The sequence below is a fragment of the Myotis yumanensis genome, unplaced genomic scaffold (assembly GCF_028538775.1).
Source record: "Myotis yumanensis isolate MYYU_CA2020_CCGP unplaced genomic scaffold, mMyoYum1.0.hap1 SCAF_23, whole genome shotgun sequence".
NCBI lineage: Eukaryota > Metazoa > Chordata > Mammalia > Chiroptera > Vespertilionidae > Myotis > Myotis yumanensis.
In genome coordinates, this window is record NW_027223774.1 from 7,499,640 (window position 1) to 7,570,074 (window position 70,435).

The 70,435-nt window shown below is 52.7% G+C and overlaps 2 protein-coding genes across 2 annotated transcripts; one reads left to right on the forward strand and one right to left on the reverse strand.

The window, feature by feature from the left end:
- Positions 1–23,755: 23,755 nt before the first annotated feature.
- Positions 23,756–34,708, forward strand: HAS1 (hyaluronan synthase 1). Its single transcript, XM_070401978.1, has 5 exons — positions 23,756–23,834; positions 28,023–28,736; positions 30,414–30,639; positions 31,233–31,365; positions 33,944–34,708. Exons 1-5 carry the CDS (start codon positions 23,826–23,828, stop codon positions 34,617–34,619), a joined length of 1,758 nt encoding a protein of 585 aa, XP_070258079.1. The 5' UTR covers positions 23,756–23,825; the 3' UTR covers positions 34,620–34,708.
- Positions 34,709–41,420: 6,712 nt separating this feature from the next.
- On the reverse strand, positions 41,421–51,572 carry SPACA6 (sperm acrosome associated 6). Its single transcript, XM_070401819.1, has 9 exons — positions 51,174–51,572; positions 50,303–50,380; positions 44,626–44,694; positions 44,002–44,025; positions 43,548–43,625; positions 43,319–43,428; positions 42,798–42,954; positions 42,398–42,608; positions 41,421–41,518 (listed from the first exon to the last, which is right to left on the reverse strand). The coding sequence occupies exons 1-9, from the start codon at positions 51,385–51,387 to the stop codon at positions 41,485–41,487; spliced, it is 975 nt and encodes a 324-aa protein (XP_070257920.1). The 5' UTR covers positions 51,388–51,572; the 3' UTR covers positions 41,421–41,484.
- Positions 51,573–70,435: the final 18,863 nt, after the last annotated feature.

Here is a 70,435-nt window from a genome sequence, read left to right on the forward strand (position 1 = left end):
TGGGGGGAGGGGGCCGGGGAGAGACACAGTTCATCCCAAAATACAGACTTATAGGAGAAGGTAATGAGATCAAATTCTAGAGATGGGCCTGAAGGGACAGAGGAACCCATGATGTCTGGAATGTAAGAGCAGAGTCTGAGCTGGAGACAAGTATTTGGAGACTATTAACTGAGGTGTGGTTGAAGCCTTCAGTGTGAATAGTTTCACCCAGAGAGACTGTAAAGCAAGATTAAGAATTTTTTTCTAGTGTATAGGTAATCTTTATTGCACAAGAATTCATGCTAAGTGCTTTGCATGAAATAGGTTCTTTGTTTTGCTCAAAAAGTCCTCTGTAGGTATTATTCTGAATTCATCGATGAGGTGATTGAGGTTCAGGGAAGTTAAATCAGGGTCACATCCGCCTGTTTTTATACGACCCGAGAGGCAGAAATGGGTTTTACATTTTTTAATGGCTGAAGAAAACCAAAAGAAGAATATTCAGTTGTTGGAGTGTCGTCCCATGCACCAGGAGGGTCGCCGGTTCAATTCCTGTTTTTTTAAAAAAACATATTTAAAAATAATATTCTATGAGGTTATATAAAATCCACACTTCAGTGTCCTTAAATAAAGTTTTATTGGCGCACAGCCATGCTCATCATTTACATATTGCCTATGGCTGTATTCATGCTATAAAGGTAGAGCTGAGGAGTTGTAATGGAGACCCTAGGGCAGCGGTTCTCAACCTGTGGGTCGCGACCCTTTTGGGGGTCAAACGACCCTTTCACAGGGGTCGCCTAAGACCATTGGAAAACACATATTGTTTTTGTGATTAATCACTATGCTTTAATTATGTTCAATTTGTAACAATGAAAATATATCCTGCATATTAGATATTTACATTACGATTCATAACAGTAGCAAAATTACAGTTATGAAGTAGCAACGAAACTAATTTTATGGTTGGGGGTCACCACAACATGAGAAACTGTATTAAAGGGTCGCAGCATTAGGAAGGTTGAGAACCACTGCTCTAGGGCCTGTAAAATGTAAAATATTTACTATCTGGCTTTTTACAGAGAACATTTTGCTGACCTCTGGGTCGCATGACTCTACCAGTTGCAGAACTATGCAAAGGCAGATCTGGGTGTCCAGCCCGGACAATCTGGCTTCCCATCTCAGGCACCCTCATTTACTGAGGCAGAGGCCATTTCAGACATCAGCTACCAGAGTAGCGAGGGATTTCTGCAGCACAGGCAAGAATGGGAGTCCATTTGAAACATTTCTTCTTTTTTTTTTTACCCTAGTCATGTTGCCTTTGTCCATTTTATCAAATTCTGGTTAATCAGGAGCCACTTGGTAGCAAGGAACAAAACAGAACCTTCTTATGTTTCAGTAAAAGGGCTTATGAGAAACATGCAGTTCCAGGAAGAACAGCCCGACTTTTGTTTCATTTTATTTTTTTATTTTTCAATTACATTTGACATTCAATATTATAGTACTTTCAGATGGATAGCCCAGTGGTTAGACACGTATATAACTTACGAAGTGATCCCCCTGATAAGTCTAATACCTGGCACCATCCATAGTTATTACAATATTATTAACTGTCTTCTCCATGCTGTACTTTACACTCCCATGACTATGTCATAATTGCCAATTTGTACTTCTTTTTTTTTTTTTTAATATATTTTGTTGATTTTTTACAGAGAGGAAGGGAGAGAGATAGAGAGTTAGAAACATCAATGAGAGAGAAACATCGATCAGCCGCCTCCTGCACATCTCCTACTGGGGATATGCCCGCAACCCAGGTACATGCCCTTGACCGGAATCGAACCTGGGACCTTTCAGTCTGCAGGCTGACGCTCTATCCACTGAGCCAAACCGGTCTCGGCCAATTTGTACTTCTTACTCCCTTTACCTTTTTTACCCATACACCCAAACCACCTCCCCTCACCCCGCCCCTCTGAAGACCATCTGTTTGTTCTGTGTATCTGTGAGTCTGTTTCTGTTTTGTTTGTTTACTTTGATTTTTTTAGATCCCACATATTAGTGAAATCATATGGTATTTGTCTTTGACTTACTTCACTTAGCATAATACCCTCTAGGTCAGTGATGGCGAACCTTTTGAGCTCAGCGTGTCAGCATTTTGAAAAATCCTAACTTAACTCTGGTGCCGTGTCACATATAGAAATTTTTTGATATTTGCAACCATAGTAAAACAAAGATTTATATTTTTGATATTTATTTTATACTAGAGGCCCGGTGCACAAAAATTTGTGCACTCGGGGGGCCGGGGGAGGGAGGTCCCCCAGCCCGGCCTGTGCCCTCTCACAGTCTGGGAACCCTCGGGAGATAACGACCTGCTGGCTTAGGCCTGCTCCCGGGTGGCAGAGGGCAGGCCCAATCCCTAAGTGCAGCCCCTGGTCAGGCTCAGAGCAGGGCCGATTGGGGAGTTGGGGCGCCACCCCCGTCGTGCACAGAACAGGGCGGATCAGGAGGTTGCGATGCCATCCTCACTCACGCTCAGAGTAGGGCCGATCAGGGGGTTGGGGCGCTGCCCCCTGTCACACACACAGCAGGGTCAATCAGGGTTGGGGAGCTCCCCCCTGTCATGCACAGAGCAGGGCCGATCAGGGGATTGAGGAGCTCCCCCCGTCACAGAGTAGGGCCGATAGGGGAGTTGGGGCACCGCTCCCTGTCACACACAGAGCAGGGCGGATCAGGGGGTTGGGGCACTGCACCCTGTCACACTCAGGGCAGGGCCAACAGGGAGGTTATGGCTCTACCCTGTCACACACAGAGCAAGGCCCGTGGAGGGGGGTTGGGGTGCCACCCTCTATCACCCACAGAGCAGGGCGGATCAGCGGGTTGGGGCGCCACCACTGTCACACTCGGGGCAGGGCCGATGGAGAGGTTATGGCTCTACCCTGTCACACACAGAGCAGGGTCCATGCGGGAGGGGAGGGGGTTTGGGGCGCCGCACCCTGTCACACACAGAGCAGGGCTGATCAGGGGGTTGGTGTGCTGCACCCTGTCAAACACAGAGCCACAGGGCAACCAGGGGATTGGGGAGCTCCCCCCTATCAGGCACAGAGCAGGGCCTGTGGGGAAGGGGGGTTGGGGAGCTCCCTCCTATCAGGCACAGAGCAGGGCTGATCAGGGGGTTGGGGCGCCTTCCCCTGTCAAACACAGAGCCGCAGGGCAATCACGGGGTTTGGGCGCTGCTCCCTGTCACGCTGATCCTGGTGCCGTGAGGCATATTACCCTTTTACTATATAGAATAGAGTCCTGGTGCACGGTAGGGGCTGGCTGGTTTTGCCCTGAAGGGTGTCCTGGATCAGGGTGGGGGTCCCCATTGGGGTGCCTGGCCAGTCTGGGTGAGGGGCTGAGGGCTGTTTTCCGGCTGGCGAGTGACTGAAGCTTCCAACCGCTCCTTGTTTTCTTTTCTTTTTTTTTTTTTTATTCTGGGCCAGCTTTAGCTCTGAGGCCTTGCTGCTGAAAACATGGATACAATGTTTCGGTCCACCTGGCTTTCAGTCCGGCTGGTTTCTGGAGTTTTGTTTAGCTTCTTATTTGCAACATAGTATATAGTTGCTTAGAGTTGCAGCTGAGAGGCCGGAAAGTGAGGCGGGGAAGGTTGGAGTCCGCAGCAAGCAAGCCTCATGCTTGCTTCAGTGCCTGGCTGTCTGCCGCCATCTTGGCTGACAGTTAATTTGCATATACTCACTGATTAGCCAATGAAAAGGGTAGCGGTCGTACGCTAATTACCATGTTTCTCTTTTATTAGTGTAGATATTTAAATGCCATTTAACAAAGAAAAATCAACCAAAAAAATGAGTTCGCGTGTCACCTCTGACACGCGTGTCATAGGTTCACCATCACTGCTCTAGGTCAAGCATGTCAAACTTGCCACAACAAATACTTATTAACGATGATTCATTTATTTTAGCCCTTTGTATTCAGCATGTCTCAATTGAAATAAACCTACGTTTCTATGAAAATTGAAGCTTTTGTTTTTTTGCGGTCCACATAAACTTAAACTTTGTTTATTTGGCCTGTGTTAGCCTTTGAGTTTGACATGCTTGCTCTAGGTCCATTCATATTGTCACAAATGGTAAGACTTTATTTTATTTTATTTAAAAAAATATATTTTATTGATTTTTTTTTATAGAGAGGAAGGGAGAGGGATAGAGAGTTAGAAACATCGATGAGAGAGAAACATCAATCAGCTGCCTCCTGCACACTCCCTACTGGGGATGTGCCCGCAACCAAGGTACATGCCCTTGACCGGAATCGAACCTGGGACCCTTGAGTCCGCAGACTGACACTGTATCCACTGAGCCAAACCAGTTAGGGCAGATTTTATTTTTTTATGGCCAAGTAATATTCCATTGAACATATTTATCACATCTTCTTTATCCAATCATCTATTGATGGGCACTTAGGTTGCTTTCATATCTTGGCTATTGTAAATAACAATGCAGTGAACATGGGGATGCATACATATTTTCGAATTAGTGTTTTGGATTTCTTAGGTAAATACCCAGAAGTGCAATAGCTGGGTCACAGGTACTTTTATTTTTCCAATTTTGAGGAACCTCCATACTGTTTTTCATAGTGGTTGCACTAATTTGCATAGCCACTAACAGTGCATGAGGGTTCCCTTTTTTCCACATCCTCACCAATATTGTTGTTTGTTGATTTATTGATGGTGGTCATTCTGATAGGTGTGAGATGGAATCTCATTGTGGTTTTTATTGGCATTTCTCGGATGACCGGTGAAATTGAGCATCTTTTTATATGTCTGTTCAGCCAGACTTATATAGATCCCTGGGAATCTGTCCGTCACTCTCTGTGGAGTCCCATGCCTCTTGTTTTTTTTCTCACTATCTAGTGCCCTCTGCCATACTGTTCATTTTCATTTGGCTTCCTTTTGACTCTTGATCACATCCACATTTTTTATCCTTCCTTCCTTGGCCACCTTCTAAAATTTATCTTTTATGTATGACCCCAAAGAAATTTGTGTAAAATGCAAATCTGAACATATCTCACTTCTGATTAAAAATCTTCAGGATTCCCCATTTCATCTGCATATCTATGGCTGGGGATACCGTTGTGTGAAGTTAGGAGTTATGGCTGCTATCTTGCTGCCATGAGGTAGCAATCTCCAGGAAGAAATCCCCCACATTGGGGTTGATTAAAATAAACATGGTTCTTGATGATATTACTCAGACAGAACCTAACCTAGCACTACCCAGCTCCAAAATTCTTGTAAACTATGACTGTAGTCTTGGTTTAAGCCATTATTAGGTACTAGAGGCCCGATGCACGAAATCCGTGCAAGAGTAGGCCTTCCTTCCCTTGGCTGCTGGCACCAGCTTCCCTCTGGCACCTGGGACCTGGGCTTGCTTCCCTCCGGCCCGGCTTCATCCGGAATGATGTCCAGAAGGACATCTGGTCTAATTAGCATATTACCCTTTTATTATTATTGATAATTGTAAATTATAAATTAATTATAATCGAAAGCATTCTAATTGATACAAAGCCTTGGGAATAATATTTTTAGGATGACTGCCCTTACCTCTGTCTCTGTCTTCCTACAATTCCTTATATCATTCCTGATACCCTTGGATAATACTTACAATTTTGGGATAACCTTCCATCTCTTTGGGCTAGAAGTCTTCCAAGTGAATTTCACAGGAACAGAGGATTATGGGACCAATTTTGGTCTGGTGGGTGGGCGGGGAGTGCTCTGTCTTGTCCAACTGTCTCAGCTTCTCTGCCTTTCGCCGGGAGCTGTCTCTGTTTCCGGTTCCTGTCTCTCTCGTTGTCATCTCTGCCTTTCATTGATTAGCTCTGATTCTTCTCACCTTAGTATTTGCTCCTTTATTTACCCTGATCCATTGAGAGAGAAAGTTCCTGGACGCCCAGATCTTGCTGTTGAGAGGGTTGAACTTCTGCATCCCACAGAGGATTGAGGTTGAGGAAAACAGGTACTTGAGTTTCTGAAAGGGCCTGGTCTATGCCCTAAATGCTGTTAAAACCAGTGCCATATTCAGTAACCTTCTCTTTATTCTTGGTGTCCTGGGCCACTGAGAAGTGCAAGGAGCCCTGGTTTCCCCTTGCCCCTCCCGGGTCCCTCTTGTGTATCTTCTGCTGATAGAGCCAGAGCCATTCTCCTCAGGAGACCAGAACTTACAACTGTCCAGATCAAGGACCACAGTTTGAGGAGGGGCTGGGGAGCTCAACAAGCGCACCCTCAGCAGAATAGCGGGGACACGGGACTCTTTGGAGGGAGTTCTAGAGAAATACAAGGTGAAGAAATGAATGCAACAAGCACACACAACTCTTTCAGGATGTGAGAGAGCCAAGGAATTGATTAGAAACGATGGAAGAATGTGGAGTTGAAGGATAAATTTTTTTAAAGATAAGAGGTCATATTGGGCTGCTGATGGGAAAGAGAGTAGAACAAAAATTTTTTTAAAATATATATTTTATTGATTTTTTACAGAGAGGAAGGGAAAGGGATAGAGAGTTAGAAATATTGATGAGAGAGAAACATCGATCAGCTGCCTCCTGCACACCTCCTCCTGGGGATATGCCCACAACTAAGGTACATGCCCTTGACCGGAATTGAACCTGGGACCCTTCAGTATGCAGGCTGATGCTCTATCCACTGACCCAAACCGGCTAGGGCTAGAAAGAAAATTTTGATGCTGCAGGAGAGAGGGGATAAGTGAAGGAGGGAGGTTCTTGAGAAAATGAGGGAGTGGGATTCAGAGAACAAGCAGAGCATGGGCCTTGGGTCGGGATACTGGCTTTCTGGCCATGGCGGTGGAAGCAGAGAACAGGGGCGCAGGAGCAGACAGCGGCGTGGATTTGGTGGGGTATGAGGTAAGTACATCAGCTCTGAGCGGGATGACAGAGGAGGTTCAGAGCTTGAAGAAGAAAGCAGAAGGGCCAGAATAATCATTATTATGGGTCCTGGGGAGTGAATATAATAGGGAAGAGGTGGCCTCCCAGGGCAGTGCTGTGTCTGCGCATGGAGAGACTGGCCCTGGGTGTTGTGTGGGGCCCATCATCAGGACCCAGCTCTGCTGTCAGAATTGCACCCTTAAACCGTAGGCCAGTCACTTCCGCTCTCAAAGCCCATGTTTCTTCTTCTGTCATTCACTGCTGGTGGTGTTTAGCCAATTCCCAGCTTGTTGAGCTCGGAGGCAAGGAAGGTGAGGATTCCATATAGTGAGTGCGCCCCCCCCCCCCCCCCCCCCCGCCCCATAAAAGGAACTCAGCAACGGGCAACCAGCGTGACTTGGTTGGAGATCAGAGGTTTTCTCCCTCACCCGCCAGCGTTGGTGGAGTCCCAGTTGCACAGCTTTCCCTTTCCGGTGTGTCCCCTCCTACCATTGCAGAATCTTTCTTATTCATTGCATCAACTGTTTCAAATGATTGCCTTAGAGATTTCTTGGTTTTTTTTTTTTGGGGGGGTTTTTTTTAAAATATATTTTATTGATTTTTTACAGAGAGGAAGGGAGAGAGATAGAGAGTTAGAAACATCGATGAGAGAGACATCGATCAGCTGCCTCCTGCACATCCCCCACTGGGGATGTGCCCGCAACCCAGGTACATGCCCCTGACCGGAATCGAACCCGGGACCTTTCAGTCCGCAGGCCGACGCTCTATCCACTGAGCCAAACCGGTTTCGGCGATTTCTTGGTTTTTAGTTGAAAAAATCCTCACCCAAGGAAATGTGTGTTTTTTGTTTGTTTGTTTATATTTTTATTGATTTCAGAGAGGAAAGCGGGGGAGAGAGAGAGAAAAAAACATCAGTGATGAGAGAGAATCATTGATTGGCCTCCTCCTGCATGCTCCACACTGGGGATCAAGCACACAACCTGGGCATGTGTCCTGACCGGGATAGATCTGTGACCTCCTAGTTCACAGGTCAACACTCAACCACCGAGCCACGCCAGCTGGGAAAATGTGTGTGTGTTTTTAATTGATTTGAGAGAGAGCGAGAAAGAGAGAGAGAGAGAGAGATCAGTTGCATCCTGTAAGCACTCTGACTTGGAATCGAACCCGAAACCTAGGTAGGTACCCTGACCAGGAATCGAACCTGCACCTTTTTAGTATACAGGATGATGCTCCATCCAACCGAGCCACCAGCCAAGGCACCTTAGAGATTCTTGAGGACAGACCGTCCTCAGAGTTATCTCTGTGGTTGGATGGGGGTGGCAAAACATCTACAAATTATTTGCCAGGCTGTAGAGCATCAAAGTTCAAAAGAAATGTGAGCCACGTGTGTAACTTTTAAAAAGGCACTTTGTAAACGTAAGAAGAAACAGATGAAGTTAATTAAAAAAAAATTTATTGATCTCAGAGAGGAAGGGAGAGGGAAAGAGAGCGATAGAAACATCAAGGTGGCTCCCTCCTGCACGCCCCCCTACTGGGGATCGAGCCCGCAACCCAGGCATGTGCCCTGGACCGAAATCGACCCTGGGACCTTTCAGTCTGCAGGCCAATGCTCTATCCACTGACCCAAACCTGCTAAGGCCAGGTGAAGTTGATTTTTATAAAATATTTGACTTCACCGTATGTTGCCAGATTTTCATCATTTCAACATGTGGTCACGATAAAAATTATTAACAAGATACTTCCCATTATTTTTTTCATTCAAGTCTTTGAAGTCTGATGTTTTGTTCTTACAGCCCATCTCTCATAGGTCTGCCATAGTTCAAGGGCTCACAATACGCAGTGTGAGTGCCTATTATGTTAGCTCTACTTGCAGAGGCGGCAGGGCAGGGCAGGGCAGGGCAGGACGAGACCTTTGCTGGTATCCAACAGTCTGAGCTTTTGGGTGACTTTAAGCAATTAACTGAAGTGCTGTAAGTCTCAGTTGCCTCACCTGCAGAATAATTACAAAAACCTGACATGATTTCGTCCCTACTGTGTGTTAATCACCAGCCCATGATTTACAGTATCAGCCTATTTCATCCTCACAACAAACATTTGAGGAAGTTGAGGCAAGGTTTGGAAGAGAAAATGAGCTCTTTTTAAAATCTGTTTTTACTGATATTAGAGAGAGAGGAAGGGAGAGAGAGAGAGAAACATGTATGTGAAAGAGAAACATCGATTGGTTGCCTCTCGGGGCCCGAACCCACAACCTGGGCTTGTGCCCTGACCGGAAATCAAACCAGTAGCCTTTCAGTGCACAGGATGCTCAACCAACTGAGCCACACCGGCCAGGCCAGGGAGATGAGCTGTTGGCAGGAGCCTGGCAAGTATTGTGAGTACGCAGTGTAACTGGATCTTACACCCCTATTGGACTGTTGATGACTATGATGCTCTTCTTTGACCCCAATCGTCCTGAGCCCCCCCAGTGGATGGACAAGTGCTTCCCATCTGTCTGCTGAAGATAACCAGAGACAAGAGGGGAAGGGGCCTCCTGCTCTCACTTCCGCTGGCACAGGAATCCACAAGACATAATAATACCCGGTTCCGCACGCCTGTTAGCACTCACTGATCCATTTTGCCCATCTTCGAAAACAAACCAAGTACGAAGCCTGACCTCTCACTATGGCGGAGGAAAAGGGGTTTGCATGCCCCCGAGGAGAGAAGGGGGCAGAATCTGGGATGGAGAAGTTGCATATCTTGTAGCCTTCAGGCAATGTTCTGATATCCATTCTCCTCCTCCCCCTCCTCCTCCTCTTCCTCCTCCCCCTCCTCCTTCTCCTCCCCCTCCTCCTTCTCCTCCTCCTTCCCCTCCTCCTTCTTCTCCTCCTCCTCCTCCTCCTCCTCCTCCTCCCCCTCCTCCCCCTCCTTCTCATCCTCCTTCCCATCCTCCTTCTCCTCCTCCTCCTCCTCCTTCTCCTCCTCCTCCTCCTTCTCCTCCTCCTCCTCCCCCTCCTCTCCCTCCTTCTCCTCCTCCTCCTCCTCCTTCTCCTCCTCCTCCTCCTCCTTCTCCTCCTCCTCCTTCTCCTCCTCCTCCTCCTCCTCCTCCTTCTCCTCCTCCTCCTCCTTCTCCTCCTCCTCCTCCTTCTCCTCCTCCTCCTCCTTCTCCTCCTCCTCCTCCTCCTTCTCCTCCTCCTTCTCCTCCTCCTCCTCCTTCTCCTCCTCCTCCTCCCCCTCCTCTCCCTCCTTCTCCTCCTCCTCCTCCTCCTTCTCCTCCTCCTCCTTCTCCTCCTCCTCCTCCCCCTCCTCTCCCTCCTTCTCCTCCTCCTCCTCCTCCTTCTCCTCCTCCTCCTCCTTCTCCTCCTCCTCCTCCTCCTCCTCCTTCTCCTCCTCCTCCTCCTTCTCCTCCTTCTCCTCCTCCTCCTCCTTCTCCTCCTCCTCCTCCTCCTCCTCCTCCTCCTCCTCCTTTGCTGGATAAAAAGTGTGGTAAAATACACCGCCTAGAAATTAGCATTTTAACCATAGTAAGTATATCACCCACGGCACTGAGTGCATTGAGGTTGCCGTGCAGTCCTGACCACCTCCTCCAGAACTCTTTCATCACCCCAGACAGAGACCCCACCCATCACACAGTAACTTCCCAGGCCCCAGCCCCGGCAGCCACCCATCTTGCTTTCTGTCTGTGAATTTGCCTATGCCGGATATTTCCTCTAAATGGAATCTACAGAGTGTGACCTTTTGTGTCTGGCTCCTTCCCCTTCGCAGGGTTCATCCGCATAGTACCAGGTACCGGTACTTCATTCCTTTTCAAGGCTAAAGAGCATTGCGTTGTACGGATAGACCGAATTTTGGCTTCTCATTCACCCACTGGCGGGTATTGTAGTTGTGCTCGCTTCCAGGCTGTTGTGGAGAACGCTGTTACGAACATCTCTGTGTGTCAGTTTTTGCTGGAGCGCCTGTTTGTTACACACCCTTTGCCCAGTATTTTCTCCTAGAGGGCAGGAACCTTCTCTTCTTTAGCTAAGTATTGTGCCTGGCATGTGGCTTCCATGTTAGCCATTGTGGGGGCACCTGTGACAGTGTGATTTTTAAAGCTCTACCACTGAGCCGCACCAGCCGGGTTGATAGTGTGATTTCTAGTAAGGAATACATATTTGATCTTTATCCAGCTTCCTGGCACAGAGCTCCTCAGTCCCTTGGAGCTGCCTATAATGAGAGCAATAAAGGTGTCTTTTGTTATATCAATTAGGTGACTTCCCCCCCCCCTTTTATTTATTTATGTATTTATTTTTAACTGAATTTGTTGGAGTGATATTGGTTAATAAAATCATATAGGTTTCAGCTATACAATTTTACAGTACGTCATCTGTATATTGTGCTGTGTGTTCACCACTCCGAGTTGAGTCTCCTAATGAGGTGACTTTTGGGAAGCACCTAAGGGTGGGGACTGGTCACCAGAGGAGCCAACCCTGTGATTAGAGGGTTGGGACCTTCAGCCCCGCGCCTGGATCTCCAGGGAGCAGTGAGGGGCTGGAGATTGAGTTCAGTCACCAATGATTTAAGCTCTGTAATGACGCCTCCGTGAAAAATAAATAAATAATAAATAAATAACCAGATGAGGTTCAGAGAGCTTCCAGGCTGGGGAACCAGAACGCTTCCCTGTGCCACTATGTCAGGCCCCCAAATCCATGGGGACAGACGCTCCTGTGTTTGAGGCCTCGCCCTAGGTATCTCTTCATCTGGCTGGTGGTTTGTACCCTTTCATATATCCTTTGTAATAAATGGCGATCTAGTAATTAAAGGGCTTTCCTGAGTTTTGTGAGCCTCTCTAGCAAGTGAATGGACCCCAAGGAGGGAGCGCTGGGAACCTGCGACCTCTAGCTGGTGGTCAGAGGCACAGGTGACAGCCTGGCTTGTAGGACTGAGCCCTCCTACAAGGCTCTGATGCTATCGCTGGGTAGTCTGTGTCGGAATTGAGTTCAGTGGTGGCACACCCGGCTGGTACCGAGGAATCGCTTGGTGTGAGGGAAAAACCCAGACACTGACATCGGGGTCACAGTTGGACCATGGCACCTCCCAACAGCCCCCCTCATTCACTGCTCCCTTTATCATGGCAGCCATGTATCCCGCCCAGAGTCCAAATCCCCTGTGGAGGAACTAGGTTATACATTTCCTTTCACTTGAACCCATTTAGATGTAAATAGCTGCATGAGGCTAGTGGCCAGGGGCTTGGCCAGGGTGGCTCTCATGTGACGGAGGGCCTCCTCTCTCCTCCCCCCACTCCCTCCACCACGCCGGGCTGATGAAGGCTGTTCTATATATATATATATATATATATATATATATATATATATATATATATATATATTTGATTTTTCACAGAGAGGAAAGGAGAGGGATAGAGAGTTAGAAACATTGATGAGAGAGAAACATCGATCAGCTGCCTCCTGCACATCTCCTACGGGGGATGTGCCCGCAACCGAGGTACATGCCCTTGGCTGGAATCGAACCCGGGATCTTTCAGTCCGCAGGCCGACGCTCTATCCACTGAGCCAAACCGGTCAGGGCAAGGCTGTTCTTTATCCAGTTTGCTTCCGAGTTCTGGCCACAGAGCCTGGCGCAGGCCCCAGGACATACGAAGAACGGAGAAGCCTCACGCTCTCGCATTTGTTTTTGTCCCCGGGTTCGCTCTGCTTTTGACCCGTGTGTTTGTGAGGTAACCAGTGGCGTTTTCTGAAAACCTTTAAAACCTCAGAGAGACTTTTATGTCCTCTGCCCAGAAGCTCACAAATCAACTCCAGCATGGATGGTAGGAGCAAGGCAGTAAGAATCAGGGACCCCAGGTCTACAGTCCCCCCCCGCCCTTATTAGCAGGGGATACCTTCCAAGACCCCCAATGGGTGCCTGAAACTGTGGATAGTCCTGAACCCCATATGCACTATGGTTTTTCCTGTGTATACATGCGTAGGATACAGGATAATTTATAAATTAGGCACAGGGAGAGGTTAGCAAACTAATAACAAAGTGTAATTAAGTAAATAATTATAAATAATAATAATTAAGTAAAATAAGGGTTACCACCAAACCCTTCGGCTGTGCGTGTAGTGACTGCGAGGGCTCTGAAGCGACTAGCGGGCAGGCGATGTGAACCGCAAGGGGTGCTGGCAAAGGGATGGCTCACGTGCCTGGTGGGACGGTGTGGGATGGCGTGAGATGTCATCAGGCTACTCAGGGCTGCGTGGAGTTAAGAACTTACCGCTTGTTCATTTCTAGAATGTTCCATTTCTGCTGCTTGCGAAACCACTGACGCCTGAGAAGTGTTGCCTGAGAAGTGTTGCTTGGTCAGGACTCTGAGGACATGACCCACGAGGGGGAGAGCCGGGCCCGCAGCCCTGAGCTGACTGAGCGTGGGACCCAGGCTCCTGGCACCGGGGCTTCCTCCCTTGAGCCTCTGTCTTCTCACTTGTAAACGAGACTATGAACGCTCCCTCCTGTGGAGGAATTGTCTGCTCAGTGACGAGACAGCGTAATAACCACACAGCGACATGCTTCTCTACAGGGAGGGCGCTGGGCCAATGATCAGAACCTGCTCGAATCTCATAGGCCCGATGTCCTGAGAAAGAACCCGGGCACAATAGGGATGTTCAGTGCCATTCGTCTCCATGAGGGTGCAAACGGGTAACCTGTGCCGGAGGAGTTAGAGCAGTGCCCATCGTGTGTGCATGTGTGTGTGTGTGTGTGTGTGTGCGAGCGTGTGCATGTGTGTGCGTGCGTGCATGTGTGTGCGTGTGGGGGGGTGTAGGTGGCTGGAAGGAGGCAGCTGGGGATGCCTGCTTTTTTTTGTAAATTAATTTTAAAGATATTTGTATTGATTTCAGAGAGGGAGGGAGAGGGACAGAGAGATAGAAACATCAATGATGAGAATCATTGATCAGCTGCCTCCTGCACGCCCCACACTAGGGATGGAGCCTGCAACCCGGGCATGTGGCCTTGACCGGAATCGAACCCGGGATCCTTCAGTCTGCAGACCGTCGCTCTATCCACTGAGCCAAACCAGCCAGGGCCCTGCTTCTTGATCTGGGTGCTGGTTACACAGGCGTGTTAACCTGGTGAACATTAGCCAATGGGACATTTATATGAGCAGTGTTCTGTGTGTACAGTATATCAGGCTTCAGTCAACATTTTTTTAACATTTTGTATGCACAGCTAATACTTTACTAGGTGTGAATTTCAAGCTCTAAAATTATTAAAAACAAATACTATCATCCAATAAAGTTAAATGGATTATAATACCGATTCCATTTTTAGACTTATTCTGTCCTGGTTTCTTCTTTGAGGCAGCTGCTTGGGGGTGGGGGAGCGGTTAGTAACTGGGACAGGGTCTACTTTTTGGCTTGGAATCTTTATTTTTAAAAATATATATTTTGCCGAATCCGGTTTGGCTCAGTGGATAGAGCGTCGGCCTGCGGACTGAAGGGTCCCAGGTTCGATTCCGGTCAGGGGCATGTACCTGGGTTGCGGGCACATCCCCAGTGGGAGATGTGCAGGAGGCAGCTGATCTATGTTTCTCTCTCATAGATGTTTCTAGCTCTCTATCTCTCTCCCTTCCTCTCTGTAAAAAATCAATAAAATATATTTTTTAAAAAATAAAAATAAAAATATATTTTATTGAGCCCTAACTGGTTTGGCTCAGTGGATAGAGCGTCGGCCTGCAGACTGAGGGGTCCCAGGTTTGATTCCGGTCAAGGGCATGTACCTTGGTTTCGGGCACATCCCCATTGGGGGGTGTGCGGGAGGCAGCTGATTAATGTTTCTCTCTCATCTATGTTTCTGACTCTCTATTCCTCTCCCTTCCTCTCTGTAAAAAATCAATAAAATATATTTAAAAATAAATAAATAAAATATATTTTACTGATTTTTTACAGAGAGGAAGAGAGAGGGATAGAGAGTTAGAAACACCAATCAGCTGCCTCCTGCACACTCCCCACCGGGTATGTGCCCGCAACCAAGGTACTTGCCCTTGACCGGAATCTAACCTGGGACCCTTGAGACCACAGGCCGACGCTCTATCCGCTGAGCCAAACCGGTCAGGGCGGCTTGGAATCTTTGATGCATCGCTTTCTTTGGGGACCTGCTCTTCTGGAACAGGCTCGTGTTTCTCTTCCTTCCTTTTTCTTTCTCTAACATCACGAGAGGTTTCGCGCACATTCAGCGGAACAGGTACAAGGCGCTCAGCTTCTGCAGCCAAGGCATCAGATAGTGTAAAGCCCCGGGGTACACTCTCAGCATCGGACTCATGAAGGCTCCCATTCTGGATTTCTTTCTTTTCATTCTTTCCTTTTTCTGCCTTCTTTGTATCTGTTTTGGTAGGAGTAAGCTTTTGTTCTCTCTTCTGTTTTGCAAGAACTTCATCATATAATGTTTCTTTCATGAAGAGCCAGAAGGAGAGGAAAATTACTGTAATAACTACGGGAGGAATAAGAACAATAAAATCTGTTGGCTCATGACACCCCCATCATGCAGTGATTCTCAACCTTGGCTGCACATGTGACCCGATGAAGCCCTGCGCCGCGGGGGAAGGAGACAGGGAAGACGCAGCGGCGCCCGCAGGACAGCCTGGACCGCCAGCTCCAAGGTCTCGGTAAACATTTTACCCGGAGAGAAAAAGGAGGGAGAGGGGGGAGAGGTATTTGCTTGACACGTGGCCTGAATCTCTCTTTTTATGTGTTCCATTTAAGTCGAACCAAATGAAATCACAGGTATTTGGCCCCTCATGACCTGAGAAAATGGCAATTTCATACGGTTCAAACTCTGGGGCCTTCGTGTAAGTCACTTCCGGGGCGCTGAGCTCACTGAGTCGGGATGTGGGAGTGGGGCTCGGTGATCTGCACTTTTAGCCAGTGCACCCGGGGCGGAGGAGCTGGGGAGGGGGGGAGGAGCTGGGGGGGCGGGGGGGCCGGGATGCTTCTGTGCTCGCAGACCCATTTGCAGGACTCCGGGATGATGCCTGGAGCAGAGGGTGTGCTCCGGGGCCCCCTCTTCCCCTCCCTGAGCCCCAGTTTCCGCGTTTGGGAAATGGGTGTCGTCCCAGGGCTCAGGGAGCTCGGCCAGGATGGGGTCTGGGCTGAACCCCACAGCCTGGTGCCGGCAGCAGACACAGGCGGACAGCGCACGACGTTCATTCCTCTTCTCTCCTCCCCCTGGCGGGACCCGGGACTGCGCGCCAGCCGCCGGACCACAGGCGGGGCCTCCCCTTCTGCTCCTCTGGCCTCCTGTATGTGGAGGCGCCCCCTGATGGCACCCCTCTGTGCTGCGCTGTCTGTCCGCCCCCCAAACTTCTGAGCTTCCTGCTGTGCCAAGCTCTGAAATGGCCTGGGGTGGGAGGGTTTTCATGACACGAGGAAGCTGGGGCCCGGGGACCCTGTGACTGGCCAGCACCGTCTCAGCTACGCACACCCATGGGCTCCGCTGCCTGCAGGTGGAGGGGGAAGCTACCCCGGCCAGGAGGTTTCTGGCCCGAAGGCACCAGCCCTGGAAGCCAGGAGGGTGACTCCAGAGCTCTGGCTCCTCCCAGCCCCAACCAGGCCGACTCCCCAGACCAAAGCCGGGGCAGCCAGGGTCCCCCTCTTGCAGCCCGAGTCCGTCCCGGGGACCCTGAATTGCTGCTGGTTGAGGAACAGCTAACGCTCACAAAATATCCCAGTGTGAGGGACCATTTGATAGTCCCATTTCACAGATGAGACGAGAGAGGCTCGGGGAATAAAACGGTGGTGAGCGCACGATGCAGCATGCAGGTGATGTAGAGTTCTACGCTTGACACCTGGGTGGTTTTATTAGCCGGGGTCACCTCAGTAAATTCAGAGGAAAACAAGAAAACCCGCCGCTTGCCAAGATGACACAAGTAACCGGCTCCTCCCCATCCCTCGGCACCCCGTTCTCGCATCCGTCTTCTGACTCAGGCTGCTGTGTGCCTCCTAGGAAGGCTCTTCGGGCCGGTCTGTGGTGAAGGCCGACCCAGAACCCAAGGTGGATCACGGTCCTTCGGCAAGGGAGTCGGGGAGGCACCGAGCAAAGCATGTGAGCAACCGAACCTGGGTCTGTGAGGTTGTCAGAGCTGAGGGATGGACTCCAGAGGCCAGGCCAGGCCCCCTCTGCGCACCAGGAGTGCAGATCCCGGCCCCTCCTCCCTCAGACCCAGGGGTCCAGGTCCCCAGCCCCTCCTCCCTCAGACCCAGGGGTCCAGGCCCCCGGCCCCTCCTCCCTCAGACCCAGGGGTCCAGGCCCCCAGCCCCTCCTCCCTCAGACCCAGGGGTCCAGGCCCCCAGCCCCTCCTCCCTCAGACCCAGGAGTCCAGGCCCCCGGCCCCTTCTCCCTCAGACCCAGGAGTCCAGGCCCCCGGCCCCTCCTCCCTCAGACCCAGGAGTCCAGGCCCCCGGCCCCTCCTCCCTCAGACCCAGGGGCCCAGGCCCCCAGCCCCTCCTCCCTCAGACCCAGGGGCCCAGGCCCCCAGCCCCTCCTCCCTCAGACCCAGGAGTCCAGGCCCCCGGCCCCTCTTCCCTCAGACCCCGGTTCGGTTGCACACATGCTTTGCTCGGTGCCTCCCTGACTCCCTTGCCGAAGGCCCGTGGTCCACCTTGAGTCCTGGGTCGGCCTTCACCACAGACCGGGCCCTGAAGAGGCTCCCTGGGAGACACACAGAGAGGACAGAGCTGCGGACAAGGAAGTCTTTCCCTCCTGAAAAGAGTAGGAGCAATGGAGAAGCCGGTTTGAGATCTTCACTTGGAGGGACAGCGTTATGGGCAATCAGGGCCCCCTCCTCCTGGCCCAGAGGTGCCACAGCTCTCTCCAGAGGCAGAAGGTGGATGTGCTATCATCGCCGCCGCCGTCCCTCCCCGCATTTCGCTGGAATCGTGGAGGCCTAGGTGTTTTCCAGAGCGTGGGTGTGAGGGGGGGTGTAACTCCAGCCGGGCCAGAGCGCCACCGAGATCCAAGCCCTTGAGTTCTGGGAACTCCAGGGCGGTCGGCTTCCAGGTTTGGGATCTTTGCTGATCTGGATGCCTGGCCCAGGGTCCCACCTCCCCGGCAGCTCCTCCCACCGCCGCTCTCAGGACTGGCCACTCTGAGGGGTGGACACTCAGATGCTGGGGGGGGGGGGCTCCCCGCTGCTGGGCTCTCTCCCTCCCACCCCTCTGCCTTCCTCCCCGTCCCTCCGCCCTCTCCCCCATCCTCCCCTCTCTATCTTTCCTCCCTCCTTTCTCTCCTCTCCTTTCCCTCCTCTTTCTCTTCCCACGCTCCGCCTACCATTCTGACCGTCCTGACCTCACGCATTCATTCGACACGTACGCATTGAGCACCTACTATGTACCGGGCCCCGAGGAAACAGAGTCATGAGCAAAACAAGTGGAGAAGGCTGCCTGGGTAGGACTAACCAGGGAGACGCCTGTTATGCAAAAAAGATGATAAATGGGCAAATTATGCTAGTGCTTTATGTGGGATAAATGCCCAGGAAAAGAGAGAAAGTGGAGGAAGGTAGAGGGGGTCAGGGGTGGGGCAGGCTTCATGTTAAACAGGGGGATCAGGTGAGCCTCCCCCGTCCCTTTCTCTCTCCTCTGTTGCTCAGTATCTACCTGTCCCAAAGCACCCCCCCCCCCATCCCACTCCCTAAGGACGCCTTGCAGAGAAATCATTTGCCTGCACTCAAGTATTTAACAGAACACAGACATCCTCAGGTTACTTCCCTGGGCCCCTGATCTCTCTCGTAATAAAATATTAAGGCAATAGAATAGGTCCCTGAAATGGTGCAGCTGTAATCAGAACAGCTCCAGTGAACGGGGAGCCCGCCCGTCACGCCTGCTGTCTGTCTCCCGTCTCCTTGCTCCTCAGGGTCAGCCAGGCTCTGCGCATCCCAGCCCGAGTCTCCTCCGGCCCACGCCTTCCAGGCTTAGGCTCAGGCTCAGAGCTCGCTCTAGCCCGGGAGCACCCAGGTGTGACCTGCTGCCGTAGGCCAGTTCCAGCAAAATTGTCATAATTTCCAGAGTTTCATCAATGCCGAAACCGGTTTGGCTCAGTGGATAGAGCGTCGGCCTGCGGACTGAAAGGTCCCGGGTTCGATTCTGGTCAAGGGCATGTACCTGGGTTGTGGGCACAGCTGATCGATGTTTCTCTCTCATCGATGTTTCTAACTCTCTGTCCCTCTCCCTTCCTCTCTGTGAAAAATCAATAAAATATATTAAAAAAAAAAAAGTTTCATCAAAAGGTTGATGAGACTTGGGGACTCCACAGGGTTGAGTCACACATGGAGTCACCTGTTGGGAATGGCTGAAGGCATTCCCCCAAACCTGAATAGGAAACTGATTGTGGCCGCCAGACAGTTAAAGGGCATCTTAATCTACCTGTTATTGCCTCCTACTGGCCAAACACCTGTACAGCTAATTCCCCCAAACTGACAATGCCTCTGTGCCCTTTGAAACCTTACCCTTTGAAGTGTATTGTCTCCACCTTGCCTTAGGACAAATTGTGTTAATAAAAGCCAGGGTCCTAGACAAGGAGGGAGTCTTCAGTTCCTTTAGCTGAAGGTCCTCTGACCCCCAATGCCTTTCAAAATTATATCTGTTCTCCGGACTCTTTATTAGTCTCTGGATTCCTATGTCATCTGCGCACAGCACCTTTTCCAGATTCCTGAACCCTTCTTTTTTAAAAAATATATTTTATTGATTTTTTACAGAGAGGAAGGGAGAGGGATAGTTAGAAACATCGATGAGAGGGAAACATTGATCAGCTGCCTCCTGCACACCCCCTACTGGGGATGTGCCCGCAACCAAGGTGCATGCCTTTGGCCAGAATTGAACCTGGGACCCTTGAGTCCGCAGGCCGAGGCTCTATCCACTGAGCCAAACCGGTTAGGGCCCTGAACCCTTCTTGATGCTGGGACGTGAACCCCGGCAACCTGCCACCCAGACACCAGACACTGTGGCCAGAAGTCCCCAGTCTGTGCGTTCAGTGTGTCCCTCACAAGTGCCAGAGCTGCCCCTGCCCTGCCCGGGCCCTGCTCACAGCCCTCCCCTGGCTCCCCAGAGCCCCCAGGACAGAGTCCTAGCCTCTGAGTCTGGCATTCAAAACCCTGCCGGGTGGACCTTGCTATGCACCCCACCCCCACACACCCCTGTGTCTCACCATTTATGCTTCCACCTGTGCTTTCCTGACTGGCCAGGACATGCCTTGATTGGATGCCCTCTCTGCACCCCTGCCCTTACTCTGGCTAACTCTCCCGGCGCATCACCTCCTCCAGGAAGCCCTCCCTGACTCCCCAGCTGGGTTGGTGCATCCTCGAACTGGTCTGTGGCCCTCTGTTTACACAGCTGTCTCCTCCACCAGACTGGCATCCCCTCAAGGGCTGGGTCCCGGTCTGAGTCATCTCCATGCCTGGCATCGCCCAACTGGGGGCTTGGCCCTCCAGCAGTGCCAGAGATATCCCTACAGTGAACAAATGTGCTTCCCTCTGCCTGCCCCCGCTCTGCTGTCCTGTGTCCTGGTCTGGAACCGCGCTCTGAGGTTCTCTGAGCACAATGGAACTCTTGGGAGGGCCATGGTGGACCCAGGACAGGGACGGGGGATCAGCCCCATTGGAGTGTGGGTTTCTGGGAGAAATGGCTGTTAGTGAGGGGAGCGGGAGGTAGTCCCACCTCTACCAGTTCCTGCCTGCTGTGGGAGGGCCCCACTTCCTCTGTCCTTGGCTTTCAGCTCCGTCTTCTCTTCCAGCCTTGGTCATCTCCCTGCAAGGAATTCTGGGAGCCTGGGCTCCTGGGTCTGAGGCAGGAGGGGTTGGGGGTCTGGGAGGAGGGACTGGGGACCTGGACTCCTGGGTCTGAGGGAGGAGGGGCTGGAGGCCTGGACTCCTGGGTCTGAGGGAGAAGGGGCTGGGGGCCTGAACTCCTGGGTCTGAGGGAGGAGGGGCTGGGGGCCTGGACTCCTGGGTCTGAGGGAGGAGGGGCTGGGGGCCTGGACTCCTGGGTCTGAGGGAGGAGGAGCTGGGGGCCTGGACTCCTGGGTCTGAGGGAGGAGGGGCTGGGGGCCTGGACTCCTGGGTCTGAGGGAGGAGGGGCTGAGGGCCTGGACTCCTGGGTCTGAGGGAGGAGGGCTGGGGGTCTGGACTCCTGGGTCTGAGGGAGGAGGGCTGGGGGTCTGGACTCCTGGGTCTGAGGGAGGAGGGGGCTGGGGGCCTGGACTCCTGGGTCTGAGGGCGGAGGGCTGGGGGCCTGGACTCCTGGACCCTACAGGAGGAAACCATTGGAGTTAAAGCCATGGTCCCTCCTCCCGTATCCACACTCTGGTTTTAGAAGCATCTGGTTTTATACAGCGGCTCCACCCTGGCGGCGGGGGCGCGGGGGGGGGGGGGGGGGGGGGTGATGCGGGAGGAGCGTAGAGTAGTCAAATACCCAGCTTCTGAGTGGAGCCGGGACTGCCCCGAGCCCCACCCTGGGGTAGAGGAATCACCCTCCCCTCCTGCCCTGGCTCAGCTCCCACCGGGGACCCATCATCCTGACACAGGCAGACACCAGGCAGTGGCCGGCTCCTGGCAACCGCGTCAGCACAGGCCCGCTGTGCTCTGGGGGGAGGGCGGGGTTCCCCTTGCTGGGGCCCAGAACTGGCCTTCTTCCCCCAACGGTCAGGCGCAGGCAAAGGCCCAACCTGGAGCTGGCCCTGCACAGCCTGCCTCTCCCGGGAACCCGGGGAGTGAGGGCTTGGCACTTGCAGGGGAGAGCTCCCGGACAGGGGGGACGAGATCCAGGGGCAGGGAGAAGGGGGGGACTTAGAGACAGGAAAACACAGAGAAACAGTGAATGAGAAGGAGAGAGAGAGAGAGAGAGAGAGAGAGAGAGAGAGAGAGAGAGAGTGGAGTCTCAGAAAGAGACAGATGCAGAGGGACCGAGAGAGGATGGAGACCCAGATAGATAGGCTGATGGATAGGTAGGTAGAGGCGGGAAAGGAGAAATGGGCAGCCACTAAGAGGAACAGAAAGAAACAAAAGCTGGGAGACAGAAAAAGAAAAAAGAAAAGAGGTAGGAATACAGTCATTCAGAGAGAAGGAAATAGAAATATATACAGAGAGACAAAGGAGAGAAACTCAAGGGTAGAGAGAGCTAGAGAGAGAGAGAGAGAATGGATGAGAAAGTCAGAGAGGCATTCAAAAAGAGAGAGAGGCACAGAATAAACAGAGTAAGAACATCAGGGAGACAGAGCCAGAAATTTAGAAACACACACAAACCCAGAGTAAGCAGGGAGAGAGAGAGGGAGATATGGAGAAAAACAGACAGGAACGCACAGAGAAAGCGAACCAGACAGACAGATGGACAGAGAAACAGAGCCAGGAAGACAGAGGCAAAATGATCATTTCAGAGAAAGTCAGCGACAAAGCGAGAGAGAAAGATGTGGAGGCACGGGGATAAAGAATCAGGGTCACAGCCCTGGCCCGTGTGGCTCGGTTGGTTGGAGCAGGAAGGTTGGAGGTTCGATTCCCTGTCAGGGCACATACCCAGGTTGCGGGTTCGACCCCTGGTGAGGGTCCGTGCTGGAGGCAACCCATCCCTGTTTCTCTCTCCCCACCTCTCCCTTTCTCTTTCTAAAGCCAATAAAAAATAATAAAATAAAGTTATATTTAAAAAAGAATCAGAGTCACAGACACAGGAAGACAGCTATGGAAGGAGAGAAACATCAGTTTATAAGAGAAGACAGAAAGGATTAGATGCAGGGCCCTGATCGGTTTAGCTCAGTGGATAGGGCCGCCGGCCAGCCTGCGGACTCAAGGGTCCCAGGTTCGATTCTGGTCAAAGGCATGTACTTTGGTTGCGGGCACATCCCCAGTAGGGAGTGTGCAGGAGGCAGCTGATCATCGATATTTCTAGCTCTCTATCCCTCTCCCTTCCTCTCTGTAAAAAAATCAATAAAATACATTTTAAAAAAAAGAATTAGGTGCAGGCTTGTTTTTTGTTGTTTCTAATCCTGGAAAGAAGGGCATGGAAGCAATGACGTTTATCCTCTGGTCCTGAGGGGCTGGGGCTCAGATACCCCCGGGCCCCCCCACTCGCACCTTTAGACTGACTCAGTTTCCCAGGCAGCTCTTTGGGGCAGCTGGTCAACAACTGAGATGACCCCCAATCCCCTGGGAGACAGACCCCAGTGCCCCAGCCTCTTCCTCAGCCCCCTGCACACGCACACACGCACATGCACACACGTGGGCCTGTCCATTGGGGGCTGAAGGGACAGACATGCACTCACAGCTCCCCTTCCAGACAGCATGCCTCACAGGCCGGCGCACACACAGTCACACCCACAATCACGCACGTGTGTCCTTTCATTCCTCCTGCCAGTTCCCCAGACAAGTCCCTGGGGGACCCAACCCAGGACGGAGTCTGGGGCTAGAAAGGGAGGGGCGGTGTGCAGGGGGGAGGAATGTCTGGGTGAGAAGGGGGAGGGGAGGGGAGCTGGGGATGTGGGGAGGAGAGAGAAATGGGGGATGAGGAAATGGGGGGAGAGGGATGAAGAGAAATACAGAAAGGAGGGGGAAGAGAGAGAGAGAAATGGAGACTGGGAGAGAGAGATGGGGGAGAACTACAGGGATGGAGAGAAACCCGGGGACTGGAGAGGAGAGAGACGAGAAAAACCGGGAGGGGAAGGGGCGTGATGGGGGAGACCCAGGAGGGGCGGGGAGGGCGGTGGTGATGGGGGACCTGGAGGGCAGGCCCGTCTGGGCGCAGGGGGTGGGGGTAGTGGCGGGAAGCGGGTGGAGCTGCCCGGCGGCGGCCGTGACCTCAGAGCCCCTGGACCAGCTCAGCTCTGACGTCAGCCCCTCCTCCCGCCCCCGCCGCCGCTGGTCTACAAAGGACCCCCCAGCCCTCGGGCCGCAGAGAAACGCTGAGAGCAGCCGGAGAGGAGAGAGCCCAGCCGGACCCGCATCAATGAGACAGGTGTGTGTGTGTGTGGGGGGGGTTACGGGTGGGGGCACTGCCAGGCTTGTGACCACGTGTGTGCGGGGGAACCGCGTGTGCGGAGATTTCAGGTGTGAGCTCAGGTGTGTGACAGCGACCACGTGAGGCTGAGTGTGCGGGTCCAGGCTATGCGGGTGGCCGTCCCACCTGTATGTAGGGTGCGGCATGTCCGTGTGGCTGTAAGTCCGTGCATGTCTGTGTGCTGGACGGGGGTGGGGGGGGGGAGGGGGGGTGTTTGCTTCACAGGTGGATGTGAATTTCCCTTTTGATGTGTTCAGTTTAAGTTGAACCAGATGAAATCGCTGATATGTGGCCTCTCTTGACCTGTAAAAATGGCAATTTCATATGGTTCAAAACCCCACTGTGACTATTGCTGTTTTGTTGGCCAGACCCTGGGGGGCAGGGGGGCCGCCTGGGTCTGTTGTGGGGTGAGCATCTCCTCCCGGTGTTGCTCATTTTTGCCAAAAGGCTGATGTCCCAGTTCACCTGCGGCTGTCAGTGGGGTCTCAGGGTCACCAAGTTCTGCCTTAGAACACGCGTCTGGTCATCTTCTAGACCAGCGGTGCTCAACCTGTGGGTCGCGACCCCTTTGGCGGTCGAACGACCCTTTCACAGCGGTCGCCTAAGACCATCCTGCATATCAGATATTTACATGACGATTCATCACAGTAGCAACATTACGGTTATGAAGTAGCAACGGAAATAATGTTATGGTTGGGTCACCACATGAGGAACTGTATTTAAAGGGACAGAAGGTTGAGAACCACTGTTCTAGGACATGAGTGTCTGTGTGTCACTCGTCATGTGTGAGTGTACGCGTGGGTGGGTGTCCACGGCCGATACATGCGTGTTCATGCCTGTGGTCGGGATTGAAACCCACCCAAATGGGTTATTCCCAGCGGGAAGTAGGCCACCCGCCCCCCCCCCCCCCCCCCAGAAACCCAGACAGGGCTCCGCCTGGGGGAGAGGGACAGAGCAGTAGGATTGCAGGAGAAATAACAATAATTGTCAGTGTGGAGCGATGACTTGCGCCAGGCTGAGCGCTCCACCTGAGCCCTGTCCTATAGGAACAGAAAGTGAGCTACGGCCCTAACCAGATTGGCTCAGTGGATAGAGCGTCAGCCTGCGGACTCAAGGGTCCCAGGTTCGATTCCGGTCAAGGGCATGTACCTTGGTTGTGGGCACATCCCCAGTGGGGAGTGTGCAGGAGGCAGGTGAGTCAATGTTTCTAAGTCTCTATCCCTCTCCCTTCCTCTTTGTAAAAAAAATCAATAAAATATATTATTAAAAAAAAAGAAAGTGAGCTACGTACGTGGTTTAAAATGTCCTTGTAGCTACACTAAAACCACGTAAAACGAAACAGGTGAAATTGATGTTAGTAATATATTTTATTTAGCCCCATTGTACCGGGGGTTGGCGAGCTGCCTGTACAAGGCCAGGTAGTCAATAATGGAGGCTTTGCCGGCCATACGGTCTCCTTTGCAGCCAAACTTTGGCCTGGTGCGAACTCAGCCAGACACCATATGTGACGATGGGCGTGCTTGTGTGCCGACAAAACTTGACATGTGAACATCATGTAATTTTCATGTGCCACAAAATGTGGTTCCTCTTTTGACTTTGTCCAGCCACTTAAAAACGTGAACACCCATGTCAGCCTGTGGGCCGTAGTGAAACAGGCAGCGGGCACTGGGCCACAGATATACAGTTGCTTTCTATCAAAATATTCTCATTTTAGTAGGTCATCCATACAAAAATATGAATGAGGCATGTTACTTCCTGTCTTGCACACTCAGGCTTCAAAATCCAGATGGGTAGCCCATCTGATACAGATGCTACATTTTCCATGGAAATACTTGGATTTTGTAAGGTTTACAGTTGAAAAAGACCCTACTTGTTCCAACCTCCTCCCCCTTAGCACTTTTCAATAACTGAACCAAGAATCACTGTTTATATTTAAATTAGTTTAAATTAAATGAAAAATTCAGCTCCTCAGGCATCCTGGCTGCATGTCAAGGGCTCAGTAGCCACATGTGCTCGGTGACTCCTGTATTGTATCCTTTAACAAAAATTTTTATTGATTGATTTTTAGAGAGAGAGGGAGAGAAAGACACACACAGAGACATTGACTTGTGGTTCCACTTATTTTTAAAAAAATATATTTTATTGATTTTTTACAGAGAGGAAGGGAGAGGGAGAGAGAGTTAGAAACATCGATCAGCTGCCTCCTGCACACCCCCCACTGGGGATGTGTCCGTAACCAAGGCACATGCCCTTGACCTGAATCGAACCTGGGACTCCTCAGTCCACAGGCTGATGCTCTATCCACCGCACGGAGCCAAACCGGTCAGGGCAATGTGGTCCCACTTATTTACGCATCCATTGGTTGATTCTTGTATGTGCCCTGACCTGGGATCGAACCCACAACCTTGGCGGATCAGGATGTCGCCCCTAACCAACTGACCTACCTGGCCAGGGCACAGCTCTCTATCTTAATGACTAACTCAATTCATAATAAACCCCAAGGTGGGGACTGGTGCCACAGGAGGCAGTTTAGCAGAAAGGAGGACAGAGAGCCAGGCTGCTGAGGGGCCTTGGGCAAGAGAAGACACCTGTGTGCCTCAGTTTCTTTATCTGTAACGGGAGAGAGTAACAGTACCTACCTCACTAGAGCAGTGCTTAGCACGTGCCACAGGCTAAATCCCCATTTTTCAGCCCATAAAACGGGAGGCACCCCTCCCCTCTGATTCTGGACTCTTACAGCCCCACAGACTGGCACCCGGTCCTGGCTGGGAGAGAGGAGAGAAGGTGAACCATGCCATGTCTGGGGGAATCGGAGAAACCTACTCCACCTGTGGGCTTCCTGGCCTTGGGCAACGCACGCCTGGCTCATCGGGCCTCGGTTTTGCCATCTCTATGGTGGAAGTAAACATTACCCTGTCCCACGGGGCTTGCCAGAGGCAGAAACCCAGTGTATAAGGTTGTGGTTTAGTGATTGGATCCTTAGGGTTCCAATCCTGGCTCCTCGGCTTTCCAGGTGTGAGCGTGGGCAGGCGGCTGCACCTGTGAACTCATCTGTAAAACGAGGATGCTAATAAGTGTACCTGTTGTGAAATTTAAACTAAGTTCTTAAAAAAAAGGCTTAGAGCAGCCCCTGGTACATACCATATTATATTGTCTTTTATTTAATATATATATATATATATTTATTGATTTCAGAGAGGAAGGGAGAAAGAGAGCTAGAAACATCAATGCCACCCAGGCATGTGCCCTTGGCTGGAGTCAAACCTGGGACCCTTCAGCCCAAAGGCTAATGCTCTATCCACTGAGCCAAGCCGGTTAGGGCTGTATTGTTCTTTTAGATGTAAAGTATATTATTATACCTATCGTCTCAACACTAAGGAACTTTTGATTTTGAGATGAATCATTATTTTTAAAATATATTTTTATTGATTTCAGAGAAGAAGGGAGAGGGAGAGAAAGACAGAAACATCAATTATCATTGATCAGCTGCCTCCTGCACGCCCCCTACTGGGGATGGAGCATGCAACCCAGGCACAATGCGTCCTTGACCAGAATAGAACCAGGGACCCTTCGGTCCACAGGCCCACACTCTATCCACTGAGCTAAACCGGCTAGGGCCGAATCATTATTTTATGTGCCATCAAGAAAGGGGAGGACTCCTGTTAATTAAATGTGACAATTCACTGAATGTAACCCTCATGGATTTAAAAGTTGTTAAAAATGTGGATAAATTCATTTGAATCAATGCAACCGGGAATGCCACAATTATTATTATTTTTTAAAATATATTTTATTGATTTTTTACAGAGAGGAAGGGAGAGGGATAGAGAGTTAGAAACACCGATCAGCTGCCTCCTGCACACCTCCCACTGGGGATGTGCCCGCAACCAAGGGTACATGCCCCTGACCGGAATCAAACCTGGGACCCTTGAGTCCGCAGGCCGACGCTCTATCCACTGAGCCAAACCGGTTTCGGCATGCCACAATTATTTTAACTAATGACAATAACACTGGATACTCAGGGTTTTTTATTTTTATTTTTACTTTTTTACAAGAAAGAGGATGCTATCCTTGGCTTGGGAAAACCCCAGGCGTCTCCCTTCCAGAAACCACCCATTCACCTTGCCATCCCCTCTCTGTCTCCAGCAGGACGTGCCCAAACCCAGCCGGGCAGCCCGCCAGTGCTCCGGCCCGGCCCGGCGGGTGCTGACCCTCGCCTTCGCGCTGCTCATCCTGGTCCTCATCACCTGGGCCTACGCGGCCGGCGTGCCGCTCGCCTCCGATCGCCACGGCCTCCTCGCCTTCGGCCTCTACGGCGCCTTCCTCTCGGCGCACCTGGTGGCGCAGAGCCTGTTCGCGTACCTGGAGCACCGGCGGGTGGCGGCGGCGGCGCGGCGGGCGGCGGCGCGGGGGCCCCCGGACGCGGCCCGGGCGCGCAGCGTGGCGCTCACCATCTCCGCGTACCAGGAGGACCCCGCGTACCTGCGCCAGTGCCTGGCGTCCGCCCGCGCCCTGGTGTACCCGCGCGCGCGGCTGCGCGTGCTCATGGTGGTGGACGGCAACCGCGCCGAGGACCTCTACATGGTCGACATGTTCCGCGAGGTCTTCGCCGACGAGGACCCCGCCACCTACGTGTGGGACGGCAACTACCACCAGCCCTGGGAACCCGCGGCGGCGGGCGCGGCGGGGGCGGGCGCGGGCGCCTACCGCGAGGTGGAGTCCGAGGACCCGGGGCGGCTGGCGGTGGAGGCGCTGGTGAGGACGCGCCGGTGCGTGTGCATAGCGCAGCGCTGGGGCGGCAAGCGCGAGGTCATGTACACCGCCTTCAAGGCGCTGGGCGACTCCGTGGACTACGTGCAGGTGAGTGGGAGGCGCCCCCACACCCCCCGTGGCCCTAACACCCGAATCCCACTTCCCCGAGGCCTTCGTTCAGGGCCGATTGCAATGAATCTCTTCCTTCCTTTTCTTTATTCATTCATCCATTCGGTATGGAAATTCTTTCTTTGACTTATTCATCCATCCGTCCATCCATCCATCCATCCATCCCATGAGAGATTACACATTCCTTTATTTATTCATCCATCCAATGTAGAGATTCATTCCTTTCTTCATCCAATGTAGAACTTATTTTCTTCACGCATTCACATTCAAGCATCCATCTCTCCAACTAATTATTCAGTAAATTTATTTATTTGTTTGTTTCATTTTGTTTTTATTGATTTTAGAGAGAAAGGAAGGGAGAGGGATAGAGAGAAACATGGGTGAGAGAGAGAGAGAGAGAGACATCTGATTGGCTGACTCCTGCACGCCCCCTACTGGGGATCGACCTGAAACCAGGGTATGTGCCATGACCGGAAATTTGGTTCCATGGGTCCACACTCAACCACTGAGCCACACCGGCTGGAGGATTATTTATTACATTTATTATTTATTTATTTATTTTTAAAATATATTTTATTGATTTTTTATAGAGAGGAAGGGAGATAAGATAGATAGAGAGTTAGAAACATTGGTTAGTTGCCTCCTGCACAACCCCCACTGGGGATGTGCCCACAAACAAGGTACATGCCCTTGACCGGAATTGAATCTGGGACCTTTCAGTCCACAGGCTGACGCTCTATCCACTGAGCCAAACTGGCTAGGGCTATTTATTAAATTTAGAGATCCCTCCATTCTCTTCCTTCAGTGTTGAGATTCTCTTGTTCATTTTTTCCATCCATTTACCATTTGCCTCAGGAGTCTGGGCAAAGCTCAGCTGGGTCCTCTGTTCAGGGTACCATCAGGCTGCAAGTGTGGGTCTTATCTGAGGTTCAGCGGCCTCTTCCAACCTCACGTATTTGTTGGCAGATTTATTTTTTCACCGTCATAAAACTCATGGTAGCCTGCCTCTCCCAGATTAGCAACAGAAAGTCTCAGACTGCTCGCCCCTCTTGTATGGGGCTCACCTGACTAGGTCAGGCCCACCCTGGATAATTTACCTTTGATTAATTCACAGTTAAGAGATTAGGAACCTTAATTACATTGCAAAACCCCTTCAGCGTTTCCATAAAAGGTTATATAATCACGGGAGTTACATCCCATCACGTTTGCCATAGTCTGTTAGAAGAAAGTTTTACAGGTCCAGCCCAAACACCAGAGAGGGTATTTATTATACAACAGCATGGGTCTTGGGAGGGTCCTGATAATCTTAAAATGTGATTAGACATTGAAAATTACTAAGAATTCAAGGTTATGTTCAAACTAGAGGCCTGGGGCACGAATTCATGCACGGGTGGGGTCCACTGGCCTGTCCCAATGGAGGCCCATTGGCCCGGGCCAGCCAGGGGGAGGGGCTATGGGTGGTTGGCCCACTGGCCCTGCCCCCTGGTCGAACGCCCGGTCGAACTCCTGGTCGAGGGGACAATTTGCATATTAGCCTTTTATTATATAGGATTGGCTGCAGAGTGTCCCAGCTGCTCCCCACCCCTGGGTGCCCTCCCCTCAAGCACCAGCTCCATTCAGGGATCTAGCCTGATCTTGGCCCCTTCTACCCCACAGGTCTGCGACTCAGACACGAGGCTGGACCCGATGGCCCTGCTGGAGTTGGTGCGGGTGCTGGACGATGACCCCCGGGTGGGGGCTGTTGGGGGGGACGTGCGGATCCTCAACCCTCTGGACTCCTGGGTCAGCTTCTTAAGCAGCCTGCGGTATTGGGTGGCCTTCAACGTGGAGCGGGCCTGTCAGAGCTACTTCCACTGTGTGTCCTGCATCAGTGGTCCCCTAGGTGAGCAGGGGCCGGGCTTGGGAGGGCTCTGGATGGGGGTGAGAGGGAGAAGGGGTGCCAGGAAGGGTTGAGGGTGTAATTAAGATTGTGGTCAAAGATGGGGCTTGGACAGGAATTGGGGAGAGGGATAAGATAGGGCGTTGGAGGTGGGGATGGTGTTTGGTGTTGGGAATGGGTTGAAGAAAGGGTGTGGATGAGCACTGGGCTGGGGGAGGGTTTTGGGGAAGGGGGACTAAATGGGTTTGGAGTCAAGGTCAGGGTTGGGCCAGGTGGGGGTTGGAGATGGGTTGGATGAGGATGAGTAGGGGAGGGGTGGAGAATAGATTTGGGATTGAGGAGGGGTCTGGGGTGCTGTCAGAGTGGGTATGGGTCAGGGACAGGATTGGGGGAAGTTTGAGATGGGTATGGGGGTCGAGGAAGGATTTGGGGTTGAGAACAGGATTGGGGCTGGAGTTGTGGTTGGTGATAGGGCTGAGAATGGGATTGAAGTGGTTAAGGATGGGGTTGGAATTGTGGGGATGGGGATGGTGTTGGCGACAGCAGAGGCTGACGCTCTGTAACCCCCGCCCCCGCCCCTCCTCCCACCCACCTAGGCCTGTACAGGAACCACCTCCTGCAGCAGTTTCTTGAGGCCTGGTACAACCAGAAGTTCCTGGGCACCCACTGCACTTTTGGGGATGACCGGCACCTCACCAACCGCATGCTCAGCATGGGCTACGCCACCAAGTAAGCCGAGGGGACCAGGTGGTTGAGTGGGCATGGAGGCCAAAGAGTATCCCGTGTGTGTGTGTGTGTGTGTGTGTGTGTGTGTGTGTGTAATTCTCCAAACCCAGAGTCACTTGCAGGACAACGGGCTCTTCCAAGTGAGACATTAGTGGAGAGAGGAAGAGCCCATCAGGGGCAGAGGTAGCGTTTGCACTGAACCATGAGACTCTATGGACTCTGCCAAGTGAGGCCAGGTGTGGGGGTGGGGAGTCCTGCCTTCAGGATACAATACGAGATGGGTGAGATGGCGCTGTCCCCGGAGAGCACAGGTTACCACGGCAGCACAGTTACTCTGAGTGAGTTAGGAAGGGAAAGAGATGCATAGATAGAGAGCAAGCGAGCAGAACTAAATAACAGAGCTGGAGAGCACCTACACTAGCACGCGCTTCAGGGAGAAGAGATGTAACTAACTCCATGAGACTTGGGGGAGTGTGGGCTAGAGCAGTTCAGGGGAAAGTGATTTCTACAAAGCTAGACCCAGGGGAAGGGCCCGAAAGAACTCGGGGTAAAACCAAACCCAGGCATTCACTCGCTTAATGTCTGCATTAAGTGCCTACAGTGTTTTGAGTCTGGGGATGTAGCAGTTAATGAGACACAATGCATGCTTACTGGGCAAGCAGAAAGATAACAGTAAGAAAAGTATAGAACATATAGTATGGCAGATAATGATACATCCTATGGCCAGGAAGAGAGACAGGAAGGTTAAGGGGAGGGAATGAAATGCTAAATATGGTGCCAGAGGTGAGAGAGGGATGGAGGCTGAAAATGGTGCAAGGGAGAGTGCAGAAGAGGACAGAGTGCGCAGGGGGTCCACTCATGAAAGGCTGCGGGCAGGGTAAGAGCTTCAGCCTAAAATGAGGGAGGGTGTTCAGCAGATGGGCGACATGTTGCAACAGGATCGCTCTGGCCACTGTTTTGAATACAGACTGCAAGGGGTGAGGGGGTCAGCAGGGAGGCCACTGAGGATGCCAAGTGACACGGGGGAAGGAGACAGGACACTGTTAGGTAATGCCGTGGGGACAGAATAGCCTGACCCCTCCTAGCAAACTGACTGCTGGCGGCCACCTGATGACGTGCCATGCAAGGGACTCCAGCCTTGTGTGGGTGTAGCTGGGAGCCGCAGGGATTGATTAGTGATGTCTGCCTCAGCCACAGGAAGGGAGGTTGACGGTTCCCTGGAGAGGCCCTAACACGTGGCCTATCCTGGGGAGGAACCATGCCTGGCTTGTTCCTCACCATGGGGCCCGCCAATAACAGTCAGCGCCAGCGTATTCGTAATAGATTAGTGACAGTATTAGTAATAGTGTTAGTAACCGTAATGATATTAGTAATGGCAATAATACTATTAGTCACTGTAAAAACAGTAGTACTGAGTAGATAACATGTATTGAGCAAGTGCTCTATATACTGGTCCTAAGCACTTGGCATTGAAGCCTCACAATTAGTTGGGAACTATTATTATTATTATTATTATTATTATTATTGATTTCAGAGAGGAAGGGAGAGGGGAGTTAGAAACATCAATGATGAAAAAAAAAAAAAGAAGAAACATCAACGATGAGAGAATCATTGATCAGATGCCTCCTGCACGCCCCCTACTGGGGATCTAGCCTGCAACCCTGACATGTGCCCTTGACGGAATCCAACCAACTGGGACCCTTCAGTCTGCAGGCTGACGCTCTATCCCAGTGATGGCGAACCTTTTGAGCTCAGCGTGTCAGCATTTTGAAAAATCCTAACTTAACTCTGGTGCCGTGTCACATATAGAAATTTTTTGATATTTGCAACCATAGTAAAACAAATATTTATATTTTTGATATCTATTATATATATTTAAATGCCATTTAACAAAGAAAAATCAACCAAAAAAAAATGAGTTCGAGTGTCACCTCTGACACGAGGTTCGCCATCACGGCTCTATCCACTGAGCCAAACCAGCTAGGGCATTATTATTATTTTTAAAAACCAGCCTTAACTCAGTGGATAGAGCGTCGGCCTGCAGACTGAAAGGTCCCAGGTTCGATTCCGGTCAAGGGCATGTACCTTGGTTGCAGGCACATCCCCAGTGGGGGGTGTGCAGGAGGCAGCTGATCGATGTTTCTCTCTCATCGATGTTTCTGACTCTCTATCTCTCTCCCTTCCTCTCTGTAAAAAATCAATAAAATATATTTTAAAAAAAAACCAGCCTTAAAAAATATTTTTATTGATTTCAGAAAGGAAGGGAGAGGTACATAGAAACGTCCACGATGCGAGAGAATCCCTGATGGGCTGCCTCCTGCACGCCCCCTACTGGGGACCTCGCCCTCCATCTGGGCATGTGCCCTTGATCGGGGTCAACCCAGGACCCTTCAGTCCGCAGGCCAAATGGGGCTAGGGCTAGGTAGGAACCATGATGAACCCCTTTTTAAATATGGGAACGCCGAGGCTCAGAGAGGTTGAGAAAACTCGCCCAGGGGGTCATGGTGCGTGGCCATTTCTGGCTGGGGCTTCCTGCCCCCCAAGGAGAGCCGCGCTGATGCCCAGGTCTCTCCCCGCGCAGGTACACCTCCCGCTCCCGCTGCTACTCGGAGACCCCGGCCTCCTTCCTGCGCTGGCTGAGCCAGCAGACGCGCTGGTCCAAGTCCTACTTCCGCGAGTGGCTGTACAACGCGCTGTGGTGGCACCGGCACCACGCGTGGATGACCTACGAGGCGGTGGTCTCGGGCCTCTTCCCCTTCTTCGTGGCGGCCACGGTGCTGCGGCTCTTCTACGCGGGCCGCCCGTGGGCGCTGCTGTGGGTGCTGCTGTGCGTGCAGGGCGTGGCGCTGGCCAAGGCGGCCTTCGCGGCCTGGCTGCGGGGGTGCGCCCGCATGCTGCTGCTCTCGCTCTACGCGCCGCTCTACATGGGCGGCCTGCTGCCCGCCAAGTTCCTGGCGCTGGCCACCATGAACCAGAGCGGCTGGGGCACCTCGGGCCGCCGGAAGCTGGCCGCCAACTACGTGCCGGTGCTGCCGCTGGCCCTGTGGGCGCTGCTGCTGCTGGGCGGCCTGGTGCGCAGCGTGGCGCAGGAGGCGCGGGCCGACTGGAGCGGCCCCGCGCGGGCCGCCGAGGCGCGCCACCTGGCGGCCGGGGCCGGCGCCTACCTGGGCTACTGGGCGCTCATGCTCACCCTCTACTGGGTGGGCGTGCGGAGGATCTGCCGGCGCAGGGCGGGGGGCTACCGCGTGCAGGTGTGAGTCCGGGTGCGCGGGTGCTGGCCCAGGCGGGGTGCACGCGAGATGAGACACCTACCGCGCCCCAGGAGCCACGAACTTGCTGGGGCCTCAGTTTCCCTCTTCTATGACGTGAGGGGAGGGGGGTAAACTCAAGATTCTTCAGCCTGGACTGTTCTGGAGCTGGGATTTCTGGGTCTCTCGGGGAGGGGGGTATTTATTGATCAGGGTGTGATTTTTAGGGGCATGGGGGGGAAGGGGCCCCCACCTTCTCCCTGCTGTTATTTAATCTCCATTTGTACTGTGTGATTAGGTTGTAATAAAAACTTTTATTTATTTTCTTCCGAACCTCTCCCATTTTGTTGTCCATGAAGGGGGCTGGGTGGTTGAGAGTTGGGGACTTCTGGCTCAGCCTTGGTTTCCAGCTTTTTAAAAATATATATTTTTATTGATTTCAGAGAGGAAGGGAGAGGGAGAGAGAGAAAGAGAAACGTCAATGATGAGAGAGAAATCATTGATGGGCTGCCTCCTGCATGCCCCACACTAGGGATCGAGCCCACAACCCGGGCATGTGCCCTTGGCCGGAATTGAACTGGGGACCCTTCAGTCCAAAGGCCGATGCTCTACCCACTGAGCCAAACCAGCTAGGACTCCAGCTTTTTTAAAAAAAAATTCATTTTTTATTGATTTCAGAGAAGAAGGGAGGAGAGGGATACATAAACATCAACGATGAGAGAGAAGCATTGATCGGCTGCCTCCTGCACGCCCCACACTGGGGAGTGAGCCTGCAACCAGTTGAACCGTGACCTCCTGGTTCATAGGTCCACGCTCAACTACTGAGCTACGCTGGCCAGGCCCAGCTGTTTGAAACCAGACAGGATAACCTCCTTTCTCGGAGCCTCAGTTCCCTCGAGGGAAACAGGACCATTCACCGTACGGGTCAGGGTTGTGAGCGTGGGATCTCTCAAGTCCTTATTCAGATACTTACGGAGCAACCACCACATGTGGACACTGTTAGGCTCTGTGTGTGTTGTTTTCCTGGTCCACTCAGTCTACTCTCTAAGAAGGGCAACTCATACCTTCTCGCCTCAGACCCCCCACACCTCCCCCCACAGCCTCACCTTCTCACTGCGAAAAGACAGAAAGTGACGAGAAAGCCCTTCAAGTCCTCACCCCCATGACCCTCACTCAGCTGCATCTGTGCCCGCACAGGCCACCCTCCCCCTCGTTACCAAGGGTGACCTGTCTGTGCTCAGTGCCAACCCCTTCCACTTGACATGCTTTCTTTTTTAAAAAATGTGCCTTTGCCCTAACCAGTTTGGCTCAGTGGATAGAGCGTTGGCCTGCAGACTGAAGGGTCCCAGGTTCGATTCCAGTCAAGGGCATGTACCTGGGTTGTGGGCACATCCCCAGTAGGAGATGTGCAGGAGGCAGCTGATTGACGTTTCTCTCCCATCGATGTTTCTAACTGTCTATCCCTCTCCCGCTCTGTAAAAAAATCAATAAAATGTATTTTAAAAAAATAAAAATAAATAAAAAATATGTCTTTAATTGATTTTAGAGAGAGAAGGGAGAAACATCAATGGGCTGCCTCCTGCACGCCCCCTACTGGGGATCAAGCCCGCAAGCTGGGCATGTGCCCGGACCGGGTATCGAACCAGCAACCTTTTGGTGCACAGGACGACGCCTCACCAACGGAGCTACACCAGCCAGGGACTGACAAGCTTTCTTCACTCGGCTTTGAGAATGCCAGCTGCCTCGCTTCCCACTTCCCTTCTGGGTTCCTCTTAATGTTGCCTCCTGCGTAACAGAGAAACGAATCATCTTCTTGTCCAGCGACACTCACTTCCTCTGTGCACCCGGTCCTATGGCGCTGAAGGCCTCCTGCACGCTCCATGCCTGGAAAAGGGACTCTGGAATTTTTATCTTCAGATCAGCCCTCGTTCCCTGAATTCCAGGCTCGCCCTCAGATTCTGTTATCCATTCAGTGAACACCAAATAAAATCATCACCTTCCTCGACTCAAAAAGGACCCATGAGCTCACAGTAAGGAAAATCCAGACCTTACAGTGGCCCAAGTCCTGCGTGACCTGGTCCTGGTGCTGCCCATGACCTCACCACATACTCATTTCCTACAGCCCTGGGCCAGCTGCACTGGCCTCCTTGCCAACCCCCTTCCCTGCCGCTCCCCGCTCCCCCCTTCCCCCTCCCCCCGCGCCCCGCCTCCTCCCCACCAGACACACCAGGCACACTCCTGCCTCAAGGCTTTTGCTTCTGCTGTTTCTTTTGCTAGAATACCCTTATTTTTTTTATTTAAAAATATTCTTATTGATTTCAGAGAGGAAGGGAGAGGGAGAGAGATAGAAACATCAATGATGAGAGAGAGCCATAGATTGGCTGCTTCCTGCACACCCCACACTGGGGATCAAGCCTGCAACCCAGGCATGTGGCCTGACTGGAAATCGAATCATGACTTCCTGGTTCATAGGTCGATGCTCAACCACTGAGCCACAGCAGCTGGGCTGCTGGAACACCTTTATTTTATTTATTTATTTTAAATATATTTTATTGATTTTTTTAGAGAGGAAGGGAGAGGGATAGAGAGTTAGAAACATTGATGGGAGAGAAACATTGATCAGCTGCCTCCTGCACACCTCCTACTGGGGATGTGCCCGCAACCAAGGTACATGCCTTTGACCGGAATCGAACCTGGGACCCTTCAGTCCACAGGCTGAAGCTCTATCCACTGAGCCAAACTGGTTAGGGCTGCTGGAACACCTTTAACAAAAATACCCACATGGCTCACACCTTATTGATTTATTTTCTTGTTTTAGAGAGAGAGAGGAAGGGAGAGTGAGAGAGAGAGAAACATGGATGTGAGAGAAAAACACGATTGGCTGCCTCCTGCACACCCCATACATGTGCTCAGACTGGAATCGAACCAGCAACCCTTGGGTGTATGGGACAATGCCTAACCGACTGAGCCACACAGGCCAGGGCCTCTTACTTATTTAAATGTGGGGCCTGTGCCCAGCAAGTGTGGATCAGTGGTTGAGGGTCAACCCATGAACCAGGAGGTCATGGTGTGATTCCTGGTCAGAGCACATGCCTGGGTTAAGGGCTCAATCCCTGGTAGGGGGCTTGCAGGAGGCGGCCAATTGATGATTCTCTCTCATCATTGATACTTCTAACTCTTTCTCCTTCTCCTTTCCTCTCTCTGAAATCAGTAAAAGCATATTTTATTTTATTTTTTAAAAAATATATTTTATTGATTTTTTACAGAGAGGAAGGGAGAGGGATAGAGAGTTAGAAACATCGATGGGAGAGAAACATCAATTCAGCTGCCTCCTGCACACTCCCTACTGGGGATGTGCCTGCAACCAAGGTACATGTCCTTGACTGGAATCGAACCTGGGACCCTTCAGTCCGCAGGCCGACGGTTTATCCACTGAGCCAAACCGGTTAGGGCAGTAAAAGCATATTTTAAAAAATATAAATAGCCCTAGCTGGTTTGGCTCAGTGGATAGAGCGTTGGCCTGCAGGCTGAAGGGTCCTGGGTTCGATTCCGGTCAAGAGCACATGCCCAGGTTGTGGATTCGATCTCTGATTGGGGGTGTGCAGGAGGCAGCCGATCAATGATTCTCTCTCATCATTGATGTTTCTATCTCTCTCTCCCTTCCTCTCTGAAATCAATAAAAATATATTAAAAAATATAAATAAATAAATAAATGTAAGACTTTCTCCAAAGCTCCTCTTGCTCCCTCCCTCCTCCCAACCTTCCCTACCTCAGTTTCCCTCCTGTGTTTTCTCCATCCCATATATTATTATACTAGAGGCCTGGTGCACGAAATTCATGCACGGTACAGTCCCTAGGCCTGGCCTGTGATCAGGACCATCTTTCCCGTCTGCCAGCAGCCGGCCCTGCCCCCTGCCGCCACCCACCCCAGATTCCCCGATCCCCATCCAGCGATCGGACCCTGTGGAGGGTGGGGGTGGGGGGGTGGGGAAGGGACCCAGAGGTTGGCCAGCAGGGCCCATGGGCAGCTCCTATGTTGAGTGTCTGCCCCATGATGGTCAGTGTGCGTCATAGCAACCTGTCGTTCCTATGTCGATTTGCATATTTCGCTTTTATATATATATAGATGACTGAAGGCAAATGTTATTTTGCTTAATTTTCTTGTTTATTGTCTGACTGTCCACTAGTATCTAAACTCCACGAGGGTGCAGATCTTCATCTGTTCTGGTCTCTTCACTGCTGTCTCGACAGAACCTTCAAAATGCCTGGCACATACTAAGCACTTAGTACAGACTCACTGAGTGAACGAACATGCCAATGAATGAGAATGAGTACACGCCCAGAGGGAGCTCATGTTTTAGGTGGGGAAAACACAAAACCAGATTTTAAAAAAACACGTTTATATATTTTTTTTTAAAATATATTTTATTGATTTTTTACAGAGAGGAAGGGAGAGAGATAGAGAGTTAGAAACATCGATGAGAGAGAAACATCGATCAGCTGCCTCCTGCACATCTCCCACTGGGGATGTGCCCGCAACCCAGGTACATGCCCTTGACCGGAATCGAACCTGGGACCTTTCAGTCCGCAGGCTGACGCTCTATCCACTGAGCCAAACCGGTTTTGGCAAAAACACGTTTATATTAGCGCCAAGCAAGTGCTACGCATGTGCTAAACTAGGGGGATGAGCAAGGACAGCATGGCTCAGTGGCTGAGCTTCGACCCAGGAACTGGAGGTCACTGGTTCGATTCCCCGTCAGGGCACGTGCCCAGGTTGTGGGCTTGATCCCAACGAGGGGGCGTACAGGCGGCAGCTGGTCAGTGATGTTTCTCTGTCATCAATGTTTCTATCTCTCTCTCCCTCTCCCTTCCTTTCTCTTTAAAAATCAATAAAAACATTAAAAAGTAAAATAAAATAGGAGGATAAGCTGGGACCTATGCAGTGAGGTAGTCATTTTATGTACAAAGAACAGCATATGCAAAGGCCTGCCCCTGGGACTGAGCTTTTCATGTTCAAGGAACAAAAATAGAGTTGTCATGGGAACAAAAATGAGTTAATACAGTAAAGCCTCAATTTTGCGGACCTCGATTTAACAAACTTCGGATTCTATGGACAAAATTTCCGGTATATGTGTCATATGTGAATAGTAACACCCTATTAATTTTAAAATGCTTTTAACCGCCGAAACCGGTTTGGCTCAGTGGATAGAGCGTCGGCCTGCGGACTGAAAGGTCCCAGGTTCGATTCCGGTCAAGGGCATGTGCCTTGGTTGCGGGCACATCCCCAGTGGGAGATGTACAGGAGGAGGCTGATCGATGTTTCTCTCTCATTGATGTTTCTAACTCTCTATCCCTCTCCCTTCCTCTCTGTAAAAAATCAATAAAATATATTTTTAAAAAAATAAAAATGCTTTTAACCAAGATTTGCTTATAATTAAATCAACAGGTTATTTTTTGTTGTTGTTGTTATTCACTGTTATTTTGAATTGGCCATATGTTGGAAAACACACTGCAGTAATTTTGCCGACATAAATAAATATTACATATCTACGACGATAGTCTACATATTTAAATCCAGGAGTCCCTGCTCATACACGATGTTCGGGGAATGCTTAGTATGTGATCACATCGCATCCTGTGGGTTAACTGGTTCTGTTGTCCAGCGGCCTGATTTTCTCCAGCAGTTTTAACTCTGTGAGGGGGATGTTCCCATGTGCCCTAAGCCACGCCCCAGCCGGTGCATTTGTTTATTTTTGGTGACTGGTGAAGGCACGCATTTGCTACACCTATTCAGTACAAACTTGAAATTACAGTGATACATATAGAAAGCTATTCTGTGAAATTAAACTTTTTAAAAATACATATACTTTATTGATCTTTTACAGAGAGGAAGGGAGAGGAATAGAGAGTCAGAAACATCGATGAGAGCCCTGGCTGGTTTGGCTCAGTGGATGGAGCGTCGGTCTGGGAATTGGAGGGTCCCAGGTTCGATTCCGGTCAAGGGCACATGCCCGGGTTGTGGGCTCGATCCCCAGTGGGGGACTTGCAGGAGGCAGCCAATCCATGATTCTCTCTCATCATGGATGTTTCTATCTCTCTCTCCCTCTTCCTTCCTCTCTGAAATCAATAAAAATGTATTAAAAAAAAAAAAAAAGAAACATCAATGAGAGAGAAACATCGATGAGCTGCCTCCTGCACACCCCCTACTGGGGATGTGCCCACAACCAAGGTACATGCCCTTGACCGGAATCGAATCCACTGAGCCAAACCGGTTAGGGCTGAAATTAAACTTTTCATACATACTTAATTTTAATTACAAAAATGTGTCTACATAAGTAAAAACAGGTAAACTAATTTGTCTATTCTTTAGCATACGCATTCAGAAAAACCTACTTTACTATATAATGGACTTTCGGCTTTAACAGACACTCCCTGGCCCGAATTAGTCTGTAATTTTGAGGTTTTACTATACATGCAAAGGCTGTATGGGGGGGAATCAGAACCGAGTTAATCAGACAAAAAAGGGAGAAAACGTTATTTTAGGCAGGAAGCAGAATGTACCCCGGTCCTGCAGGGGTGAGAAAAATCTTGCTGAGGGTGTCTTCTGCCCCCGGAAATGGCAAGGAGGCTGCCAGAAATCTGGGGTTGGTCGGGCTTACGCCTAAAACCCTGAACACAGGGCCTGCATGGTGACAGGCGATAATATTACAGTCATTCTGGAGGCACAGTCCCCGGGGCATATATTTGGGGCATGCTGCCCCTCCTCCTACCTAAATGGGCAGGAACCACCTTCAAAGATGAAAGCATTGGTAGCGTTCAAATATATTCTTTATTTAAGGGATGGAAACAGATAGGGAACAGAAAGATACCTTTGTTAGTTGCCACTGAAGTACCATCGAAAGAACATCCTGGGGAAATAGAGAGGTGGTTGTGTGTGGAGGAGAGAAGTTGGGGAGCAGATATCTAAGTCCTGGAAGTCTGAGTCCCAAAGGTGGACAGGGCCTGGACCCCTGGGTCTGAGGGAGGAGGGGCTGGGGGCCTGGACTCCTGGGTCTGAGGGAGGAGGGGTCGGGGGCCTGGATCCCTGGGTCTGATGGAGGAGGGGCTGGGGGCCTGGACCCCTGGGTCTGAGGGAGGAGGGGCTGGGGGCCTGGACCCCTGGGTCTGAGGGCGGAGGAGCTGGGGGCCTGGACCCCTGGGTCTGCGGGAGGAGGGGCTGGGGGCCTGGACTCCTGGGTCTGAGGGAGGAGGGGCCGGGGGCCTGGATCCCTGGGTCTGAGGGAGGAGGGGCTGGGGGCCTGGACTCCTGGGTGTGAGGGAGGAGGGGCTGGGGGCCTGGACTCCTGGGTGTGAGGGAGGAGGGGCTGGGGGCCTGGGCCCCTGGGTCTGAGGGAGGAGGGGCTGGGGGCCTGGACTCCTGGGTGTGAGGGAGGAGGGGCTGGGGGCCTGGGCCCCTGGGTCTGAGGGAGGAGGGGCTGGGGGCCTGGACTCCTGGGTCTGAGGGAGGAGGGGCTGGGGGCCTGGACCCCTGGGTCTGAGGGAGGAGGGACTGGGGGCCTGGACCCCTGGGTCTGAGGGAGGAGGGGCTGGGGGCCTGGACCCCTGGGCGTGAGGGAGGAGAAGCTGGGGGCCTGGACCCCTGGGTCTGAGGGAGGAGGGGCTGGGGGCCTGGACCCCTGGGTCTGAGGGAGGAGGGGCTGGACTCCTGGGTCTGAAAAACGAGGGAACTGGACACTCGGCGGAAGGAAGGAGAGCCCGGTGCTGCGATCCGGGACCTGGGTACTCACCACGCCAGGAGGGTCAGACCGGCTGAGGCTAAGGCTGCGGCGGCCGCGAGCAGGCCCAGGTTGCTGAGCGTCAGAGCCTCCGGCTTGGCCAGCAGCTCGCCCAGGCTGGGCCTCCAGGGCTCGATCCCCTCCGCCTCTCGCGGCGCCCAGCGAATCACTTCCCGAAAGGCGACCTGGAGCTCGGTCTCCCCGCGCGGGGGAGGGCCCGTCACTGCGGGGACGCGCACGTCAGCGGGGCGGGGGCCCCGCCGCTTGCAGCCCAGCCCCGCGCCGCTCGCAGCCCCGCCCGCACCGTCCCGCCCCGCGCCGCTTGCAGCCCCGCCCGCACCGTCCCGCCCCGCGCCGCTTGCAGCCCCGCCCGCACCGTCCCGCCCCGCGCCGCTTGCAGCCCCGCCCGCACCGTTCAGAAAGAAGTAGAGTCGCGCCAGGGGGAGCTGGTCGTGCGTGATCACGCAGGAGAAGGTCCCGCGGTGCGTGGGCTGCACTGGCCGGATCCGCGCCAGGTACCCGTGCGCCCGCGGCATATCTCGGAAGTAGTACGGGTCCCGAGTCCGCACCTGCAGGGACGCACGGGCGCGAACCCCCGGGCCGCCCTGGGTCGGACTCCGCCGGACTCGTTACCCTCCACCTACAAGCCGCGCCCCCGAGCTAGACCACGCCCCCTGGAGCCCCGCCTCCTAAATCTTGACTCCGCCCCTGGGGTCTGAAACTTGCGCACCCGCCCTGAACTATTAATTACGCAAAAGTCAGTCCCCCAGCCCGGGTCCTGCAGCGTGAGCCTCGACTCCTCCCCTAAATGCCAGGACCCTCCCTTTGCACGCAGCCGGAATCCAGACCGAGATCCCCCGCAGCCCCTCCCCATCTTCAATGAAGCCTAACTCGCCTCCAAAACACCTTCGCGCGGGCCCCGCCCCTACTCACACCCCCTTCTGCGAACTTCCAGGAATAGGTGATCTCTTCCTTGGGCAGCTGGAAGTTCACGGTGCAGGAGAACATGGCCTGATCGCCCCGTCTCACCGTCACGTCCTGAACTGGAGACGGCCCGCGCGTCACCACCTCGGCCCCGCCCTCGAACCGACCGCGCCCCTCCTCCAGCTCAGCCCTTCCCCGGGTTCCTCGGGTTCCCGCCCTCCCGGGCCGCGCCCCTCACCTGGGCAGTCCAGCGGGAGGTCGCAGACCTTGGAGTAGCACCCGCGGCAGCGGAAACGCCGGGAGAGCTCCTGCACCCCTGCGGGCGGGAGCGCTGGGTCTGGCTGGGCGCCACTAGCCTTTCCCAGCCCGCGCGCCCTTAAGCCTCCCTGGGTTCCATCCGCTGGAGCCCAGGCCCCGCCTTCTCCACGCTCATTGGCTGGTTCTCACCATTCTCTGGCCTCTGGGGTTTTTTTATTGGTTTGCTTTGGCTCTCGGACCCGCCTTTTTATGAGCTCGGTGCGCAATGCCTGCTTTTCTCCAGGGCTCTTCTTGGCTTCCTTCGGATCCGAGGCCCACCCCTGCGCTCCCACTAGAACACCTCCCCCACCCGCCCCCCCCCCCCCCCCCCCCCGTTTCGGCCCTGACCGCGTCCCTTATCCCCCGCGATCCTGAGCGTTGAGGGAAGTGCTTACCGCAGGGAGGGATGCAGGCCTGAACTGCGGAGAGAGGGGAAGCGTTACCGCCCTGGGAGTGTAGGGGGGTGCCCAGCTGGGGCTCCCCTAGGGGATGTTACTGAGCTTGGGTGCATTCCTCGGAGGGGACGGGGCCAGGCCTGCTGTATGCACCGGGGGCACCCGGCCGGGCCTGCAGAATTGCCCTGGAGGTGAGGCCCGGTGGCTTCTGGCCATCTAAGGGTGGCAGGCCCGCAGTGTGCACGGAGGAGGCGGGGCCAGCCCCGGTGCATTCCACCGATGGGGCGGGGCCGGACCCCCGGCGCTTCTCCGGGGCCGGGTTAGAGGCGTGGCCAGGCCTGAAGCCAGTAGCCCACTCTCACAGCGCGCGGGGCCGGGTCCAAGCCAGAGGCTGGGGCTCATCTGGGACAGGACCGTCCCACGAAGGGATCCTTGCTGGGGAGGGAATCTTAGATCGCAGGGGCGGGGCCAGATCTCCAGTGGTGCGTTCCTGCAGGAGTAGAGCCTGTGTCCCACCCAGGGCAAGCCGTTCAGAGCTCCATCAGGCGAATGGCCGCTTTAAGGCTGGGTTTTTTAAAAAAATTGTGTGCGTACCTGGGGGAAGGAGTTGGGAGTCCATTTTACCTTCTTTAAGCTGCGCAATGGCCTCCCGCATTTTCTCTGCAGCGTAAGGGAAGGCAACCTCATAGGACCCTGGAGGATGGAAGGGGAGGCCTTGTGGTCCAGTCTCTCCCCTCCTCCACCACCCCGTGCCCCCACGGTTGGGCGAGCTCAGCTGGACTCCCCGTAATGGTAAAGGGGCTCTTTCCCAGCCCCTCTCTACCCGTTTTGGTATAGACACCATTTCCTCCTCTTACCTCCTCCCACCTAGTCTATTCCCAGTCGCCTTCCTTTTTCCTCCTGCCCATCTCTCTGGTGGAAGCCCTTCTTGTATCATCTGTGTTTATCATGTTGAGGGATAGAGGGAGGTTAAAGATCAGATTCCTCACCAAGGCTTCCTAGGTCCGGCCTAGTTTCCTTTCACTCTCGATTCCATCCCTATTGTGCACCTTTCACTTCTCCTAAATGGGAAGGAATATTTTCTAGCACCTCAGGACCTTTGCACATGCTGGCTTCTGTTTCTAGTACATCTTTCCCCTACCCCTCTTCATCCTTCATGTCATGCCTTACATAGACAGTCCATGCATACATAGGCATGAGTTACAAAGGCGTTTGAGAGTTCCTAAGAGTTCACGTCAGCCCGATCTGGTTTGACTCATTGGATAGAGTCCGACCTGCAGACTGAAGGGTCCCAGGTTCGATTCCAAGTCAGGGCACGTGCTGGGGTTTCGGGCTCGATCCCCAGTACAGGGCATGCAGGAGGCAGCCGATCAATGATTCTTTCTCATCACTGATGTTTCTCTCTCTCCCCCTCTCCTTTCATCTCTGAAATCAATAACAAAATATTTTTTAAAAAAGAGTTCACGTCATACCTTGTGTCATTTACTTGGGTTTTCCCTGACTACAAACCCAATTTGAGTTCCCTATTTTTCTCTTAGTTCCCCCTTCATGGAATTCAAAGCTCTCATAAGGTTGTAATTACTTATTTTATATATATGGTGATCATTTAAAGTCTATCTCTTAAGTAAACATGTTCCCCTTTAGCGCTGTGCTCCTAGAACCCAGGAGCCAGCTCTGAGTCTTAGAAAGTGTGGCTCAGTAATGCCCGGCCAGTGTGGCTCAGTGGTTGAGCATCAACCCGTGAACCAAGAGGTCGCTGGTTCGATTCCTCGACAGGGCACATGCCCGGATTGCAGTCTCAATCTCCAGTAAGAGGTTTGCAGGGAGCAGTCGATCAAAGATGTTCTTCTCTCTTTTATGTTTTCTACCCCTCTCCCTTCCTCTCTCAAAAAGTCAATAAAACATTATAACTTTAAAAAAAAAAGTGTTCAGTAATCATGTGTAGAACCCCAGTATTCAACTGGGGTGGAGACCACAACGTGTGGTGGCCTGTGGCCCAGTTCCACCCCCTGGATGTTATATTTAACCTGGAAAGTGTTAAAATAATGAACCGGTTGCCGTTGTAAGATTTGGGAAAGTCACATAAAATGTTGGCGTATGTTTTAAAACATTTGGAAGAGCTGTAACACACAGAATTTCCACGAGGCTGCAACTAGCTGGGGCTTAGCGGCAACCACCCCCTTAGCCATGGCGTGTACCTGACACCTCTCCATAATCCCCACCTGGATTCATTTCTTCTCCTCATTCATTCCTTCACGTTCTCTGTCCTTATGGGTGTTTTTGAGTTCTGACCATCGTCTTCCAAACTACAAGGTTCTGTGACTTTTTCCAAAGTGGACGTTGGTTTGGGAAATCAGCGATGCAGAGGGTGTCTTAGGCTAAACGGTGCTTCTCCCAAATCCATATGTTGACGTTCCTAACCCCCGGTAGTTCAGAATGTGACTGTACTTGGAGACAAAGTCTTAAGGAGCGAATGAAGTTAAAACGAGGCCATTAGGATGAGCCTTAATGCAATGTGACTGACTTCTTGTACGGAGGAAATTTGGACTCACAGAGGGAAGACCATGTGAAAACACAGGGAGAGAGATCAACTACATCAAGGAAAAAGGCCTCAGAAGAAACCAACCCTGCTGACACTGACATCTCGGACTTCCAGCCTCCAGAATAGTGAAAAAATAAATCCCTGTTGTTTAAGCCACCCAGTTTGCGGTAGGCACAACAGCGCCAGCAAACTAATACACAGAAACTGCCAGTTTCCTCCAAACGTCTATTACTCTTTAGTTAACAGAATGCTTTCAGCCAGAAAAGCACCCCCAGCTAAAAGACTACATTTCCCAGCCTCCCTTGCAGCTAGCTGTGATCATATGACCTAGTGATGGTCATATGACTAGGTTCTGGCTATTGAGATGCAAGTGGAAGTGTCCCCGTGGGAGTCTCCGGAAGTAGCCTTCTTATTGAGTAACATGTGCCATCTTCTCTCCTGCTGCTTGACACTTGGATTGGATGGCGGGAGCTCTACCAGTCACAGAGGACCATGAGGACAAAGGGTATGCCCTAGGATGACAAAGCAGAAAGCTGGGAGGACCTTAGGTTCCCAAGACAATGGAGCTGTTATACTAGCCTTACGTGCCTATCTCAAGCCTTGTTTGGTATGGGAGAAACAAACTTCCCGCTTGCTTCAGCCATTTCGGGTCCCTCTGTGATTTAAAACCATATAGAAAGGGAGTGAAATGAGGATATTGGCAAGGGTGGCTGAAGTGATGATCACTGGGTATAAGCTGGAGAGAGGGGGGTACCGAAACCAGGAAGTGGGTTCAAGATGAAGAGTCAAGGGCTTAGAGGTCTCGTCTCGGCCACAGAGCAGGCAAGTGGTCTGGGGAGATGGCAGGATGATTAGGAGGATGTGGTCAGTGTGGGATGCTCGAATGAAAGGCCAGGATGCTGGAGGAGTCATTCAAGAAATATCTATGGGCCAAACCAAGTGATGCATGCTGAGGGTGAACGAGGTTTTTACCAAGGAAGCCATAGGGGTGGGGTGTTATATATCTATTAAACCCTGGGAGATAGAGTTGAAATGTCCAGAGACCGAGAGGCAGGGGTCATATCACATGAACCACAAGGTGGTGCTAATCGGTGCTGTGAACTCTCTCCAAAAGAGGTGTCTAGGGTGAGGAGCTTCCAGTGTTTCAAAGGTCTGGATCGGAGTCCTGGCTCTTCTTCCGCTTATGGGCACACCCAACCCACATCTGAGATATCCATCACATGACCCCCGCCCCCGTCCCTATGTGACTTTGGCCAAGTGACTTAACCTTCCTCACTTTCCTCGTTCATGAAATTGGGACCATATTGGTGTCTACCTCACTGGGTTCGGGGAACACTTAATGCCGTACAACACAAAAGCATTCCCACCTCCTCACACCAAATTATGTGCCAGGTACCATTTTGTGACTGCATGAGATACTGTCTGTAACCACTTAGAACGGTGCCTGGCACACAGTGAGTGGTACAGAAGGGTCATCCACTTACCATCCCCAAGTTTGAGATGAGGAAAAGGAAGCACGGAGAGGTTAGGAGAGTGGCCCAACATCAGATAGCTAGATCTGAAAACTCTGGTCCAGCTATCTCCTGGGCCCGTTCTCCTTGTCTAGCTGAGCCCCAACTTCTTCATCTAGAAATAGGGGTTTATAAAACCCCATCCCACCAGGCTGGTATGAGGCTATCCTTGAGGATAAGTAACATAAATAAATTTGTCTTGGCAGACACAGCCTCCTCCATATATGGGGCAGGTTTAAGCATACGGTCAAATCCTTGACCTTCGTTCTCCTCCATCTTCATGTTCCACCTCCCTCAACTCAGGCTCATCTTGACCCACCTGGACCACTGCCATTGGTCTGAGCCACCACCAGTCACCCTTGCTTCTGTCCTTGTCCCACACGGCCTCAGTCATATTGTGTCTCCTTCTTAAGGCCCAAGTTGGTACAAGGTAGCAGTTCTCAAAGTGTGTTCTCAAAGGGAACTTGTTAGAAATGTCCATTTCTGGGCCATACCTCAGACCTACTGGTCAGAAGCGGAGGGTTGGGCCCAGCACCCTGCCTTTTAACACGCCCCCAAAAGATTCTGAGAATTTATACACTGGCGCTTGAGAATCTTACTGACCTACAAGGTCCTACAGGATTTGGCCCTTGGCTGCCTCACTAATTTCATTTCATTTCGATTTCTCCCTCAATGATACCACGCCAACCACACTGACCCCAGGGCCTTTGCACTGGCTCTTCCCTCCACCTGGAATGTTTTTTCCCCCCAGGTTTTCTGCGTGGCTCTCACTGACAAAGGTCTTTGCTCAATTGGACCCTCTCAGGTGCACCTGTCCTGACCAACCTGTTTAAAATGATCAACCTGTTCCCTTGTTTTCCTCCATAGCATGGTTCACCAATTAACACACTATAGTAGTTCACTGACTACGTTTCTTGTCCGCCCCACCCCCACTCCCTGCAATAGAAGCAACCTGAGGGCAGGTGACTTTCATTAAATATATCCCTGCAGAACGTATTGCACCAGCTTCTCCCGGCCTCCAGTAGGTCCTCCGCACAGCCCCAGAGGGTCTTTCTATACCCAGAGCTGACCCTGTCCGTCCCCTGCGCACAAGACAGACTCTCAAGTCTCCCTCACCTTTCAGCTACATCCTGGACCCATTTACCTAGATGTCCCCCGGGTCCCTCGCAGTTACTATGTCCTAGCCCAGCTCACCATCTACCCCACTGCTTCTCTTCCTAGACCCCCCACCTGAGGGATGACCTACCACCCACCACCCACCCATAGAGCCAACCCCAGGCACTGCCCTTTAAGCTTCCTCTTCCCCTCCCCGGGAGGGAACAGCCCATCAGACCCAAGCCTCACCCATCCTGCCCTCGACGCCCTCAGCCCTGTCCCCTCAGCTCCATCTTCACAGCCCCCGCCCCAGCTCAAGCCTCCTCCACCCCAGCCTCCGCCTAGTCCTCCCAGCCTCCACCCTGGACTGTCCCCTCTTTTCAACATCTTCTGGGACAACATGGCGCATGTGGGGAGAAAGGGCATTTCCTGGGGTCCTGCCCTGCCCCCTATCTCTGCCAGCTCTGATTCTTCAGGTCTTTGGGGGGTGGGGGGATCGTAGCTGAAGTCTCCATCCTGGACCCCCAGACACCCACTGGGTAGGTGGGCCCCTTCCCACCTTTGGGGATCTTTGTCAAAATGCTTGGTGGGCAAGAGCAGGGAGCAAGAAGTAATGGCAGCTATTAGGAATAAGCCCTGAGCCCCCAGAACTCCGAGGAGGCCGGTTTATGTTTCACAACAGGGCTCGGGCCTCCCTTCTTTCCCCAACAGTTCCAGTCTCTGGCATAAGGACTGTAAGTTCTATCCCAGAGGAAGAGCTCCTGTTTGAGCTCCTCTCCTCAGGGGCCCCCTCCCTCTCTCTGAGCTCCGAAGCCGTCCTGGGAGGCAGGGAAGGTGTCCCACCTTACAGGTAGGTAAGTGGAGGTACAGAAGGACGCATGACACATCCTGAACTTCATACCCAAGAAGAGCCACACAGCCCGGTCAGAACTCACATCTACCTGATCCGACCTGGGCTTCAGGCTCCCGGTCTATCGGGACTGTCCCTTTACCTCCTGCCATCATGACCCTGAGAAGAAACTGGCTACCCAGTGCCATCTGCTCCTAGACCACTGCCACCTCCCAGGGACACCCCCTACCCCCTGCACACGCCCCCATCTCTTGGGGGCTCCAAGCCCACATCTCCCACTGCTGCCGCCCCCACCCCACTCACCCTGAGCGATGGCTATCTCTTGGAGGGAGAGGGTCATCTGGGTGAAGGAGTCATGCAGGTGGCTTCTCTCATCGTAATCTGGGGGTGGGGGTGGGGGTGGGGGTGGGGCAGAGGCTGAGGGAAGCAGCCCCCCTAACATATCACCTGTGTGAACATTCTCTACGACTTTGTCCTATAGCTACGAGTCTCTGTCCTCCCATCCAAATCCTCCTCCCTCTGCCCTGGCCGGTTTGACTCAGTGGATAGAGTGTCGGCCTGAGGACTGAAGGCTCTGGAGTTTGATTCCGGTCAAGGGCATGTACCATGATTGCAGGCTCCTCCCTGGCCTGGGTCCTTATGGTTGTGTGTGTGTGTGTGTGTGGGGGGGGGGGGGGGGGGGTGAGGGGGGGTGATTGCAGAAGGCAACCAATCGATGTGTTTCTCTCACATGGATGTTTCTCTCTGTCTTTCCCTCTCTCTCCCACTCTCTCTAAAAATCAGTGGAAAAATATCCTGGGTTGAGGATTACAAAAATAATAATAATAAAAAAAATAAATCCTTCTCCCCTCTGAGTCTGTCCCCTGAGCCTCTATCTTCCCCTCTCTGAGTCTCTATCTCCAGTCTCTACCTTTCCCTCTCTAAGTCTCTGCCCCCCATCTCTAGCCTCCTATGCCTCTGAGTGTCTGTCCCCCAGCCTCTGGCCTCCTGTCCGCCTGTCTAGCCTCTTTGTCCCTCGTTTCTGTCCGGCCTCTATCCTCCCATCTGAGTCTCCGTCCCCCATTCCTATCTACCAGTCTGTTGTCTCCCTCTTCCTGGGTCTCTCCAGGCCTCTCCGGTCCCCCCCGCCCCCCCCCCCCCAGGGCCCTGGAGGATGGTGGGGGGGTCTCCTCACTGATTTCAGTGTCCAGGAGGCCCTTAAAGGCAACCTCGAGCGCCTCCTCACACTTCTCCACTTTCGGGCCCGCCACCCCCGCGAAGGTCTGGCAGATGCGGATGCGCTCGCTGTAGGATGTGAAGCAGAGGAGACAGGTCCAGGCCGGGGCCCCGAGGACCGCGAGGGCCACCAGGGCGCAGGGCACAGCGCTGCCTGCAGCCAGCTGGGCCATCGCAGAGGGGGCTCGGCCTGGGAAGAAGCCGGGTGACCTTTGTGAGGTCACTGAGGGACAGGGGAGGGGCCTGTGGTCTGAGGTCAGAGGCCCGATTTCTGTTGCGGGTCAAATGTCAGGCGTGGGGTTGCAGGGAGGAAGGAGAGAGGGGTCAGGGGTCAGGTGTCGGGCCTGCAACCTCCAGGCTGTGGTTGGGCCGGATGCCAGGCTCCCAAGAACCTCACCTGTGATCCTGGACGTCCTCACAGGTTAAAGGGTCTCAGGGACCCAGAGGCCGGCAGTATGGTGTGCGGTGGCCCGACAGGCCCGGGGGAGTCGGGGCGGGGTGTGTGTGGGGGTGAATCAGAGAGAGACGCTGTGAGCGCCCCAGACTCAGACACAGGGGAGACACCAGGACGCACAATGAGAGAGAGATGGAGAGGCCCAGGCCACTGTGCAGACACAAGGGGAAGCGCAGGACACAGTCGGGATGGGAGAGAGAGAAAGCAGACGGGGCGGGTTCTGGAGGGGCAAGTCTTAGCGGGAAGGGGAGGAGGAAACGAAGGAACAAGGACAGGAGAGGCAGCCCTGCTCGCTGCTGCTGCTGCTGCTGCTGCTGCTGCTGCTGCTGCTCCTCCCAGGGTCCCTGCGGCAGGCAGGCAGGCAGCCCCCCAGGAGCCCAGCGGGGTGGGGGTGGGGGGTGGTGGTCCCCGCCGGGTGGGCGTCCCGTGCAGGGCGCAGCCTGGGGAAAGCTAGGAGGCCGTATAGTGATCTCCGTGGGTGTCCTCCTCAACTATACAACCTCCTACCTCAGCCCGGGGGGCGCGGCAGGTGGACAGACAGACGGATGGACGGACAGACGCGGGAAGGGGGGGTCCCCTCCCCCCCCCAGGGCCAGGGAGGGTGGGGAGGGCCGGGGAGGCCCCCGCTGCGATGGTGAGCCCCCGACACGGACCCACAGACACGAGCTTGTGTGCGGCGAAGGCCCCGCAAGGTCGGTTCTACGGGTGGGTGCCAGGACCCAGGAATGCGGGCCCCCGGCCCCCTCCTCCCCAAGGAACCGGGGAATCAGTCCCTTCGGCCCATCCTCACCGGGGACCCAGGAGTTCAGTGCCTCCCACCCCCCCAACTCCCTCCCCAAGGTCCCTGGAGTCCAGGCCCCAGGCCCCCCCCCACCCCCCCACCCCCCCACCCCCAGCCCCCCAGTCCAGCCAGGCCTGTCTCCCCGGGGGAAGGCGCAGGCAGCCGGGCTTCCCGGGTCAGAGGAAGCCTCACCTGTTGGGGAGTCTGGCCCCTGGGACCAGGGGGCTCCCTACCCACCTGTCAGGCGCAGGAATCCAGCATCTGGCGGAGGCGGCCCAGGGGACACAAAAGCTTCCAAGTGTCTCTGGGCCTCTTCTCCCCTCTCTCCTCCCTTCACAAGGAGGCAGCTCTGATCCCCGAGCTCCAGCCCTGCCCCAGGCCTCGGCCATCTCGGTCCCGGGGCCCAGGGACCTCCAGCACTCCCCCTTCCAGCCCCCCACATCCCCCCCATTTTGCAGGTGAGCCTCAGGGAGTTTCAGGGACTTGGCCCTGCAAGTGGGGGGAGGGGGCGGCTTCCCAGGTGGGCGGCACCCAGCACCCACCCTCCCAACCCTCTGGGCTCGTAGTCCGGGGGGGGGGGGGGGTGCCTGGGGGCTCTCCCTCCGGCCAGCTCTCGGCCTCAGCTCACTGCGCCCCCCCCAACCCCCCGCCCCCCAAATCCAGCTCCAGCTCCACGGTTGGCGCTCGCGCGGCCGGCGGGGCGCCGCGGGGCTGTCGCGGCCTCGGCCTCACCTGGATCCCATCTCCTCCGGCATCTGTGCATTCCTCCCTCCCTCCCTCCCTCCCTCCCTCCTCCCCGCTCACAGGTCCTTTCTCAGACTCCCGCTTTCTTCCCCGTCGCCCTCTCCTCACTCCTTCCCTTCACCTTCCGTCTGTCTTCCTCCCTCTCTCCGCCCCCCTCCCTCCGTCTTTGTCCCTCTCATTCTCTCCCTCAATTTCCCAGTCTCCCTCCCTCCCCCCTCTCTCCATCTCTCATCTCCGGCTCGCCCTCCGTCTCTCTCCTTCCCTCGCCTCCTTTCTCCTTCCCTCCCTCTTAGGTCTTTCTCCTCCCTCCCCCCCCAGCCCCCCCATTCCCTTCTCTCTCTCTCCCTCCCTCCCTCCCTTCTCCTTCTCTCTCTGTCTTTCTCCTTCCTTCTCTCCCTCCCCCTCGCCGCTCCGAGCCAGGTCTGGAGCTGGGGGTGGGGTGGGGGTGGTTGGAGAAGGGGCCCAGGGCTGGGGTAGCGACCTGCTGAGGAGGGGGAGGAGAGGCGGGAAGGGGGCGGAGGAGGAAAGGGGGGGGGCGGGGGGCCAGGGCCGGGTCCACGGTCCCAGCTCTCATCCCCCTTCCCTCCTTCCCAACCTCCCAGACCCTCCGGCGGGGGCGAGAGTCAGGCCAAGGTGGGGAGGAAGGGGAAGGGAGGAGGCTGCCCCCGCCCCCCCCCCCAACAACCTGGCCCAGAGCCCAGGCCCGGGTTCCCAGCATGCCCCGGGGCTGCCTGGGGCCTGAGGAGGGGGATGAGAGGAGAGAGGAAGCTGAGAATCTTAAAGATTTCTAGGACCTGATCACCCCCCCCTCAACCCCCCACAGATGTCTCCTCGGGGAAACTGAGGCCCAGAGAGGGAGAGGGTCGGGCTTGTTCAAGGTCACCGGGCCGGGCGTCGGTGGGGACTCGAACTCCCCGGGCCCAGAGGCGCGATTTGGGGAAGGGCTGGCACTTCCCCAGGTCTCCGTCCCCCTCCCCCTCCCTGCAGACCCTGGGGAGCCCCCAAGGGTCAGAGAGCAGACCCAAACAGTCTGGCACCATGGCAACCAGATGGCCCCGCCCCCTTCGCCCCCGCAGGGATGGAGTCCAGCTGGGGCTGCAGAGGAGGTGGGGGACTCCTGAGTTCTGGGAGGAAGGGGTTCGGGTGGGGGGGGAGGGGGGGCCCTAGCTCTGGGGGTTCGCTTCGTGGAAGGCTGGGGCTGGCGTGTGCGCCCCCTCCCAAGTCTGAGAGGAGAGGCTGGGGAAGCCAGACTTCGGGGTCCCGGCTGAAGGGGGCTGGGGGGGGAAGGAGGGGGGCGGATTCTGGAATTCGGAGGGAAGGGCTGGGTGGCGGACCCCCAGGTTTAAGGGAAGAGGTGGGGGGGCTGGGCCTGGAATCCCAGGTCCCCCAGGGAGCCCGGGCGCAGGGCCTCTCGTCCGCCAGACATCCCCTGCCCCCGCCGCTGACCCTGGCCTGTCTGGCAGCCCAGACAACCTCCCCCTCCCCCCGCGGCCCCCTCCCCCCGGCACGGCTCACCCTTGACCCCTCCGAGCCCCGCAGCCTCCTCCCTGCCCCTCCCCCGCCCTCCAGACAGACGTTAACCCTCCCGCCCGCCGGAGGCACCGCCAAAGCCAGACGCTCGCCCGGCACCTACCCCGAGGGCGCGGGCGGGCATCTTGCGCGCGCCCCCCCTCTCCCCCCAACACCACCTCCACCCCGGTCTCCTTCGCCTCGGAACCCGGGTACCCCAGCCCATCCCTCCTCCAAGAGGGACCCAGGGGTGTCCTCCGCCCTCTCCTTCTCCGGATCCCGCATCCAGGCCCCCAGCCGCCGCCTCCAAGAATTCCGGAGCTTGGGTTCCCCACCTACCCCCGCCCCCCTCCCAGATCCCAGCCGCCGGGGCCCCCGGGGCCTCCTCCCTCGGGGACCCCGGGGTCCAGGGCCCCCTCCCCTCCCCTCCCGCAGACTCACGGCTCCGGCGGCTCCCGCGTCGGAGGGCACGGTCTCCCGGGCCGGCCCCGGCCCCGGCCCCGGCCCCGCGGCCGCTGGCTGCTCTCCATCCTCCGCCCGCCTCCGCGCCCGGCGGCCGCTCCCCGGCCTCCGCGTCCCCCGCCCCGGCCTCCTCCGACTCCCCCGGGCGCCGCGGCCCGGCTCCCCGCTCCGGACCCCGCGGCCCAGCCCCCTCCCCGGGGGGCCCCCGCCCCGGCCCCTCCCCGCCGCCGGCCGGCCCTGCGCGCCTGGCTTCCCCCTGCCCCGCAGCTGGCCCGGGTCCAGGGGAAAAAATTCCATCCAGCCCGGAGGAGGCGCGGCGGGGGGAGCGCGGGCGGGAGGCCGGCCGGGGAGCGTGACGCAGGGAGGAGGGAAGGGACAAAAGGGGCCGGGAGGCGGCGGGCCCGGCGCTCCCACCGCGCCCGCCCGCCCGCCCGCCCTCCGCCTCCCGCGGCCGGGCCCGTCTCTCGCGTCCCGGCTTCTCGTCCCCTCCACCTCTCCTCCCTGCCTGCGCTCTGCCAGCCTCCATGCCCGGTGCATGCTCGCTCTCTCTCTCTCCTCTCTCTCTCTCTCTCTCTCCCTCCCCCATCTCCCCATCAGGGTCTGCTCTCTCCTCTCTCCCAGCCTCCTTCCCCTCCCTCCCCCTCCGCTGCGGTCTCCCCCCCCCCCGCCCCCCCCATCCACCCACCCACCCACCCACCAGGGACTCTAAGGTGAATCAGACCCGCATCTGCCCTTGCAGACGAGCTCACCGTCTGATGGAGGAGGCAGGCCCAGGCGCAGGCAGTTGCAATCCCGGGGCGATGGGGGTACGGCCCGGGGCGGGAGGGAGGACTCCCGGCCGCTGGAGACGCGCCCCCGAGGACCGGCGGCGGCGGCGGAGGAGGAGCGAGAGCTGGTGGCATGACCTCCAGGAACCGGGCGCAGCTCGATCTGAATGGCTGAGGCCGAGGGCGTGCCAGGCAGAGGGCACAGCTTTGGGCAGAGGCCCCGAGGCAGGAAGGCAGGGCGAGCCCGGGAGGGCAGCGCCGCAGTCCAGGCGGAGAGGACTGGAGCCGGGCAGCTGGAAGACGGGGCCCGCGGGGTGGGCGGGGCCGGCGGGGCAGCGCCCGGGAGGCCGGGCTGGGGACTTTTTCTTGAGATTGAACGCGAGCCCTGGAGGGTGAGGAGCAAAGGGGAGGGGCAGAGCCGGGTGTCCGCGAGGCCCCTGTGGGCCCTGATTGGGGGTGGGGGGGGGATGCGTGGAGGGGGAGAGGCTGGTGGAAGCTGGCAGGCTGGGGAGGAGGGTGCCGGAGCTTGGGGCTGGGACCCTGGGGACGGAGGGAAGGGGTGGGGCAGCGAGTGTGTGCGGCTGGAGGGACTGAGCGCGGACACAGACTCTGGGGAGGTGACCGGGAGGGAAGGCGTGGAGATGGACAAGCGGGAGTCCGGCCCAGGACCTGAGGGGACTAGCGCTGTGTCCAGGGGGGAACCAGGAGGAAGAAGAGGGTTCAGGAGAGGGAAGATGCTGGGCACAGCTTGGAACCCAGTGGCCATTAGGGGCCTGGGTGGGGTGTGGGGGGACTGCATTTAGGGAAGACATGCAGGCAGTGGTAGGTGTACAGTTCTGGGGCTCAACAGTGACAAATGCACTCCCCCCCCACCCCCCCCACCCCCGAACGCTGGCCACCCAGATCTCTCTGGGGGCAGCTTACACTTACCAATTTCTTGTGAATCTTAACAGAGCACTTGCATGCACATATATTATATCACCCCTTCTCTTTTAAAAAAAATATTTTATTGATTTTTTTACAGAGAGGAAGGGAGAGGGACAGAGAGTTAGAAACATCAATCAGCTGCCTCCTGCACACTCCCCACTGGGGATGTGCCCGCAACCAAGGTACATGCCCTTGACGGGAATCGAACCTGGGACCCTTGAGTCCGCAGGCCGATGCTCTATCCACTGAGCCAAACCGGTTAGGGCAACCTTCTTCCTTTTTATGCCCAGATGGGATCACATTATTCTACACTTTCCTTTTGTTATTATTATTATTATTTAAAAAATATATTTCTTTATTGATTTCAGAGAGGAAGGGAGAAGGAGAGAGAGATAGAAACATCAATGATGAGAGAGAATCATTGATCGGCTGCCTCCTGCACACCCTCTACTGGGGATCAAGCCCACAACCCAGGCATGTGCCCTTGGCCGGAATCGAACCTGGGACCCATCGGTCCACAGGCTGACGCTCTATCCACTGAGCCAAGCCAGCTAGGGCTCCTTTTGTTATTATTATTTCTTATTGATTTCAGAGAGGCAGGGAGAGATAGAAATATCAACGATGAGAGAGAATCATTGATTGGCTGCCTCCTGCACACCCCACACTGGGGATCCAGCCTGCAGGCATGTGCCCTTGGCCGGAATCGAACCCGGGACCCTTCAATCTGCAGGCCGATGCTCTATCCACTGAGCGATTTTACTTTTTTAACACTATGTCATGGCAGTCTCTTATATCCATGCTAGCAGTTACCTTGTTCATTTTATTTACTTTAATATTTTTATTGATTTCAGAGAGGAAGGGAGAGAGAGAAACATCAATGATGAGAGAGAATCATGGATAGGCTGCCTCCTGCATCGCCCCCCCCGCCCCCCCCCCCCCCCCCGCCCCGGGGGACCATGCCTGCAACCTGGGCATGTGCCCTGACCGGGAACCAAACCGTGACCTCCTGGTTCCTAGGTCGACGCTCAACCACTGAGCCACGCCAATGGGGCTACCTTGTTCATTTTAGTGACTGTATAGTATCCCAATGCATAAATGTATTTATACTTATTCAATTGGGAGATCATTTTTACATAAAGAAACATGCTTATGCCTATGCAAATCACTGGGGGTTTATTTGTTTTTTTACTGATTCCTTCGGATGCTTGTAAGCCTCTGAACCTAGATAGTTGATAAATACTAATCATTCTTTTAAAATTGATTATTACTGCCCTAACCGGTTTGGCTCAGTGGATAGAGTGTCGGCCTGCGGACTGAAGGGTCCCAGGTTCGGTTCCGGTCAAAGGCATGTACCTTGGTTTCGGGCACATCCCCAGTAGGTGCTGTGCAGGAGGCAGCTGATCGATGTTTCTCTCTCATCCATGTTTCTAACTCTCTGTCCCTCTCCCTTCTCTGTAAAAAATCAATAAAATATATATTTTTAAAAAATTGATTATCACTTACTAATGATAGGAATAATGACAAACATACCCTTAATTGACCACATACTTAGAGACAGTCCCTGGATTGGGTATTTCTATACATGGTATCCCTCAATCATCGCAGCAGTCTCCTTTACCAGGAACAATTTTATCTCCATGTAGGGAACTAAGGTTCTGAATAGCGAGTTCCCCAAGCGCACACTGTGAACGGCAGAGCTAGGATTCGAACCCAGGCCTCCCTGGCCCCAAGTCCCATGTTCTGTCTCTGGAAGTGGACCGCCTCTGAAAAAAATGTGCGGCCGACTTGGGATTGACATTGGCCACATAATGGACTGGCCACCCGCACCAATTCCCATCCGTTAAGAAGGACCTGCGTCACATCTGGCACCTTGACCTGGCGTCCAGAATTACCGTCATTCTGCCTCACCCCGCAGGCCCCGAGGTCAGGCCGGGGTGGTCACCACGCCACCCTGCGTGTCTCCCGGGCCTGGCTCTGAGCCCCTGGTGCTGTGGCTCTCGGTCTCTGGGAATCCACTGCGGGCAGGATCCAGGTCTGAGTCATCTCTGTCCTCAGTATCACCCAGGAGGGTGTGGCTCGGAAAGCCGGGGCTCAGGAAAAGGGAGAGATGGATGAATAACATGGTTTATGGGTTAGGCTGGGGCTTGCAGAAGCCGCTGGGATAAGGAAACCTAAGTCCGCTCCGTTCCTGAAACATGGTTTCCATTCCCATTAGTTCGTGAGTCACAGGAACCACCGTCGCCGTCCTTCTCTGATAGGCAGGGTTCACAGGGTTCTGAGCACCTAAGACTCAGCTACGGCAAGTCCCATAAATTCCCAGGACTCGGGAGCCACCATCCATTCCCATCAGCCTTTGGGACTTGGGGTCCACCATCCAGGCAGCCTCTGTGACAGAATAGCCCATCAGCCCTTGAGATTCAGGATTAGGGGTCCTCAAACTACGGCCCGCGGGCCACATGCAAATACAAATACTGTATTTGTTCCCGTTTTGTTTTTTTACTTCAAAATAAGATATGTGCAGTGTGCATACATAGGAATTTGTTCATAGTTTGTTTGTTTTTTAACTATAGTCTGGCCCTCCAACGGTCTGAGGGACAGTGAACTGGCCTCCTGTTTAAAAAGTTTGAGGACCCCTGTTTAGGATCCATCATTCTTTTTTTTAAAAAAAAATATATTTTATTGATTTTTTTACAGAGAGGAAGGGAGAGGGCTAGAGAGTTAGAAACATCAACGAGAGAGAGAAACATCGATCACTGCCTCCTGCACACCCCCTACTGGGGATGTGCCTGCAACCAAGGTACATGCCCTTGACCGGAATCGAACCTGGGACCCTTCAGGTTAAGAATCCATCATTCGTATCCGCCCCTGTAACTCAAGATCCACTTTCCCAGCCTGGCGGGGGTGGCTTAGTGATTGAACGTCAACCCGTGAGCCAGGAGGTCATGGTTCGATTCCTGATCAGGGCACATGCTCGGGTTGTGAGCTTGATCCCCGGGAGGGGATGTGCAGGAGGCAGCTGATCCATGATTCTTTCTCATCATTGATGTTTCTATAACTCCCTCTCTGAAATCAATAAAAACATATATATATATAAAAGATCCACTTTCCCATCAGCCCCTGTGGATAGGATCCATCATTCTCATCAGCTCCGGACAGCTAGGACCTACCACCCCCCTCAACCCTGGAGACACTGGGACCACCTTTCTCACCAGACGCTGGCACACAAGGACCGCCATTCTTGCCAGTCCTGATACCCAACACCCATAATTCCTATACCCCTAAGATACAGGAAGCACCATCCCCATCGTGCCCTGACACACAAGTTCCACCATCATTTTATCCCTCCAAACAGCGGGCCCATGTGAAGGTAGAAGCAGCCCGCTCTTCACAAGCCATCCCCTGCCGCCCCTCCCCACCCTCTCCCCCCCAAGTGCCGGGAACAGGACCTGGTAGCCAGGAACACACTTCAACCCGCCCTGAGGTGGGCCTGAGTCAAGAACTCACCGATACTCCAGAGAAAGAGGCCTCGGGGCACGAGGAATATCAAAGCATCGGAGAATCCTTCCTTGAGAGGGATCAGCCCCAAACCCGAGCTAATCCTACAGCACCGCCAGAGAATCCTTCCCAGTGGGGGTTACTCCCCAAATTTGAGATAATCCCACAGCACCAGTTAATCTCCACAGGCTCCATAATCCTCAGACTAGCAGAGCATCCGCAATACAGATGATCCAAATGCAATGGAGGCTCCTAGCTGGTTTGGCTCAGTGGTTAGAGCATCGGTCTTCGGACTGAAGGGTCCCGAGTTCAATTCCAGTCAAGGGCACATGCCTGGGTTGCGGGCTCCATCCCCGGCAGGAGGCAGCCAATCAATGATTCTCATTATTGATGTTTCTATCTCTCCCTCTCCCTTCCTCTCTGAAATATATATTTAAAAAATAATAATCCTGAGTGGTGACTCTCATGGCGGATTGTGGGAATTGGGGACAGGGCTCTCCTCTCTCTCTCTCTCTCTCTCTCTCTCTCCCTCTCTCTTTTGGTGGGTGGGTGGGAAGAAGACAAATCTCATTCTCACTATTAACCCTTTCTCTGGTCAGGCTGGTTGGAAGCATAGGTGTGATTTTGGGGAAGGGCTGGTCTGCAGCCGGCCTCTCGGCCTCTTCCCCTCTGGGCCACCTCTTCTGTTTATCAGAACAGCTAGGGCCTTCAGCTGCTATGCGCTTCACATCCAAGATTTAAAGACAAACAAAGACTTTGGCACTTTATTCCATGTCTTCTAAAATATGCGAGCATTTGTCCTGATATACTGTACAGTGTTTTTCAAGAACAGAATTCTGTTGTATACAGCGAGGTGATCAAGAACACGGACTCTGAAGCCAGGCTCCCTGTGTTTGAATCCTGGCTCAACTATTTTACTAACTATGCCTTTTTAAAAAAAATTATTTATTGATTTATTTTATTATTATTTTCTAAATATATGTTTTCATTGATTTCAGAGAGGAGGGGAGAGGGAGAGAGAGAGAAAGACATATTGATTTGTTGTTCCACTTATTTATGTATTCATTGGTTGATGCTTTCATATGCCCTGACCTGGGATCAAACTTGCAACCTTGGTGCATTGCTGAGCTACCAGGCCAGGGCCTAACTACGTCTTTTTATGCCTCAGTTGTTGTTTTTTTTAAAAAAATATTTTTATTGATTTCAGAGAGGAAGGGAGAGGGAGAGAGAGATAGAAACATCAGTGATGAGAGAGAATAATTGATTGGCTGCCTCCTGCACGCCCCCCAACCTGGGATCGACCCCACAGTCTGGGCATGTGCTCTGACCAGGAATGGAACCATGACCTCCTCATAGGTCAACACTCAACCACTGAGCCACATCAGCCTGGCTATGCCTCAGTTTTGTGATGGGAATGATAGTAATTACCAACATTGCAGGGTTGATATATGAGAATTCAAGGAGTTAATAAATGTGAAGGGCTTAAAACAGTGAGTGGCACATGGTAAACCACATAAAAAATTATTTGTTGTCATTATTCCTACAGAATAATAGAGAGCAAGCTCTATCCTAATTTCTTTATGTGTATGCACATCATTTTATTATTATTATTTTTAAAATATATATTTATTTTTATTGATTTCAGAGAGGAAGGGGGAGGGAGAGAGATAGAAACATCAATGATGAGAATCATTGATTGGCTGTCTCCTGCACACCCCCTACTGGGGACCAAGCCCACAACCTAGGCACGTGCTCTTGATTGGAATCGCACCTGGGACCCTTCAGTCCGCAGGCCGTCGCTCCATCCATTGAGCCAAGCAGGTTAGCGCTGGAGATATTTTTACAGTATTTTTAATAGCGTAAAGGGTTCCTTAGACCAAAATGTTTGAGAACGGCTGCCTCAGAGATGCACCAGATGCATGTGCAAGAATGTCCACAGCAGCATCGTATGCCATAGCCCCCACCTGGCAGCAACCCAAATGCCCACTTAGTATCAGACGGATAAAGGGCGATACGTCCACACAATGGAATACTGTAGATCCATGAAAAATAAGCTCACAGCTACATGTTGACACGGACAACTCTGCCAAACATAATGGAGAAAATAAGAAGACACAAAAGAATGCATAGCCCGGCCGGCATGGCTCAGTGGTTGAGCATCGACCTATGAACCAGGAGGTCATGGTTTGATTCCCGGTCAGGGCACATGCCTGGGTTCTGGGCTCGATCCCCAGTGCGGGGTGTACAGAAGGCAGCCGATCGCTGATGTTTCTATCTCTCTCCCTCTCTGAAATCAATAAAAAAAATTTTTTTTAAAAAAAGAATGCATCAAATCTTGTTCCAAAAATATTTAATATTGATATCAGTCAAAAGGAAACGACAAAAGAAGAGTGAGGGCAAGATTATAAAAATGTTAGGCTGTTGCTTACTCACTTCTGGAGGGATGAGGAGTTACTTTGAGGACGCCGCTGGAGGAGGTTCTGAAATGTTGTGTATATTTCATTTCTTGACCTCTATGACAACAAGAGTATTTGCTTTAAATTTATAACATATGTATGATGACATTTGTTTCAGGAATCTCTCTCTCTGTCTGTTATACTTCACAGAAGCTATAACAATCTTACGCCTACTTCTGAAACTATTGAGGAAGCAGCAAAGATCCAGTTTGTGGTGGAGCTTGAATGAAATTACATAATCACTTTCGACCAAATTTTCCCAGAGAGGAAGTAATCCATTCCCTTAGTTAGTTTCTATTAGTGAGGAAGGAAAGCTTAATAACTTGGCGGCAGTATCACTCTCACTAGGATTTTCTTTTTTTTTTTTTTGCTAATCCTCACCAGAGGATATTTTTCCATTGATTATTAGAGAGAGTGGAAGGGAGGGGAAGAGACACAGAGAGAGAGAGAGAGAAACATCGATGTAAGAGAGACACATTGATTGGTTGCCTTCTGCATGCACCCCAACCAGAGCCGGGGATCGAGTCTGCAACCGAGATATGTGCCCTTGACCAGAATTGAACCTGGGACCCTTCAGTCCGAGGGGTGGTGCGCTAGCCACTGAGCCATACCGTCTAGGGCTCACTAGGATCTTTTAATGGCCAAGTGAGCATCTATTTAGCATCAGAACTGAGAAAAGAGTGACAGCTAAAAATGTTGAGAAATAATAGTTTCCGCATTCTAATGTTAGGATGTTAAAATGAGACAACTATACAGCTTTGACTCTTTATGTTGAAGTAATTTTAGTGTTCTGAAAAAGTTGCAAAAATAGTACCCAGAATTCCCAGATACAATTCTCGCAAACTCCCCTAATGTTAGCGTCTTATATTACTGGCGCCAAAAATACACAATGGGGGAGTGGACAGCCTCTTACAACAAATGTTGCTGGGAAAACTGGATATTCATATATAAAGAATGAAATTGGACCCCCCCTTTTTGTTTACACACACACACACACACACACACATACACACACACATCAAATCAAAATTGGTTAAAGACTCAAACATAAGACCTAAAGCTATAAAACTCCTAGAAGAAAACACCAGGAAAGAGCTTCATGACATTGTTCTTGGTAATGATTTTATGGCTATGACACCAAAGCCCAGCGAACAAAAACAACAAAACCAAACCAAAAACAAGTGAGACTGCATCACACTAAAAAGCTTCTGCACAGCTTGGCTGGTGTGGCTCAGTGGTTTGAGTGTTGACCTATGAACCAGGAGATCATGGTTCGATTCCCGGTCAGGGCACATGCCCGGGTTTCGGGCTCAATCCCCAGTGTGTGGTTAGCAGGAGGCAGCCCATCAGTGATTCTCTCTCATCATTGATGTTTCTATCTCCCCTTTCCTCTCTGAAATCAATAAAAAGTATATATTTTTAAAAGCTTCTGCACAGCCATGGGGGCAATCAACAGAGTGAAAAGGAATACAGCCTATAGAATGGGAGACAATATTTCAAACCATATATCTGATAAGGAGTTAATCTCCAAAAATGTATTAGGAACACCTACAATTCCAGAATAAAAAAAAAAATCCTAGTAACCCCATTAAAAATGGAGTAAGGACTTGAATAGACCTTTCTCCAAAGAAGACAGAAATATTAAGAGTAAATATTTTTATATTTGGAACAAGACTTTACGTACTTTTGTGTGTCTTTTTATTTCCTCCAACATTGTGTTTTGGAGAGTGGTCCATGTGGCCGTGTAGCTTTATGAAAGAATGCTCAACATAACTAAGGGTCAAGGAAATGCAAATCAAAACCACAGTGAGATATCACCTCACACCTGCCAGGATGGCCAATATAAAAAACACAAAAGGCCTGGCCGGTGTGGCTCCGTTGGTTGGGCATCTTTGCATGCACCAAGAGATCATTAGTTTGATTCCTGGTCAGGGCACATGCTTAAGTTGTCAGCTCCATCCTCAGTAGGGGGCATGCAGGAGGCTGCCGATCAATGCTCTCCCCCTTTCATCCATGTGTCTCTCTCTCCCTCTCCCTTCCTCTCTCTCTACAAACAATAAAAACGTATTTAAAATAAGTAAACAAACAAACACAAAAGATGATCTCTCCACAATCAATAAAAACATCCTATATAATAAAAGGCTAATATGCAAATTGACTGAATGGTCGAATGACCGGTTGCTATGATGTGCACTGACCATCAGGGGGCAGACGCTCAACTCAGGAGCTGCCCTTGGTGGTCAGTGCACTCCCACAGGGGGAGTGCCGCTCAGCCAGAAGCTGGGCTCACGGCTGGTGAGTGCAATGGTGGGAGCCTCTCCCACCTCCACAGCAGCACTAAGGATGTCCAACTAACTGGGGAGCAGGCCTAAGCCATCAATCGGACATCCCCCAAGGACTCTGGACTGCAAGAGGGCTCAGGCCAGGCTGAGGGATCCCCTGCCAAGTGCATGAATTTTGTGCACTGGGCCTCTAGTATTTAAAAATAAGTAAATAAACAAGCAAACACAAAAGATGACAAGTGCTGGTATGTATGCAGATAAATTAGAACCCTGTACACTGTTGGTGGGAACGCCAAATGGTGCCGTAGCTCTGGAAGTAGCATGGAGGTTCTTCAAAAAGTTAAAAACATGATCTAGCAATCCCACTTCTAGATATTTATCCAAAAGAGTTGACACCAGAATCTCGAGAACATATCAGTACTCATTGTAGCACTATTAACAACAGCTAAAATGTGGAGGTAATCTAAATGTTCATTGACAGGTGAACGAGTAAACGAAATGTGGTGCATACATACAGTGGCACATTATTCAGCAATAAGGGGGGAAAACCTGTAGGATGCAACAATAGGATGAAACTTGATCATGTGAAGAGAAATAGGTCAGTCACAGAATGACAAATATGGAACGATTCCACTTCTGTGAGATATCTAGAAGAGTCAAATTCATAGAACCGCCCTAGCTGATTAGGCTCAGTGGATAGAGCGTTGGCCTGCGGACTGAAGGGTGCCGGGTTCGATTCCAGTCAAGGGCACATGCCCGGGTTGTGGGCTCCATCCCCACTGTGGAGGTGTGCAGGAGGCAGCCGATCAATGATTCTCTCTCATCATTGATGTTTCTATCTTTCTCTCCCTCACCCTTCCTCTCTGAAATCAATTAAAAAATATTTTTAAAAAATTCATAGAACCAAAGAGTGGGACCATAGTTGCCAGGGCTGGAGGGAGAGGGAATTAGTGAGTTACTAGTAATCTGACATAAAGTTTAGTTGAGCAAGATGAACAAGTTCTGGAGATCTGCTATATAACACTGTGGACTTACAGTCAACAACACCTCATGGTGCACCTAAAAATTTGTTAAGAAGGTCAATCTCATGTTACGTGTTATCATAATAAAAAAAATTATAAACTCAGGAAGTTAACATGGGTGCAAAACTATTAACATGATATGTTTTAAAATAAGCTATTGAGAATCTTGTCATCTAATTAGTCTTTGGACTTGTTTTTTGCAAAGTCTGCTCAGGTCCTTAGCCAATTTTTCTATTGGGTTTTCGCATCTTTTTCCAATTAAATTTGTGGGTTCTTTATCATCCCCACCCAGTGAAAATTGTTGTCAAAGTATTTGTGTATTAAGTCATTCAACATAAAATGGTTAATCTATATAACAATATATACCTGCATTTTCAAAACCAAAAATCGATGTAAAGAATGACATCGTTTTACATTTTGGCATGTTTTTAAAACATCTGGCTTAATGGAAGGCAATGGAAATGGCATATCTGCTTCTTTAGTCAAGTTTTTTGGTGATTTTCACAGGGTGTCTCCAAAAACATTTATACACACTTTAACAGCAGATCGTTGTTACATTTTGAAAATGAGATGTATTTTAATAAACACTGTCTTTATTGATTTTTTACAGAGAGGAAGGGAGAGAGATAGAGAGAGTTAGAAACATCGATGAGAGAGAAACATCGACCAGCCACCTCCTGCACACTCCCCACTGGGGATGTGCCCGCAACCCAGGCACATGCCCTTGACCGGAATCGAACCCGGGACCCCTCAGTCCGCAGGCTGACGCTCTATCCACTGAGCCAAACCGGTTTCGGCAATAAACACTGTCTTTATACTTATTCAAAGTGTGTACACATTTTTTGGGACACCTGTATATTAATCCTCACTGTAGGACATGCTTATTAATTTTAAAGAGGGGGGGAAAGGGAGAGAGAGAGAGAGAGAGAAACATCAATCAGTTGTCTTTCTGTTCACACCCCGACTGAGGATTGAACCCAAAACCCAGGTATGTGCCTGACCGGGAATCGAACCCGCAACCTTTTGGTGTCGGGGATGACGCTCCAACCAACCGAGCCACACGGGCCAGGGATATTGTGATATATTTTTTAAAATATATATTTTATTGATTTTTTTACAGAGAGGAAGGGAGATAGAGAGTTAGAAACATCAATGAGAGAGAAACATCGATCAGCTGCCTCCTGCACGCTCCCCACTGGAGACGTGCCCGCAACCAAGGTACATGCCCTTGACCGGAATCGAACCCGGGACCCTTCAGTCCGCAGGCCGACGCTCTATCCACCGAGCCAAACCGGTTACGGCGATATTTTTTTAAAATTTACGTTGTATCTCCCAGTCAGGCGGCTCAGTTGATTAGAGCGTCGTCCCGTACACCAAAAGCTTTGGGTTCGATTCCCTGTCAGGGCATATGCGGGAAGGCAACGGATGGATGTTTCTTGCCCACCTGGATGATTCTCTCTCTGTCTCTCTCTCTCTCTCCTTCCCCCTCTCTCTAAAATCAAGAACCCCCCCTCCCCCCCCCCCCCCACACATATCTTTGGGTGAGGATAAAAAAAAATTGCCTTGTGTTCAGCGCTGTCGATGTGCCAAAGCCATTACCGGATGAATGGGCACTTGTTTTGTTTCCAGTTTTGTGGTTTTTGTTTATGGGTGCAAGTCACTTCCTGTACGTCTATCCTCACACGCTGATGGCGTGGTTTTAATGGGATGGGTTCCCAGGAGTGGGATTGTGGGGATGAAGTGAGTGTGCAGGTGCAACGCTCATGAATGATGCCAGATTCCCCCCCCCCCCCCCCCCCCCCCCCCCCGACCTGAGGGGATCATTTCCATTTCCATCACATCCATGCAGGCTAAGCCTGTCCTTATACTGTTGTCGGTTTCCAACGATGAAGAGTCCCCCAAATGGAAAAAGTGTGGTGTAACCTGACACCTTAATGAGTTATGGGGTTGCTTCTAATAGTTTTTTCCAGCGAACGGTGGATTTCCCAGGCATACAAATTATACGACGTGCAAATAACCAGGGTACGTCCTTTCCAGCACGTACGTTTCTTATTTGGTTCTCTTTTTGATGGCCCATGGCTAACTCTCTCAGAACCATGTTTGCACTCAGCAGCCCAACTCTTATGTCTCTGCCTGGGAACCCCATCATCGTGTGTGGCCCCACTTCCCCGACACGAAGGAAGCCGGTGTTGGATGTTTCTTGCTCACACTGATGACTCTCTCTCTCTCCCCCTCCCCCTCCCTCTGAAATCAATGAAAAACATAGCTTGCTTTCCCTGGAACCCGGTGGCTGGCGTGCAGGCGTCTGAGTGAGCGGACACTGCGACTTTATAACGAGGTAAGGATTGCCCAGGCCTCCCTTTGACGGCTCTGGCCTCGAACCAGGCTGTCCCCAGGCAAACTTGGCGGTGAGTCTCCTCCTTTCATTGTTTCCCTGGGTTCTGACCCATTTTCTAAACTGGGTACTTTGGCTTTCTCGTCCAATCTGAAAGCTGCCCAATGTCCTACAAAAAAAAAACAAACACCACCACTTTTTTTTTTTTTGCTTAAGTGAACCCAAATCGGTTCTCTTCGCAACCAAGGGCTGTGCTGGTAGAATATTAAGTACGAACTGAGATAGCAGGTGCCATTGTCTCGTTCTTGACTTTGTTCCAAGCAACCTCTCCTCTGCACTCACTTATTAATTAATTCACAAAAACGAACGTTGAACTCCGTGAGTTCCCTCCTTAAGCCTCCGGTTCTAAGCCCAGTACCAAAGGGGCCACTCTAGTTTCCTGCCTTTTCCTGTGAGTAACTCTTTTCTCCGAGAAGGAGAAACCTGTTCCCCGTCATCCCTAGCCTATTTTTATTTGGGCAGTTGCCCTGAGCGTAACCAATCCCCATCTCGGCCCCAGGGCCTCCCCAGCCTGGTTTCCTCCTCATCCTGCGTGGCCGGTGTTTCACCTGCTGAGATGTCCCCACCCACCTGTTCAAGGACTCCCTCGTCACGACGCTAGGTATTGGGTCGTTCCTGAGTGGAAGCAGCACAACCTTCTCACCTTGCTCGGGTTCTGACGTTCCTCACTGACACTTTGGGTAGACACCCTCCTCTCTCTCTCTCTCTCCACCTCATTCTAGGTCACTGCTTTGCACAGACATCCGCCTTGCTCTGCCATCCCTGATGATTTCGGAGCTCTATTTTTATTTATATACTAGAGGCCCAGTGCATGGCATTCGTGCACTGGGGCAGGGGGTGGGGGGTCCCTCAGCTCGGCCTGGGTCCTCTCACAGTCTGAGACCCCTTGGGGGATGTCTGCCTGCCGGCTTAGGTTCGCTCCCCGCAGGCAGACATCCCCTGTAGGGGTCCTTGGGCGGGAGAGGTTCCTGCCACAGCTGCTGCACTCGCCAGTGGTGAGCCGAGCTTTTGGCTGAACCGCGCTCCCCCTGTGGGAGTGCACTGACCACCAGAGGGCAGCTCCTGCATTGAGCGTCTGACCCCTGGTGGTCAGTGTGTGTCATAGCGACCATTTGTTCCACCATTTGGTTAATTTGCATATTAGCCTTTTATTATATAGGATTAGAGAGCTTTGTTTATAGCTTTCCCTTTTTGAGTTACCATGTTAGGTTTTTTAAAATACATATATTTTTATTGATTTCAGAGAGGAAGGGAGAGGGAGAGAGAGATAGAAACATCCATGATGGGAGGGAATTATTGATCAACTGCCTCCTACATGCCCCACACTGGGGATCAATTCCCCCAACCCCACCAGGTGCCCTGGCCGGGAATCGAACCGTGACCTCCCAGTTTATAGGTTGACACTCAACCACTGAGTCACACTGGCCAGACACCATGTTAGGTTTTTTAAAAAACTTTAAAAAAATTTGTAATCCTAACCCAAGGGAATGTTTTTATTAACTTGAGAGAGAGAGGAAGGAAGAGAGAGGGGAAGAGAGAGAAAAACATGGATGTGAGAGAGAAACAGCTATTGGCTGCCTCCAGGACATGCCCTGACCAGAGATTGAACCCAAAACGTAGGCATGTGCCCTGACAGGGAATCGAACCGGTGACCTTGTGGTGTATGGGAGGATGCTCCAGCTGACTGAGCCACCACGCCAGGGCACCATATTAATTTGTTTGTTTTTTAAAAATATATTTTATTGATTTTTTACAGAGAGGAAGGGAGAGGGATAGAGAGTTAGAAACATCGATGAGAGAGAAACATTGATTAGCTGCCTCCTACACACCCCCTACTGGGGATGTGCCCGCAACCAAGGTACATGCCCTTGACCAGAATCGAACCCGGGACCCTTCAGTCTGCAGGCCGACGCTCTATCCACTGAGC

Bases quoted from the DNA above. Each gene is read 5' to 3' on its own strand.
- HAS1 (XM_070401978.1), top strand. The intron at 30,640-31,232 runs GTGAGCAGGGGC...CCACCCACCTAG, and splicing joins CTGCATCAGTGGTCCCCTAG to GCCTGTACAGGAACCACCTC. The intron at 31,366-33,943 runs GTAAGCCGAGGG...CTCCCCGCGCAG, and splicing joins AGCATGGGCTACGCCACCAA to GTACACCTCCCGCTCCCGCT.
- SPACA6 (XM_070401819.1), bottom strand. From the start codon at position 51,387: ATGGCCCAGCTGGCTGCAGGCAGCGCTGTGCCCTGCGCCCTGGTGGCC. The intron at 50,381-51,173 runs GTGAGGAGACCC...CCCCACCCCCAG, and splicing joins CCTCCTGGACACTGAAATCA to ATTACGATGAGAGAAGCCAC. The intron at 43,626-44,001 runs GTAAGCACTTCC...TCCCGCCCGCAG, and splicing joins GGCCTGCATCCCTCCCTGCG to GGGTGCAGGAGCTCTCCCGG.